General features: G+C 32.0%; 1 protein-coding gene and 2 long non-coding RNA genes across 4 annotated transcripts; 2 read left to right on the plus strand and 1 right to left on the minus strand.

The window, feature by feature from the left end:
- Positions 1-3,381: 3,381 nt before the first annotated feature.
- On the minus strand, positions 3,382-4,987 carry LOC148277396 (uncharacterized). Its single transcript, XR_015823490.1, has 2 exons — positions 4,487-4,987; positions 3,382-4,279 (listed from the first exon to the last, which is right to left on the minus strand). It is a non-coding gene; the product is annotated as an uncharacterized LOC148277396 (long non-coding RNA).
- Positions 4,988-16,482: 11,495 nt separating this feature from the next.
- On the plus strand, positions 16,483-21,289 carry LOC148277397 (uncharacterized). The gene is made up of 2 exons (XM_088232939.1): positions 16,483-18,518; positions 20,383-21,289. The coding sequence occupies exons 1-2, from the start codon at positions 18,500-18,502 to the stop codon at positions 20,628-20,630; spliced, it is 267 nt and encodes an 88-aa protein (XP_088089065.1). The 5' UTR covers positions 16,483-18,499; the 3' UTR covers positions 20,631-21,289.
- Positions 21,290-37,830: 16,541 nt separating this feature from the next.
- LOC148277398 (uncharacterized) lies at positions 37,831-43,661 on the plus strand. 2 transcript variants are annotated; one of them, XR_015823497.1, is made up of 2 exons: positions 37,831-38,040; positions 42,740-43,661. It is a non-coding gene; the product is annotated as an uncharacterized LOC148277398 (long non-coding RNA). The 2 variants fall into 2 exon arrangements; XR_015823496.1 differs by having other exon boundaries at positions 37,831-38,028.
- Positions 43,662-72,089: the final 28,428 nt, after the last annotated feature.

Genomic DNA, 72,089 nt, shown 5'->3' on the forward strand with positions numbered 1-72,089 from the left:
ATTTTTTTCTTATTTTAATTTCACATTAACATACATTTTAAACATTTCAATTAATTTATTTTTTCTTCCTAGAAGTTGCCAGAATCCCACCACGCCACTTTCTGTGGCTTGTTAGTGGAGATTTAAATTAAGTAACTAACTTACACAATGTTACCTAAAATTGTGAAAACAATGAATTTACGGATATAATTAACAGCTGGAAAGATCAGTAATATACGTTCAAATAAACTGTTTTCTCTTCAAAAACAAAATAAGAATAAATAAAAAATATTAATATTTTTTACAAAGGATAGTTAGATAGATAGATATAAACTTTTGATCAAGTAGCCACTCTCTTATTTTACTATTGTTACATTGTGTGATAAATTTGTGTTCTTTTGGAAATAAATTAAACATTCTACGTACTAAATAGTTTATACTTATTACAATTTTTTAGTACTACTAAACCATCAATATAGATGAAGCATGTATTATGGTTATGTTTGAGAGGAATTTTGAAATTATTGCCATAAAATTGTTCCAAAATGATGCAAAGCCACAGTTATTTTCAAACTGGAAGAGTTTCAAGTGTCTTGTTCAGTAAATCAAGTACAAGTACAGTGTAAATCTCTGCTGTATCATTTTAACATTAATTTTAGTTAAAGGTCTTCATGACTTATTATTGATTCTATTATATATCTTTTATTGAATTTTTTGATTGCTTTTGGGCTAACTAAAATCAAGAATCCGAAATCGATCTATCGAACTACTTGAACTATTATTTTAAAAACCTTCATTATTTTAGATAAATTTCATTTTTATTACCATATTAAATGTTTTTTTTTAATTTATAGGTTTAATTTAATACGATTGAAATAGTTGAGGTGCCCTCAACTCTTATCATAAGCAATGACTAATACACAAGTCCTTTGAGCATATTGCAACAATACCGATTAAAACGTTTCCTCAATCCAACGGTGTTGTGTAGTAATAGTTCTCATTCTTATTTTAATTGGCTTCTGGGATAAAAAGTGCCGACTTCAAAGCGCTTTTAAACTCCAATAAATCCCAATTCAAACAAAAAGTTCTCGCTTGAACATGATTTTTGTATGACTTTTGAGAATTACCAAGACGGTATGCTTAACGATCGTCTGTATTTATCTACCGTGCAATTACAAAGCCGGCTCCTTTGACGTCTCGATACGTACACTCAGGAAGATAGTAAAACAGATGGAAAAAATATAATATCTTAATTATTTTTTTACAGTGGCAACATTTTACACCTAGATGCTCTTATATGTTAATAGAGCAGAATCTAGCCACGTATTTAGGCTTTTTTATTCTAATTCTACTTCAAAATTTGCTTATTTATCTCTCATATTTTTAATGGGCTTTTAAGAAAAAAATCTCAACCTCAAAACGATTAAAAATTAAAATTAATCGTAATTAAAGAAAAAATGGTTCAGTGGAACAAATTTGCTGTCCTTTTTGATGCGCAGATATGTGTACCATATACAACCTTTTAAAACGAGAAAGGACAATCGAGACTAATAAACCAGGGACTGACATTATACAATAAACTACCAGACAAAACTAAACAAAAGACTCAGACATCCTTTACAAAAGATGTTAAAAATATTATTATTAACAGTAGAATGTGAATTTTAAAAGTAAAAATATTTTGTTAAATGTATGTAAACCGTAATGGTTTTATCAATGAAAAATTTTAATAAAAAAAATTTTAAAAAAGTTTTTGTTCCAAAAATAAACAAATTAATTCAATTATTTTGGAAGCCATTTTGCTGATTTATTAAATGGTTTTGGTTACTTTACAGTTCAATTTATAAAGACCATCGGAGGAGTGACATTGCTAATGATTAACGGTTTCACCCATTGGAAAGAATCTAAAGGCACTTCCCAGAATGTCTTCAAGTGGAGGTGTTCGTCTTACTCCAGGAAGAAATGCAATGGCTATGCCGTTGTCAAAGAAAACACAGTTTTGGAGATAAATCCGACACATAACCATTTAGCTCCCAAATATGTAGACTTTGGAAGAGGCTACTTAAAAATTCACCCCTAATCCATGTCACTAAAAATCCAGCAATTGGTACTACAATTTCAGCTTTTTAGATATTTTATTTGTGTTCACATTCTTAATGATCTCAGCATAGGAAAAAGCGAAGTCCTGTTGATACATCGTATCAAAACCATTAATTTGTAGGCATTTATTATACAACTCTCATACCGCCAGCCCTGTCACAATGTAGAAAATTAGATCTACGGTGACAGACGAATTTGGATACACCTTCATATATAAATGGCATTGAAAGCAGGAAATTTGCATTCTAAAATACTCAAATCTTTTCAAAACAAAATAAATTACTCTCTAGGGAGGAAATTCAGCCTGTCTACATAGATTTAGACATACTCAAAACGTTGTTGATATAATTATGTGTTCATTAAAGCTTAAAAGTTATTTTTGCAATGTGCGTTTCTAATCTGTAATATAATGTGATATATTTATTTAGATAGTTGTACATAAAAAAAAGAAGCTACTACATAATTCCTTAACATGTAATATTCAATAATGATTATGATTTATTTATAATACAATCTGATCTTTTATAACATAAAAATAAAATTTAATGTTATTTATTGGGTTGGCGTTTATTTTGTAGAACTTCTTAAGGATCTTAATATAAATTCAAACACCCATTTGAGTCCATTTTTTTTTTAAATTCGGCAGAGTTCTTCCTTATAAAGGCATTTAATGAATTTCGTTTGAAAATGCCTTAATGAAGGCGAAAAAATTGTCCGCTTTAAAAAAAAGTAAATTAGTTGACTGAAATCAGTATTTGATTTAATATTAAGATAAATTCATAAATTTATATTTTGTACATACCTATGTTCTTTATTATGTATTATACATTCAAACAATTATTAGAATGGTTTAATTACTCATATTCCCACAATCATATAAAATCATGATTGACGATATCTGATTTTACTTGTAGATAACAAAATAATTTGCTTAGTCACCCACCAGTCTGGCGTTGTCGGTCACTAGTGAAAATTTTACAAATTAAAGTACTGAATAAAGTTTTTTTTCTCCTTATAATTAAAATGCAGTTTCATAAAAAAATCAAGTACATTTTTTACCAAATATTTTGTTTTCATTATAATAATAATAAATACTGACTAAATATTGCGCGGTACATCCAAGTTCTATTGGAGGAAATATATAAACGCACTTATTGACAAACAATAAATCCCATTGTTTATACCCTTAAAACTAATATTCCATAAAAGTATAACTTTATATTAAATAATAAATGTGCTAATGTAAAAATAAATCAATATATTTATAACATTTTCTTAACCCACTGTTTTTTTTCATGTTGTGTACAACCCTCTGATCCAACAAAGATTTTTTTAAAGGTAGCACATTTGATTAAAATTTAATAAAACCCTTTAAAAATCACCATCTTGTAGAGATTAAATGCGTTTGTGTGAGTTTTGTGAACGCGCCAGCTCTCGTTAATCGATCTGTATGTAGCCTAAATGTCTTCCACAATATACAATATACTGTAAATAACTTGTACATTATCAAACTATCTAACCAAATTATATTTTCCAGTCATGTTTATTACTACTAACAACGGGGTGGAACTTTTGATGATGAATAGCTATACTCATTACAAGACGTATATAACTGAATTATAGTTTCCAATCATGTTTATTACTACTAGCAACGGGGTAAAACTTTTGATGATGAATGGCTACACTCATTACAAGACATATCTAACTGAATTAAATTTTCCAGTCATGTTTATTACTACTAACAACGGGGTGAAACTTTTGATGATGAATAGCTATACTCATTACAAGACATATCTAACTGAATTAAATTTTCCAGTCATGTTTATTACTACTAACAACGGAGTGAAACTTTTGATGATGAATAGCTATACTCATTACAAGACGTATCTAACTGAATTATAGTTTCCAGTCATGTTTATTACTACTAACAACGGGGTGAAACTTTTGATGATGAATAGCTATACTCATTACAAGACATATCTAACTGAATTAAATTTTCCAGTCATGTTTATTACTACTAACAACGGAGTGAAACTTTTGATGATGAATAGCTATACTCATTACAAGACGTATCTAACTGAATTATAGTTTCCAGTCATGTTTATTACTACTAGCAACGGGGTAAAACTTTTGATGATGAATAGCTATACTCATTACAAGACATATCTAACTGAATTATATTTTCCAGTCATGTTTATTACTACTAACAACGGGGTGAAACTTTTGATGATAAATGGCTTCATCCATTACAAGAATAGTTAAATATGTACAAGAATAATATAATATGTTACTGTATCCAGTCATGTTTATTCTCTCTTAACAACGGGGTGAAACTTTTGATGATGAATGATTTCACTCATTACAAGACATATCTAACCGAATTATATTTTCCAGTCATGTTTATTACTACTAACAACGGGGTGAAACTTTTGATGATGAATGGCTACACTCATTACAAGACATATCAGGGTTCTAAACAAGTGGTGAAATGGAAGTGTTCTTCATACAAACGGAAGAAGTGTCAAGCTTATCTGATGGTAAAAAAGGACGTTGTGATATCCTATGGAGAAGTTCATAATCACGTACCTCCCAGTTACATGGACACGGGGAGAGGATATTATTTGAAAATCAAGTAGAAGAGAATGATTCTAAACATTTGAATGACACCGTGATTTTTTTTGTACAAATACGTTTTAACTTGTAAGGGTTATTCCATAGAATTATAATATACTAGAAGGTGCGTAGAACCAAGTTTGTATACATCGTACTGTATCCAAAAGTTCCCTCACTCTCCTACATACCTCCTGCGCGCATGCGTGAAGTAGCCGCGTAATGTTGCCAGTTGCCAGACTGTGAACAATATAATATCATAACACAAATATAAGATAAAACCGAAAAAAAATACTCTTTCATATCGATAACCATGGAACTAACTATGGTTGTCATTCCCCTATGCCCTGAATTCTTATGTCTCCCATAAAAACACACCAGTCTTGATTTCTTTGATAACAAGTCGTCTTCTTTCATACAATCACTGAATCAAATTAAATTATAATGCCTCTCCCGCTTCCACTCCCACCAAGTCTACTATATACTAGTACCATTGCGTCTTTCTTTTTTCCTTTATAATAATTTTCTATGTATAAATATGTCCTTAAAAATGCCCATTGGGCGTATATATATTAAATAAATAAAATTAGATAATTTTGTGTTTTGTTATTTTTTAACACAAAAAATATTTTACATTGGACTATTAAAAAAAACAGGTACTTTTATTAGGCAAACGTAAAAAAAACACTAAATAATCATTTAGTAAATTAGTACCGTTCGATATTATATTAAGGCTTATTAAAAGAAAGCCGGGTAAAAAATTCGACTACACTGGCAATTATAACAAAATGTCCACCTAATGTTATTTAACAATCTGATAATAGTCATCATCATCATCATCATCATCAGCCGTCTCTTGTCCAATGTTAAACATAGGCCTCCCACTTTAGTCTCCATATTTCCCTATCCTGAGCCAACCGCATCCAACCACTTCCTGCAACTCGTCTTATGTCATCAGACCACCTTGTCTGAGGCCTGCCGACACTTCTTCTACCCGTTCTGGGTCGCCATTCCAGGACTTTTTTGGTCCATCTAGAGTCTGTGATTCTGAGTCAGTACAGGGAGAACACAAGCATCAAAAAGTTTCTTCTTTAAGTAATGTGAATACTTCGGAGATTTTAGGATAAATGAGAGCTTACCAAAGGCGGCCCATGCTAAACCTCGCCTTCTTTCTATTTCTACCTCTTGATTATCTTTGCCGAGCTTTATTTCATGTCCCAAGTATATATAACTATCAATCTTTTCAATTATTTCTCCATTTACTGAGATGTTACATGATTGGTTTGCATCACTCATCACTTTAGTTTTTGAAGCATTCATTTTCAAGCCTATTTTCAGGGATGCTGTATTAACTTCGTTTATCATGTTTTCGAGTTCTTTCTCATCTTTAGCAAATAGGACTATATCATCTGCGAATCTGAGATTGCTAATGAGTTCGCCGTTGATGTTAATACCCTTGTCGTTCCAGTCAAGAGTTTTGAAGACATCTTCCAGAGCTAGTGTAAATAATTTTGGGGATACTGTATCACCCTGTCTTACTCCCCTTCTTATGCGGAATATATTATATATATATTCTTATTCTGATAATAGTAAAATATATTTATTATAATAATTGAATTTAAATCGGCAGTTGCGTACTCAGCGACTTCTACTGAGTACCTAATCGCCAAAGCGTAAAGCTACTCATTTTTGCGTAGTTTAGTCGGCTTCAGTTTAATGCGTGTACGTGGTTTCTGGACTTCTAATTATAATTCTATGGGTTATTCATTCAAAGGTAAAAAGTTCCAAACTCATTCATCTATAATTTAGAATTTCAAATCTAATGAAAATCACAAATGATAACTTCAAGTATTTGAATACAATTATTTAAGATATGTTAAAACATTCGAAATTCCTCAACTTTTCCATTTGTTGACTTTTGTGAAGTAAAAAGTAAAGTTTTGTGATGGTGTAAAGTAATTTGTTTTATGTTTCTTAAATAATGTTTTCTTACTATTTCAGATGTATTAACTGTGTATAATATTATGTATTGTCACAAAAATGTTTTTTTTATTTATATACGGTCCCAAATGAGTTTTTTTAATAACCCTGGGAGTATAATATGTACTTTTTGTATTATACGTTTTATAAATAATAAGAAAAGAAAAAAAACCTTTATCATGTGGGTGAGATTCATTTGGCTTAACCAAGTCACCTACGAGGCAACGCCTGAAAGCATTTTTTATATTTTTATTCTTCTTTTACCAGTTATCTTAAACCAGCCAATGACAGATCGTAAGCCCTGTAAATGCCTAGACTTTCACATTCCCTTCTTAAAAATGTTTTCCCTTTCCGTTTCGACAAAATTTTATCTACACAACTTCCTTGGTAGAAAATCCAGTCTGTCTATAAACATTTGGACAAACTTGAAACAGCATTGATTAAACAAATATTATATCTTCAATTACAACAGAATTACACAGAATAGACAGAATAACATTTTATCTTATTTTGTTATATTTTTAATTTCTCGTACAAAATAATTTCAACATTTGTACTTAAAGTCTATTGTTAATTAATATTTATTCCTAAGAAAATATTCGCAAAAGTTGGAAAAGGATCTTGAAACATGTTGATTTTTCTATTGCGGTGATATATTTATTATATTACCGACACATACCGGCCAAATGTACATGGTATTTCTTACCCTTATCCGCCTAAAAGTGCAAAATGCAATTTTCTCTTTTATTGCTGATCTTACTTTTTGTGAGGTATTGTATATTTTGGGTCACATTTATTTTTGTGCACGCGTTATGTTGATTTTATAAATCACTTACAAATAAATTTACTATAATATTTATCAAATAAAAAATGCATTAAATGACAACATTTGTTTTTATTTACCCCCTTTGATTTAACAATTATTATTAACAAATTACAACAGGGATGGAGAATACCTCCAGGTTTCTCCATCCCTGTTGTAATTTGTTAATCTCAATGACTCCCGAGGGAGTGAAATCCAGTATTTTGTCTACGAACATTTGGACAAACTCAAATATTGTAACAATTATTAGATCAGAAATCCTGCAAATGCCTAGATTCCTTCATCTTTCATCATAAAATATAGCATTGAAATTGTTAACACCCAAATGGAACTTCTTGTTCGTAATATATATTTGGACATTGGCGGGCTATTCAAGAAAAAAAAACAAGATAAGTAGATGCAAAAATAAAAATATTTGTAAAAAATATAAATTAAATTCGAAACTAGTCTTTAATGTGAACTGAGAAAAGAGAGAGGGGAAAGGAGGAGAGATTAAGGAAGAGCAAGGAGATGTTTCTTAAGACGTGATTTAAACAGAGATACTGAACAAACATTTTTGATAAAAGATGGGAGATGATTCTACAGTTGAGCTGCTTAGACACTATGTAAGTTGGAGCAGAAAGGAAATGAAGCAGTTTTACTTATCTTCCAAAACATTTTATTTACATGATGTGTAAAAATTTACAATATTACGGACATAACGTTTTTGTATTTTGTAAATAAACAATATTTTAAATAATCGACCTTTTGTTTTATTAACCACAACCACACTGTAATATAATTTCCTGACATTTTTTATGGATAATTTTTACAGCGCCACCTTTGTGGGAAATCACCTCAAGGGCATTGTAATAAACACCCTAACACGTCCTGCAGCTACAGAGCGCATAGGCGGTTGAGATTTTAATTTCCTTTTTTCAAAAATATTGTTTTAAATATTAAGAATATAATGTAAGAGTTAGATTTCGCACTCATTTATTTATTCTTGCAGAATATTTTTATTGTTTATTTTATTAAAAGTATCGTTCCCTTATATTTATTGTATTTTTGGATTGACCCAAATATTTGAATATGGGGTGCATTTATAATGAGTTGTGTACGCACTATTAGATAATAGGAATTAAGTTGTGGTGGACCGGGGTTCAAACCGAAGTTTGCGACTCTAGCCACGGGACCACAATCCGGTTCTTTAACAAAGACGAAAAACCTTTCGTGTAAGAAATATGTAATATATGCATTTACAGAACTTATGAACTGTCATTGGCGGCCTCTTTGTGCAGTGGTTAAGATGCTTGACTCACGCGCCGAAGGCACGTCGAAAAAAATTCATACACATTTTTTGTATACCCACGAAAAGGCCATGCTTTTGTGGGATTTTTTGTTTAATTTTTTTACTGTTAACATGTATTTCATTACTATGTAATTATTCTTTATCCTTTTTATACCCTTTTTTTACCTCATGTGTATATTGTAAAAAAAAATATATTATTTTTATTAAACTGGGATAAAATAAATAAATTTATTTATATTTAGTAAATAAAAATATTTCATATTTTATGAATACAAAAAATAATATTTTATTTTATTTAACATTAAGCTGTATTAGTTGAATTTTGATTTGGGGTGAGCTTTTAGCTTTAAAGGTGCAATATCTCGCTAGTAAAATGTTGGTTACGAACTTGCTCCAGAAACCACGACGATATTTTTTAACCCTCTAGAACAAAGACGGCTAAACAAGATATGTCTGACATAACATATTTAGCCATCTTTCAACAGACTTGACATACCATCTTGAAACACTAAATGAATTGCATGTCAGGGCCCCGAATACAATGGGAAGTCGACATTTATCTTAAATTTTATCTACAAAGTAAAATTATGTTTTCCGTATGAAAAGCAGAATATGCATACATTTTTTTCTTCCAAACATGTTCAATTATAGGTTACCGACAAAGATACTGAAAATGATCGTTATATTAAACTCATTTTCGTAAACAAATATCGGTTTTCTTTATAGACAATCGAAGATAATGGTGTAGAAAATATTAATGTCATATATTGCCATCTTTAGACATGGTGAGATAGTTGACAATTTACCATAAGTCTTTTACATATCACATTTTGACAATTATTATAATAATCAAATAAAATAACATTTGTGTAGTAAATATAAAAATATTAGTTATAAAAGTAAGCCAATTATGTTAAGTGATACATCTCAATTTGCCATCTTTGTAAATAGGAAAATAGACATATTATAAAGTGACACGGCTAATATTCTTCTAACCCCATTAAACGAAGACCTACCATATTTTTCCAGATGTTAGATTTAATCGAGACAAATCCGGTTAAATATAGACATAAGTCACCCCAAGCACAAGAGATTTCCTCTTTTTTAGATTGGTATTTTTATTTTTTTATTCATGTGTACTTTCGCCTTTCGCGCATGAATCCGGTGATATATAAATATAACCCACATCAAGCAAAGGAGTTTCCTCTTTTTTGATGTGGTATTTGTTTAGTTTTCTTCATGTGTACTTTCGCCTATCATTTATTACTTTTTTTTTAAATTTTGTAACTTTCTTAACATGTTACATAAATAAAAACTCAATATGCCTGAAAAGTGACATCGTACTTAGACATCTTCTCACTGATATTTTTCGCCATGTATAAGAGCGATGTAGAGTACCCCAATAACTAATAGTATTACGCATGGTTAAATTTGTGTTAATTAAAAAAAAAATATTTTTAAACCATGTCATTTTGTTGAAGGTTCAAAACAGCAAATTAGATTCATTCCAGAAGTACAACAGTCTAAGGCAAGGTGATGCTCTGGCGTGCCTGTTGTTTAATATTGCTCTTGAAAAATCCATACGATATGCAGGAGTAGAAACAACAGGGACTATTTTTAGAAAGACCACCTATGCCTATGCAGATGACCTAGACTTAATCTCCAGAACTGTCCCAGGATTAATATATGATTTCTTAAAGATTGAAATGTCTTAAATTAATACATTTAAGACTAAATATATGTTAGCAAGAAAGTCACAAATAAACTATTTACAGCAAAAATTGACGTTGGGTCACACCACATAGATAATGTCAACTCCTTTAAATATTTAGGTACTAAAATAACTAATGATAACAATTATAGTACCGAGATTAGAGCACAGCTATCGGTAGCGAACATATGTTATCATGGCTTGTTTAAATATCTGGGATCCAAATTGCTCACTAGAAAAACTAAGACCATTATTTACAAAACTTTCCTCAGACCGGTCATTTATATGGTGCCGAACGCTGGGTTATGACCAAAAGAGATGAAAATATGATATTAGTATCTGAAAGAAAAATATTAAGGAAGATATTTGGTGCTGTCAACCAAAAAGAAGCGTGAAGGAGACGGTTTAATCATGAATTAGAGGCAATGTATGGCGAACCTAACATTGAGACAGATTCTGGATGAGGCCAGGGCCCACAACAGGCTGTAGCGTCATTGTGATGATGATGATGTTATTTTAAAACCGTGTTAAACAAAGTTCCAATATACTGTGATTCAATGAAATATTTTGTGTTTGTGTAAAAAAAAATTTGTTATATTTTTAGGGAGATTAGTACCAATGAGTAATGGAAAAAATGTTTTTCTAATGGGCCAATTTACTTTCTCTAAATCACATACTCGTGGTTTAATGGCTTGGTGGAAATGTACAAGTTACAGAAGCAGCTTCAAATGTCCTAAATTTGTCAAACTGTATGACAGTACGTTTTTTAGTAGTAAAGGCGAACATAATCACGATCCACCAAAATATTTATTATCCAGCTCGGGAATATTTCACTTGTTAATGTAATAATCAGTGTAATAACTTAATATTCGTATCAATGTATGTGTTATCACATTTAAATGAATTAAAACACAATTTTGACGAATCCAAATCTATTTTTTTACGCGTCGAACGTAAAGGTTAAAAATGAGATATATTATAAATTTAAAAAGTAAATAAAATTAAAAATAATAGCAATAGAAATTAAATAAATCAACAGAAACGATTAGTAAAAAAAAAACTGTTAAAAAGAACACGTGTAAAAACAGAGTAAAAATTAATGAGAATCTCCTAAATTTAATCATTTTTTTTTTCTTTAATAATTTCTATTCAAATAAGAGATGTTGTGTTAGCCATTTAACAGCCACCATCCATCCCTCAGACCCTCCGCCACCACTTTTACTGAGAAAAGTAGTCAGTGAGTTCTTTAGCTTGTGACTCTTGAAATATTTCCATGGTTCTGGCATTATGATGTATAGCTTTTGTCTTCTATAGGAGTATTGTCTGTGTGCCAAAGAAGTTCTAACCATTTGTCGGAAAATCAGATCGCTTATGGAACTCCGAGTCTCATAATGAGAAACTATTGCGTGTGCATCTCTGTTAGTGTGAGTAACCACCACATTTTATTTTCATTTTTTAGCTGCGCATGTTGTGATACCTTTGACATCTATATGTCGCTATTGTTAAGTTGGTTTTAATTCGTACGAGCTCTTTGATAGTTCGATAGCTCTCTTGCATACTTATTGATGACTATGTTTTTTTTTTTTTAGAAATGCCCAAGTTTATCAATACAATGCACGGAAGGAAGCAAGTCAGACTGCTGATGATAAATGGATTTACGCACTGCAAAGTGTCTCCAGAAAATGGCAAGGGGATAATCAAGTGGAAATGTTCATCATACTGGAGGAAAAACTGCCCGGTTTATTTGCTATCGAAAGATGAAAATGTAATACGACTCGAGGGTATGCATAACCACGAACCACCTAAATATCACGATTCTGGTAATGGATTGTACATTAAACTTTAAACCGACCGCGGTGGAGTGAAAACATGTTTTGAAGTAGTTAAACGGTGCACAAATCAACTTGAAATTTAATTTTCATTTCGTAAAGTATCGTTTACATGATGACATTGGAATATTGTCCTGTCCCAGCATCGGAGTTATTGTCCTCGTGTGAACAGCAATTTGAAGGACATAACAATGTGCCGAGACATTGCTGCAGATATAGACAGGTAGGCTATCTCTGCGAGACAATGGATTACCCGCATTGTCCTTGTGTGAATGCGAACGGATAGGACAGTATGATATAACCATAACCACGTGCTTGGTGCGTGTGTGTCGCTCCCTTGTATTTTTTCTTCCCAAAATGATAGCAGAAAAAATGACTTTTTATTATTTAGTTCGTGTTTCAACAATTCCTATACATCTTGGTGTAAAAGAAACAATATTTTTCCTTAACTCGCTTGTAACGCACGTCGTTGCATATTTATTTTCGCAACTTTCCACGTGTTTGTATTGTACCAATGTCTTGTCCTGTTTGGTCGGGGCTGTTCACCGAGCTGGGGCAAAACAATATTGTCATGTCTACTGTATTGTCCTTGTGAGAACCTAGCTTATATATGCTTACTATTTTGACTAAAATTTATCAAATAGATGATTATTTTTTTATCTTTGGGAGTTTACCTAAATGAATATAATGTATTTATTTATTTTATACATACGGCTTAAGCCAATTACAACAGTTACATGAAGAAACATAAATGCAAGAAACTGAAAAAAAAGAACATAAAACTATTTAGCAAAGACAAACAAGGGCAAAACAATAATAGTATACAATATATTAAAAAAAACGAAAGACCAGAAACTTTGAGCTAAACCATGCCAATCCAACTTCATCCCACACTGTTTAGTCGCGAAGAGATCTACGAAAAGCCGGAAGATCTATCCCAAAAAATTCCAAGTCGTGTGATGAATTGACTAATCTATAAATTCTGGACATTGGGGCATAAAAACCAAAGTTCCTCATAGAAGATTTTATAAATAGCAGATTTTGACTTCTGGTGACACGGTTGGGAACATGAAAAGAAATTGATTGCAACAGAGATGGGACATCACTTAAAGCATTGAGTATTTTGAAAATGCATATAAGGTCCATCTCAGTTCTACGTCTCTCCAATGAAGACATATTAAGAGATTGCTCTATTTCAAAATAAGAATAATTACCCCTTTGTAATCCGAGCAGCCATGCCACTTTTCTTAGAAAACGGTGTTGGATTATGTTTAATCGAACATGGATAACCTTTGTGTTATGCATTTTTAAAGTCAGGCGAGTCCTAGTAGGTGAAATTTGAATAGGATTGTGGTACTATGGCTAATACAAAATAAAATTAATAAATAATATTTTTAAAAATGACATGTAACTTCTTAATCTAATTCCAAAGGCATCTTCATTCCAAAAACTGAAACTTAGTTTAAAGGAGAAATACAGATTTAAAAAATATTTTTATAAAATGAATGAATATTTAACAATATTTGTTGAAGGCAGCATCAACTCCAAACCTCTTCCAGCTGATTTCTTGCTATTCTAAGGAGCCACTATTTTAATTACTTACGTCTAAGAATTCAGCCCTTTTTCTATACGAAAAAATTGAAGTGTGGATGTTTATATATTACACCAATGACATTTCGTAAGCTAAACATAAATCCCTCAGTACCCATATTTCCATCTCAAATTGTTTTCAATACCCATATTATAAAGAACGTTGTGACCTGATGGGTTTTCCATCGCCAGGGGAGTTTACGATATTCTTGAAACTATGTGGTCTTATCATTAACTTAAAATCACATGTTCTCGTGCAAACGCAACATTCATATTGTATTATCAACATGCTGAAACAATTAAATTTCAGGGAGAACTATAATCAAAAACACTTGATCTTGTTCTTTGGTTTGATAAATGCTTGCAAGTAACTGAATCATTAAATAAAGTCATGATCAAAGTCAGTTTACAAAATTTCGTAATTTTAAGAATGCAGATTATGTTGCATAAATGTTTTTAGGTATTCTATAAAAAACGGTACCTTAGCCATGTACAATAAAAATAAATATTATGTTACAATGTAAGATTAAGATATAAATAAACTTATGTACTAAAATAAATTACATAGTGCGAATATAAACCTGCATTTGTATTAAAATTAATAAATTTTAGTATGTTTTATCATTGAACAAAAAATATTTTTTGTACCCTTTACCAAAAGGCTTATTTTTAACACATAAATACTATGTTATATAAATTCAATATGAATAAATAAAATCGCCAAGCAAATTGCCTACCTTGCTAAATTTCTTAATTTCACGCGAATGATTATTTGGAGTGGGAGATAAAAATTTAAATTTTTAATGTGTCAATGGTTTAAATAGGATATTTACATTTTATTTTTTTATTTTATAAAAAAAATTGTAACTACTGATTGTAATTAGGTTAGGTATGAGTTTGCATATACAAATAATGTAAAACATAATTATTATGTTCTAATCTAATTTATTATTATTATTGATCTTCGGGTTTTTTGATCAGCCTACGAGACAAAAATTTCGTCACTTCTGAATGTCAATATTCTTTTTAATAAACAACTTTTTATTAGTTTACTTAGTTTTATTTATTTTATTCTACTATTGCTTGTAATTTATTGACCCACGCTTTAACATAACGGTAACAATTTGTGTAAAGCGTTTTATTTTTATTCAATCCATTTAAAAAAGACAGTCATTTTTAGTAATTTTAGATTACTTTTACACTTTTTTGTTATACTTTTTGTGATGTGCTTTTTTATTTATCAAAATTATCGGCACTGCACTATGGGTTGAGATTTTCAGTATTCCTTCGTTATAGATTTACGTACCGGTAAGATGTTATTTTTATGAATTAATAATGCTTCTTGCTAACAACAAAGAGGAACTGCAATTCTTGGTAACAAAGGTCTACGATGTATGCGAGGGAAGCGATTTGCTGATGAAGGTCGATAAATCGAATGTGATGGTTTTTGAAAGAAATGAAAGTATGACTAAATGAGAAATCACTGTGAATGGAGATATTCTAAAACAAGTAGAGGAATTCGTGTATCTGGGAAGTATGTTTACTAGGGATGGAATGACTGTGAAAGATATTGAAAGGAGGGTGAGTGCTGAGAACAGAGTGAACAGAGCACTTAAATCAACCTTGGCAAATAAATGTTGGTCGCAAGAGGCAAAATTAGCAGTTCACAACGGAGTCCTGGTTCCGACCCTGATGTATGGGAGCGAAGTATGGACTTGGAAAAACAGGGATGAAAGTAGGCTGAATGCTGTCGAAATGCGATCTCTCAGGCGAATGTGTGGTAAAACTATGTATGATAGATGCACAAATGTTGAGATCCGTACCTTATGTAAGGCTGAGACAAGCACTATCGACAAAATCAAGAAAAGAGCTCTGCGCTGGTTTGGACATGTAGAACGAATGGACAGCGAAAGAACGGCTGAGAACATTTACAATGCGAATGTTGATGAATGCAGAAATAGAGGTAGACCGAGAAAGACATGGCATGACCAAATCCAACAAATTCTTGAAGATGAACATGTCAAAAGTCGGAATTATCGGCGCGCGTGCATGATATGTATGAATTTAGAAGAAGCGAGATCTGTATGCAAAGATAGAGTGATGTGGCGTTCTACCCTCTCTGCCTACGCGAGGATAGAACGAGGATAGTACGAGTATATTTGGGAGCGAGAGAGACAATTTTTATGCGTCACACGCGCGAACAGCAAAGTTTCTTGTACTTCTCCCAGATGCCCGTTAGCTGCGTTAGAAGTTAGTAGCTTCCCGGCTTTCGTTAGGAGCGGTTTTTTTTGCGCGCATTGAGAGCGTGAACTAATGTTTTTTCGTGTTTTTAACAATTAGATTAAAAATATCATTACTTTTGACTTCATTAAATTCAATCTCTCATTTTTTGCATATGTAGTGACTACACAGCACCGTAACACGCGGATGTTTTTAGGACAGTAAAGGAAAGGTTAATAAATTATTTTTTTTTATCTCTAGACTTGCAGTTTGAAAATATGACTATTGAACGGATACAAACTTATACTTTTTTAATATCTAAAATAAAATGTTGTTTGGTTTTAGTGCAATTCCTGACTTTGGCCAAGGGAAAGCAGTCTATACTGATCGGCGGTTTTACATATTCCAGAGTAACTTCTTCCAAGGAGAAGACTTGGTATAAGTGTTCATCGTACAGGTCACGAAGTTGCGCTGCCAGCGCAGTACTGAAAAATAATAGGCTGTTTGGAATATTGAACACACATAACCACGAACCACCAACATACTACATTTCACAAACAGGAGTGTATATGAAAATTAAACATACGTATTACGACTAAACGGTTTTACAGCTATATATTAATTGTATTTTGTTTCAAAGAAATTTCTCCTTGGAAATTCATTGTAATTTATAAAATAAAAATTTTAGTAAATGACAGGTTGACCCTTAATTCCACCTAGTTTGACGAATCAATAACCGGTTTGTTGTGGTTTTCAAGATGGTTATACTAAGATAGGCTGTGAAATTTATCAATGGGAGGGTGGCATTTTGTAAAAGTGAACGTGTTGTGATTTTTTTTTAAGGGAAATAATTATTTTCTAACGAAGAGGATTTAAGTGTTTACCTGACATAAATTTATATGTTATTTTATTAACTACAATAAATTTCCAACAAGAAATTTTATGTTTACAAATAATAATATTTAATAAAAATCATAAATCTAAGCAGGTACTTGATATTTTATATATATTTCTTAGAAATACGTTCTGAAAAACTTCATTGACTTCTTTTACATAATACCCCTTCACGCATGTATGGTATGAACATCAAAAAAATGTATTATCCATAGTATAATTTTTTTTTTCAGTCTGACGATGCCGCGAGAGCGGTAAACGGATCATTGTTCTATCAAACCTAAGTTTTTTACACTTTGATCCACTTATGGATCAAAGTTTCAACCTTTCATTTGAAAATTTTATTTAAAAAATAACATTCTTTTACTAAGTATGCGGACTAGTTTCGGAACAAGACATTTCCTTTGTTAATGCGGAGAAGTTTTCGTACAGTGAAATCTCTTCGTCCACATACCCGAAAACCGCTTTAAAGACCGAGTGTATTCCTATCGGTTTCGATCATATTCAATACTTAAAAAAAAAAAAAAATAGTTAATTTTTTTGTTTCAGTTTTATAGATCGCTGTTATAATTTAATTTAACTTTTCTAATTTTTATTGCCCTATTCACTGTGAGTTTGTCATTTTTAGTCGGATATTGTAGTCTTCTTAGTAATTTAATTGCAATTACACGAACAGTAACAAACACTGTTTAGTGTATTTAGTAAAAACGAATAAAAAATTGATTAAGTTATTAGATTCAAATCGGTTGTGATATTTGAATTATTCTATTATTAGTATAATGGAATATTTATAATTAACTTGTCCAGCGCCATTTTCGTATCACAAGACATCAAGGGCGTTGTACAAAAGTTATTTAAAGTAGCATCAAACTTAATTCTACGATAAATATACGCTAAACTTTGAAATAATATTAATTTATTTTGTCGTTGCATGACAAGCTAAGAATTTATTCGATTAAGTCGAGGTGCCTCGAAAAAAATTGTAATTCAGGACTATTGATTGGTTAACTGTATGAGATTTATCGATTGGTGAAATAAAATTTTAGCAAAACGGTATACGATATGAGTTGGATTAGATTATTATTTAATTGTGTAAGAATATGAAAATGTTTCAGAAATAACATACCTGTACTTAGGCATATGTAGGTATATAAAATAAACCAATAAAAAAATTGATAAAGATTTCACGCAAAAATAAACTTATTTTCTACATTTCTAACAAAAATTTACTTTTCTATATATTCCGATCACGATATATGTAGATACTTCGTTTTTGAGAAAATTAGGATTTTTCCAATGAATGTTTCCACCTATTTTATGTTATTGATTTCCAGTCAACGATTTAGGATGCAGAATCTCTATAATACAATATGTTTGTTTTTATTACTGAAAATTGTACTTTTTGTAGATTTTTTGCTTTTTGAAAAGTGTCCTTAATTTTGCATTGTAGGTTCTCTCAGCGGGCACCATCTATGATTCGCGCCCTTTACCGTAAGCATGCTGGAGATTTTAGTTTTTTTTAAAAATATATATTTTTAAGTATGGTTTGAATTGAGTAAAAAATATTGTTTTTTTTTACAAATCTTCTTGATAAATTTCCATTATAATTTATAAGAATTTCAAAAAAAAGTATTTTTCTGGCTGTTTTTGTCACAATTTTACTATGGATTTTAATTATTTTTTAACGAGATTGCCAATGGAATCAATTTATAAATAGCTTTATTTGATGATATTTTACGATGTTATAAAATAAACTGTTTTTACTGGTGTTAAGAATGAATAAATTGATGTGTATATTTTGTGGATTGGAATAAAATAAAATAACTCTTACACGATTTATCAGAACGAAGCTTTATTTGCATTTAAAATATTCTTTAAAATGTCACATTTCCAACGCGAGCCTATTTGTCAAAATCGTTACAGTGTTGCCAGAGTAAATTAAGTTCGACCCCATCTTGCGACGAAATACGAAACTTCTTTTTGAACAACCTTATATTACCCGTTACCATCAATCCGCCACTAGCTAGCGGCATTCATTATAATTTATGTATTTTATAATTGCGAAAAACGTACTTAAAAATATGTTGGGGGATGATCCGTTGGAAGAATATTCTGATCTGAGATGAGTTCATTACAGTTATCTCTATAGGCTTGTCAGCAGGTTAGAATGAAAGAATATAGAAGGAAGTTCTTAATTATGCACCACAACACCCAGACCAATTGAGAAAAAATATTTATTAGATTTTTTTCGTGCAATTGGCGGGAATCGAACCCGCGACGCCAGTTTCAAAGTTGGCCGTTTAATCACGACGTTACTGCGACGTTTGCAAAGGGATTTTTTGCAGTCTTTTAAGAACTAATGACGCATAAAGAGATTTTACTGTAGTTTATTTGTATGTGTAATTTTGTTAATAAAAAAAACATTTGAAAAATTTGCCCTTGTTCCACTAAATAAATAAATATTGTGTATTTGATTTTTCGTTTTTTTTTTTAATAAAATTTATTTGATCAGTTGCTGCAGACGTAATATTTTTGAATAAAGAAGTTCTGTGCTACTGGAAATTGTACTTAAAAAATGTTTTCTTACTCGCTGTAAAAATTAGAGCATTTTATTGTACAGCGAGGTTTCTTTAAAATGAACAAAAAAAAAAATTAACTTTGTCACAAGTTCTTGCTTATCAACCAATCAACTAAGGCGTTGCGTTGGATAGATTTCTGATTTCCGGGAAGCCTACTCGCCAATCAGGACAACTCACCGACGACAAATAGTGACGTCACGGGTGAAGTCATTTCAAATTACGAAACTTACAAATCATAGCGATGATAATACTATACTTAAAAATAAAAATAATTTATTTAGTTTAATTTTGGAAAATTACGTTGTGGGACAGAAGTGGAGTTTTGCTAGCTAAAATTATATGAACAATATTTTGAGTATGTCCAAATGTTTGTACAAGGCTGAATTGTATTTCCCAGGGGGAAAAAAAGAAAGAAAAAAATACGAATTTTTATACAACAGAGAGGGAAAACATTTTTAGAAGGGAATATGGAAGTCTAGGCATTTACAGTGATTGTGGCCTGTCATAGGCTGGTTTAAGTTGCCACTCTCATCAATGAAGTTTTTTTAAAACATAGGCAGAATAATAAATGTTATACAGTTTGTATAGTTTTCTTTGGTAAGTAAGTAAGTAAGTTAAGTTTGGTGATTTTATTTGGCCAACGAGTGCTCTTGTCTATGTAGGCATCTACAGGATTGGTAAATAGTTTACAACATTAAAAATTTATTTGCTCAGTTTTTGGAAGATACAAAAATCTAAGTCCTCATTGGCATTAACTGTTTCATGACTATTTTCAGTGACTTATATTCCCACAAACGGCGGAAAGCGGCTCCTCATGGTCAACACCTTCACGTACTCCTGCGTCAGCCGAGTCTCCGAGGATAAGAAGATGTACTGGAAATGTTCCTCGTACAGTAAAGACCGCTGCACGACATCAGCGACTACCCTCGGTGACCACCTGATCAGCCTGAGAGGAAGACACAACCACGAACCTCCGACATATTTCAAATCCTCCGATGGAAACTTTATCAAAATTAGAAAATAAATAATATTTTAGTTCAACAGACTCCCGTTTACATATTCGTAAATACCCGATGCGTTCTCTATGCGAGATGCACCGGTATCACGCGGAAATACGTCTCCCGTTTTAGATGTTTCGTATTCATGCGGTTTCTAGCAACTGATTAGCACTGTTCAATTTAATATCGTCTCAAAATAGCCCTGAGTAGCGCTTGCTAACGTCACTCTACATAAATATCTTCGTTTTAATTGTTGTATCTCGACAACGTCGCGAATGTCTTACGAAAGAATTTGGTTTATTTCGGTCATTACCGGGGTTGATGACGCGTTTGGTATATCCATCCGACGCGTTTGCTATTTACGAAGCCACTTCGGATGGATTCCGAATCATCCCGAACGGATAACGCATCCGGCATTTACAAATATGCCTCCCGATTTACACGGCTGATACAATGTTGTGTAAAAAAGTATGCTAAAATAAAAAATAGCCAGCTAATGATGTATACTCGTAGGTTACTTTATTGATCTTCCAAATCGTCTCTGTTGTAATATGTTGATAAATTTTATTTAGCAATTAGTTGCCTTGAAATGTATTCCTATACATCGACTGTTGATTGACAAATCGCATGCTTGAGTTATTATTTTTAACTGTGTTTTATTAATAAAGGCTTTTAATTAAAACGATGTTTGATTTTATTGATTCACTTATAGTCCTACTATTAAACGTAATGTCGCTGAATGCCCAAAATAAATTTTATCGGGTTGTGGTCCCGTGGCTAGTGTCTCGGACTCACGGAACAAAGGTCCGTGGTTCGAATCCCACTCTACCCCAACTTGATATTATTTTCTAATCACTTTGTTGGAATAGTTTAAGAAATATGGATTTTCAAACATAGGCAAAATGGTGAATGTTACGCAGTGTGTAAAGTGGCCATTTCAACCAGCCAATGATAGGTCATAAACCCTGTAAATGCCTAGAATTCCATATTTACTTATCAATAGTGTTTTATATCCCTGTTGTAGTTTGTTAAATTTTATATATTATTTGACGTTTAATAATCAGAAGGGCCATTATACAGGGTGTTCATTAAACCCTATCACATCCGAAACCACGATCATCAGTATGAGCAAGAAGACATATTGGCAGATTAAAATATTTTTTTGGAACGATTAAAACATTAAAAAATAAAATTTTAAAAAAAGCCAATGGTTGCTTACTTCTGCAAAGGAGAAGTGACGGGAGCGTACCATTTGTTTTTTCAAATATTTTATTTAAAAACAAATATTTGTTCTAATTTTTTTTAAATATGCTAATATATCTTCTTGTCTTTACTGATCATCGTGGTTTCATATGTAACAGGGTTTAAAGAACACCCTGTATAAAGCAAAGTGCCATCGCATTCAAAAAATAAAAATCCGGAAATTAACCACTCTCTTCTAGGGAGTAGAGAAGATTCAAAATACTACCCCTGATGTGAATGCGTTCTGTGTAGAATCCATATATCGTCCATTAATACAACGATCAATATATTGTCAAACTTCATATACCTACTTACTACCCCATCAATAAAAAATACCGTTCAATGTGTGTATTTTACTTTGTAACCAAATTATTTTTTTAATCATTGAAGTACTTCGTAATTCCAATTTAATCTGCGTTGTATGAGCGGTTTGTGCATATATTTGTGTTTCACAAAAAAGTAATATATAAATTAGTTAATTATATTTTTATTGTTATTGAGACTTCAACGTTATTATTTTCTGCCATCTTTAACTGATGAAATCATACAGTGCAAGGAATTGATATTATAAATACATTTTTGCGTCTGTTTCAGCGTGTTTCATCAAATCAAGATTAGGAAATCCACTGTTGAAACATAACGGATACAGCTTTAGCAAACAGAAGACTATGAGTAATGGCTATTCGAGATGGAGATGTTCCACCCACGCGCACAGGGGATGCACGTGTATTATTCATACAGAGGGCGATGTTATTAAGGTGATTAAAGGGGTTCATTTACACGAACCTCCTCATGTAATCATAAAAAAAGAAAAGTAAAAGCATTAATAGCAAATCTTGAATATCACAGCTCCGAGATAATGGCTGGTTTATTTTAATTTACCTTATTTGAATAAACTTAGTTATTGATGTGCCATTGCTTCGTGGAGTTGCATGATCAGATTAAATGTCGTTATGCACTTTCTTTTTTAAACGTATATTAACTGTACGGTAAACAAGTATTAAACTTACATTTAATAAAATAACTGATGTACATTACATTTACGATTCTACTTATGATATTTTCAAAAATGTTAATGATAGCTATCATCAATTATATGAGGATATCTTTAAAATTACAATTCTGGCTGTTTTACTCGTATGTTTTGTTTTAATCAAAGTACATATTTGTGCATTTTTATCGGATCGTTGTTGATTTTGTAAATCTGATTGATTTGTTAAAAAGTGCATCAATTAAATGGAAAACTTTAAAGAACCACTTATGTTTATAATTTACTCCGGTCGCCAAAAAAAAACCATTTTAAATTTTCAGAGTTAAATTATTAACTCAATAAATCCAGTCAATAAAGTTTTTGATTCACGCGTTTTAAAATTTAAAACTACAAAAAAACAACTTAAGGAGAATGATAAAAGATGTAAATTTTGTCAAAAGACAATTAATTTCTGCTGCTCCGCGAGCAGAATCAACAAACTACATAGTTTGTTTTAACCTCGAGGATTCTTGGATTTATATTTTAGGGTCTAGCGATTGTATTTTTTTCGTTTTTTTGTTATTGAGTTGAATAAAGAGATATTAAAAGACCTATAAATGCATTTTTATTTTATTTATGAAATAAGTAACGTCTTTTTTTTTCGATACTAATGGTGACTAGAGTTGGGCATTATTGGATATTAATGCTTTTATATATTCTCATAGTTTACTGAGAAATTAAAGATTACAATATCAATTATATATCAATTGCAAATGAATAAGCAAATGATATATATATATAAATATATATATATTACAACACTTTTGAATTTTAAAAGGCATTGTATCAATCCACTTTCTTCAAATTGAAATACCTAAATAATACTTAAAACTACTTGCACAAAAACCGCCCTTGAACCTGTAGCAATTGCACATAAATCTTTAATCCGAGTCATTTAAAAAAAAAACATTTCGTTATCGAAGTGGCTTGCTCTTCAAAGAATTCAGAGTACTGAATATTATTCAACAGTATATATTGAGAACGGTAGTGGTTACACACATAAATAGAGACATTTACCTAAGCGTCAACCACAACCATAATACAAGATACTCTAATAGGGATCTGATACTAAGTGAAGGGGTCAACACTGTTCTGGCATCGAGACAACACTATTACGTAGGCAAAAAGGTCCATAACCTTTTGCCAGAATCGTGGAAAGACGGGAGTGTTGTCAAGTTACGGAAGGTGTTGACCTCGCTCTTTCATGACATTGGTCGTAGGGAGTCAGAAAAATTGATGCATGCCACGGATTGGAGATTCTTACTGGATGTCAAAAATAAAATATAAATATAAGGAATAATTTTAAAAATATATATTTATAGATGACAACCATGAAGTTTCGCATAAATAAATTGTCTTTGTTTTTATGAAAGTATGTATGTGTATGCGCATGGGTGTATGTACGTGTGTGTGTATGTATGTGTATTTATGTGTATATATATATATATATATATATATATATATATGTGTATATATATATATATATATATGTGTATATATGTGTATGTCTGTATGTATATGAATCAAAATGTGTATCCGAATAAGTTTATATTTTGTTTGTCTGTGCTCTATATTAATTTGTTAACTATTATAATCTATTAAAATGTAATTGCCTAGCTTGGAACGGGGTATGTACCCTTGTTAGCTAGGCAAAGTGAACATGGAATTGTATTTTGATAAAAAGTGTGAATAAATAAATAAATAAATAAATAAATACTGCTCATATGTTGATTTCAATTTTGTACCGTTTATTGACATATATATGTATTCTTTTTTATTAATTAGTATTTTTCTAACTCCTGATTTCAAGATTCTTTTTATATAACTTATAGGAAAAAATGCTTTTATGTTATCTCCACCGCAATATATGTATGTATTATTATATATTAAATATACCTATATATTTTCTACTATATATGGAATGATGATTATTTTTTCATTTAGTAATTTTTCTTTTTCTTTTTATTTCATTTTTATTTCTCGCTACTTTTGTGTAAATGCATGTCTGTCCTTATATTTTAAAATGCAATTCTGTTCTTTCCACTGCAATATATGTATGTACTATATGTTAAGTATACCCATATATTTTATACTAAAATGTAAAGATGTTTTTTTCATATTTTTATTTTTCTTCTAAAAATCATTTGAATTTTCCGCTACTTCTGTGTTAAATACATGTCCGTCTTTATTTGTATATATGTATGTAAAACATGTAAAAGCCTACTAGGCGTTTAAATAAATAAATATTATCATAGATACTACACACTGCTTGACAATATTTTTGGCCGTTCATTTTTATTTATATAATTAATAGGGTTATCATTCGTACAAATCGCCTAACTAAAAACTGCCAATTCTTTAGTCGGTATTATTTTTAAAAACACCATTTACGTTTTTTATAATTTCCCTCTATCAAATTTAAAAATGCTGTAATTTGGTATGCAATGATGTTGACTCATTCAATATTTTTTTATCTTAATTGAGTTTTATAAATATATTTAAAAAAGTTATTAATGTTTCTTTGGATCTGTATCGTTACATTTCTTTGGTAAATATTTACTTTTTGACTCTCCTTTTCCTTTTCCCTTAGGTGTCCGTATATCAAACATTAAAAAATGTCATTAAAAAAATGTTTTTGACTTTCAATGCCACGCAGAGTAAGGAGGTTTATCTTCAAAAGAGCACATCAAAACAAAAGAAAGTAACCAAGAAAGAATAAATGTACGAAGAAAACTAAATAAAAAGGATTTTCTGCAATCTGGAATTTTTTTTAGAATACTCACTCGGGATCGATAAATCACCCCTTTAAAAAACATGAAATAAAGTGGATCATGGAAAGAGATGTGATTAGATTCTTCAGCCAAATTGCTAGTAAAATAAGTTTCTCTTTTGTTTTTCCGAAATTATTTAGTATTTTGTATGTGTATATATGTTGCTCTCCAAGAAGTACTCTGTCTGTCGTAAGTCTAAATTTGGCTGTTTTGACTTATAAATATAGTTAAACCACATTTTTTATCTCTTTCTTAAGAAACGTCTGACGTATATCTACGATTTTTTTTGTGAGATAAACCCAAGTATTATTGATTGATTTAGTGTTCATTTGGTAGAACTTAATATTTAAAACTATAATAAAAGAAATCAAACACCGATTTGAGTCTACTGAACACTTTATTTTATTTTTACAATTATAAAAACGAAAATTTCGTGACAATTGTTTGGCCTCGTTAGGGCATTTTCAAACGAATGTAAGGATTACATGGATTGAATGTCCTTATATAGTTATATTGTTCAAGGTACTTCAGTTAAAAATAAAATTAATCTTATTAAGTATAGCATGTATATTAATCATAATTTGAAAACGCCCTAACAAGGCGAAACAATTGTTATTAAATTTTTGTAGACGTTTTGTAGTGTTCAGTAGACTCAAATCAGTGTTTGATTTAATATATTATACGTTTTAACCCCAGTATTCTTTGAAATCAATTAAGTAAAATGTTGAGATGAACACCGTAGTAACTATGATGGTACAGTATTATTTTCATATTTTTATTGTAAAATGAGCAAATACTTTAAAAAACTAAGGCATTTGAACGTCTATATACATTTAGTTATGAGGATTCACAAATTTAACGGAGTTTGTTATTGTTTTCCTGCAAAATTTAAAATTTTGACGTACCAAAATGTAGTTCTAAGGTTCGATGTCTATGTATGTATATATATATATATATATATATATATATGTGTGTATATACATATGTGTATATGTACACATGTGTAAATTTGTATACACAATCGTGCCAACTGAATAAATCGGTATACTCGGCACGCACAGGCAATGCCTGTGTGTGTTTTTTTTTTAAAAATATTTAATCTAGTTTTTTTTGTACTATTACATTCTGATCCTAATACGTACGTTATCCAAATTCTTTCTTTATATAAATGTAAAGGTTAGTCTCAAATTAGTTTTAATTTATTGATTTATTCTATCGATGCTGTTTCAGTTACATTCATTAAGTCCTCGGCTGGGAGACCTATGCTTAAGCTGAACAATTACACCTACAGTAAACACATGCTCATGAAAAATGGACTCTTCAGATGGAGGTGTTCGACTCACGCCTGTAAAGGCTGCAAGCGTTCAATTCACACAGATGGCGTCATAATTGTGAAAATAATTGGAAACCATTTTCACGATCCACCTCAAATTATCACGTGATATCAATGGACACAACTTGTGAACACAACTGATTCCCTACCGAAAGTTTGTCGGGATAGTTGGACAACGACCAATATGCGAAAAATGCGACATTTCTTTTATTTATATTTGGTCTTGAAAAAGTTATACAAAGGCTTTTTTTCCAGGTTTGAAAATAAATAAATATATATAACTAATCGAAGTATCAAATGATACACTTTTGTACTTATCAAGTTGTCACATAAAGTGTCAATTTTTTTTTTAACCGCTTTCACGTTAAGTTGAAGAAAATCACATGCCTCATTGTTCTACGATCAAAACGAGTTGAAAGCGCATTTACCGGAATATTTTTCTTCATTGAGAAATTGTAGTCATAATGATGTCCTAAAAACATTGTAATTTTTTTATTAGATATTGAATTAAAGGCCTTTTCCTAAAAACAGCAAATGTCCATTTTGATTTTATGACTCTCTGTCTATTTTATTTTATTTTATTTTTCTCATAAAAACAAAACACTGAAATTTATACAATAGTTTCAATATGTCGGTAGAAATACAAACATTAATGTGTCTCAATTACATTATGAGGATAACTTTTACTATAACATAATAATATTTATGCTAAGTACTTGTTTTAATTACTTCAAACAATAGTTTTTTTCCAAAAAACTCTGCAAAAAAATATGCCCATATCCCTTAAAATGTCTTTATTATATAAGTTTCTTGGAAGATAAAACACGGGAGTCCACTTATTGCCATTTTTAAGTTAAAAATTCAGAAATTATTGCAATAAGCTAATGTTATACGTGAATCAAACACCGTCTACTTAAATCGTAAAAATGCTTATTACAGTTGAAATAAAAATTTATTGTCCACTAGTAGTCTCAAATACGCTATTTTCTTTTGGTATTTTTACTAAATATATAATAATTTTATATTAAAAGTTTTTTGTTTTTTTAATGAAATATTTGCGTTCTTATGATTTACCCAAATACTTAATTTTGATGGCCATTTCAACGAGTTGTAAATAACTCACTATCAGAAAATGGAATCAAGTTGGGGTAGAGTGGGATTCGAACCACGGACCTTTGGTCCGTGAGTCCGAGACACTAGCCACGGGACCACAACCCGATATGAGTTCTTTATAAATTAAAATGATCTCATTTGGTTCAAAAGTTTTGTTTTGGAAAATACTCAATTACGAAATCTCGTTTCCTGAACATTTCGTTCAATGTGACTCCCGTCGTTTATCCTTTAAGGTACAGATATTATATTGTTCTAGAATTACCTACAGTTCTGTATGTGAAATAGAACCAGAATCCAGGACGAGTTTTTTCGGCTCGATGGGTACTTTTAGGTAAAATTCCCAAAAAATAATTCAAGAGGAGAAAAGTCCGTCTTGTAGTGTAATGGTTAGCGCGTTTGCCCAACATACTTTAAAGCCTGAGCTCGATTCCTGGGTGGGTGGACAATAGGGTGGGCCGATATTTTTTTTCCGAATTTTGAAATGAAAGGGGTCTAAAAAGTTGCCTGTTGGATTACTCGGAATGCGAAAAATATATTTTTTTAAATCGATTCTTCTTTTGGCCCTCATCCAGAGTTTGAAGTTTTCAAAAAAACGATTTTTTCGTCATTTCGTATTTAAGTAAAAAAATCAGTCAAATTAAATTTTGTAATGGGCATTAAACCTTATTAAATAAGCATCTAAGTTGCACTTTGTTTTTTGTAATAAATGGGTAGCATTGTTTTATTGAGCCATTGTTTTCGTCAAAATTCGCCAGGCGCTCAACGGAATCAGTTCCGCGGAGTGTAAACTTTTTGCATTTCGGTAGTTTTAAAACTTGTTCCAATTTGTAATGTGATTAAGTTACATCCATATTTCTTCAATTATTCCATCTGCCGAAGAAATATGCATGTTCAAACATAGGCAAAATGGTGAATGTTACACAGTGTGTAAAGTGGCCACTTAAAGCAGCCAATGACAGGTCATAAGCCCTGTAAATGCCTCGACTTCCATATTCCCTTTTTTAAGGTATTCTCCATCCCTGTTGTAAATCCCTGGTGAAATCCAGTCTTTTGTCTATGAACATTTGGACAAACACAAATATTGTAACCACAATAATGTTTTATTGTAACTTTATTAACAGAAAAACAAATAAATAATTACCATTTATTATAAATCACTGTTCTAGTAATTACTAGAACAATGCGGCCAGTTGACATTTCAATTGAATACCTAATATCGACTGACTTCTTAGTAGTATTTTTTATGAATTATATATTAAAGTGATGGATAATATATCTATATAATATAATATATCACGAAGTTACATTTTTTGAGTTGATTTCGTGGATGAGAGTTGATGTATCACACAGAACCACAGAAAAATATCAATTTATAGTATATATTACTTATATTATATTATGTACCTTTTATGTTGGTACAAATAGATATTTTTTATAGCTTACCTGTAATAAAATCACCATTTGCCACTGGCATTTACTGTTTAGGTGAATAGTTGTAGCGTCCTCTGTGCCATCGGTGCGGATCGGGGTTCGTTGATGATTTCCCACAGCAATGACAACATTATTTCGCAAATTGCATTGTGAGGCATTGATGATTAATTGATCGTGGATTTAGCCATGTTTTGTTATTTAATTCAACTGATAAATTTTATCAATGCTTTTTTAGTGACATTTATCAAGTCCTTGACTGGAAGACCTCTCCTCAAGCTTAACAATTATACATTTAGCAAACAGATACTCATGAAAAATGGGCTCTTCAGGTGGAGGTGTTCAACACACGCCTATAAGGGGTGTAAGTGTTCAATCCACACGGATGGTGTGACAATTGTGACAATTAAAGGAAATCATTTTCACGAACCTCCTTAAAGTATCATGTAACGTCAGAAAAAACACTGCTTTCGAGGAAATTTATAAATATTTTGTTAGTGTGTTGTTTTTATTAATTAAGAAAAGGTGCAGACATAATAAAGTTTACAAAACATTATAAAATTTATTTACTTTTTAAACGTTGTCAAAACAATAACACTTATTAAGAAAAAAAAAATGTGTACGGTTAACCGTAATAAACAACAAACAGAATTTACAACTACGATATAATAATATAAATTGTAATTTAAAAATTTTTTTTTTTCAAAATAAAGTGTTTTTCAAAATAAATCAAAAGATGTTTGACTTTGAACCGGGTTGTAGATTCACGGATCGATGATCTGAGTTTTAAATCCTTCTCTACCTCAACTCGAATATCAGTTTTTCGGCGCAAGTTATTTACGACTTTTAGGAAATGGTCTTAAAATTTTTATTTTTGGAGAAATAATTACATCTCAAGTATTTCTATCAAACAAAGAAAAAAGGAATTGAAGGAAAAGTGGGAAACAAATAAAAATTCAGGCTCGCACAGAGACATGTATTTTTTATAGGCCTAAAAATTTCATTGACTCCAAACTTTCAAAATTTTCCTTCTTTTAAAAAACATGCACTATCCTGGATTCAAACTAAAGATATGAACTTTTTTTTTCTATGATATATTTGGTTGCCCTTTAATAATAAGGAATATTTTTGTGTTTTTTAAAATATTTTTTATTTCCTTTTTTAATTACAAAAAAAAAAAACCATATTATCTTTTACGGAATATTTTATTTTTTCTTTCTTATGTTACACAAAAATATTGTCCATTATTTATTATAGGAGCAAAAATTCATTAACATTTTCTTGTATACCCACGAACAGGCCATGCCTTAAAGGTATATTTTTGTTTACTATTTTTACTATAACATGTAATTAATTGCTATCTTATTATGCTTTATTTTTTTATAACTCTGTTTTGTCACTTATGTTTATTGTAAAAAACAAAAATAAATAAATAAAAAAAGGAATGGGTTAGAGAAGAGTAAAGAGATAAAGATAGGAAAATGCTTACTAAATGTATATATATATTTTTTATAAATATTGTGTTTTCGTACCATTTAATTATATTTGTATTATGAAATAAAAGATAACTATCAAAAACACTTTAAAATATAATCATTTTTGCGTTAATTTCATCTTCTTCACAATTGACCTTTCCACACTTGATTGTGCAGACTGAAAGCGATAAAAATTGTATCAGATCTTTAGGAAGATGAAAAAAACGGACAAATGCGGAGAAAGCAGTAAATAATAAAAAAAAATCTATTAAGTATTTTTTAAAAATGAGGATGTTTTTGAAACTAACTTTGTTGATTCGAAAGCAATTCACATAATTTGATAATTCAGTTGTGTAAAAATAATTATTGTTGTTAATTTTTTTATTTGTTCCGTTCGCTCCATCATCTAAGCGAGTTCATTGCTTTATATCTACATATATAAAATTCATTCTTTTTCATGGCCCACGGGTCAAGATTTTCAGTCCAGAATAATATCAAATAGCCTCCAACACATTATCATACTTATTTAAATTTATTTCAACAGAGAGGGAAAACATTTTTGTGAAGGGAATATGGAAGTATAGGCATTTACAGGGCTTATGACCTGTCGTTGGCTGGTTTAAGTGGCCACTTTACACACTGTGTAACATTCACTATTCTGCCCATGTTTGAACATCCACATTTCCTCAACTCTTCCATCTGTTGACTTTTGTGAAGTAAAAGAGCTGAAACCTTCATCAGTCAACAGATAGAAGAGTTGAGGAAATGTGGGTGTTTAAACATGGGCAGAATGGTGAATATTACACAGTGTGTAAAGTGGCCACTTAAACCAGCCAACGACAGGTCATAAGCCCTCTAAACGCCTAGACTTCCATATTTCCTTTTTAAAAATGTTTTCCCTCTCTGTTGAAATAAATGTAAATATGAATAACTCCCTAGGGAGGAAATCTAGCCAGTCTGCAAGCATTCAGACATAATCAAACATTGTTATAAAACTTATTTTTGATGTTTGAAGCACTTACTTTGTGGAACATTATTATTTAATATATTTAAATCAAATCACTTTGTTTTTGTGTACCATTTATATTTTTATAATTTGACAACCAACTAGTTTCGGCAATACTATGCCTTCTTCAGACACTCCACTCTACCCTCACTGTGAAAATTTTATATACGTTATGTTAGTTCGTAATCAACCCTGAAGAAGGCATAGTATTGCCGAAACTAGTTGGTTGTGAAATTATAAAAATATAAGTGGTACATAAAAAAAAGTGATTTTATTTTAATATATTACATAATCATACAGTTTTTAGCTTTAAATATTTCTTATTATTGGGAAGGAAAGTATGGAAAAGGGGAGCAAAAATATGGTGATTTGGCGAGCAGTTAGGTTTAGGTTTCTTTTAATATTTTTTTATTTGACTGGAGAAAAAGAGACTAAAATATTAAATATTTTGTATCCTGAATTTTTTTCGGGGAAGAATTTAGGACAGGGAAAAGAAATCACAAGATGCAATTAAGTATATTTGCTAAGCTTGTAATAAGACAGCGCGACGGTCTAAGCGGTAAGTATTATATTATATTACAGAATTCACACATTTTACCACGCTTGCCTACTTTACAAGGCATCAGGTTCTCGACGTCCAGGACGTTCACTGTTGACTCTTGGTCGGCAGTTATGTCTGAACTACGGGTCGTGAACCTGGCAGCTGACAGAGACGTCTAGAGGATTTTTGTGGACACCATATGTTCCAAATAGTGAGCGGACATTGAATGATGATGATGATGAATTGACATTTATAAATTACATCGTTACAAACATCAAACTGCGTAGTACCGTATCTCCGAAACAGAGTAATATGGTGGAATTTCATGACCATCTAAATAATTGTTTTGTTGTACTATTTTGGAAGGTTTTAAAATTATGCTGGTTTTAAAAAATATTTTTTGCGACACGTTACTATTTAAATTTTAAAAATTCCTAAATTTTACTATTATTTGTTATTTTAGCATATACCTTTCTGATTTTATGTAAAGGCGTCTGATACAATAAAGTGCTTAAAAGGTACTTATATAATCATCATACCACTATTTGTACCCAAAGGTGTATAGAGTGTATATCAAACATCAATTAAGGTAAGCTGATCAGTCCGACATTTCTGATGTCAATGAAATATTGCAGTTCAACCAACCTTCTAAATAAATATTTCATGTCCACCCTGCCAAAAAACGAATCTCGGACCTAAAAATTGTAGGTGAACGTGCCAACCACTAAACAAGGAGGACTTATCTCCTATCATTTTTTTCTCCGGGTTTTTAGTTGAGAGCAGCTATTTTGTCGAATCACTCGTCCGGGGTTCTGGTTCTATTTCGCACAAAAAACTGCATTCTTCATCCACTTGGATACGGAGATGTAGCTTTACCGAAAATAAAATACAAAATCGTTTGTCAAAAGCGTGCCACGCAAAACAAGTGTGGCATTCCACACGGAAGTACCCTTGGACCTGTTCTATTTTAACACGCATACTAGTAAATGACCTTACAAAGGACCGGTGGATATTTTATTTTATTTTCTAGCAATAAAACCTGACGATAGCAACAATAATAATAACTATAGTAACATACTTGACCACATATTGCAAGTATATAATTTTACGGTAAAACGGCAGGTGTTAGGGTAAGTGGAGCATCCACACCGTGGTTTGCCATTCATAAAGGAGTCTAAACAGGGATGTGTGATATCCCCATGGCTGTTCAACGTGTATAGTATATCGATAACTGTATGAAAGAACCAAAATGCTTAGGAATGGAAGCAAAAATGGGTGATTTAACTGTCAATTCTCTTTTTTATGCTGATGATGCCGTGCTTCTTGCTAACAACAAAGAGGAAGTGCAATTTTTGGAAACAACGGTCTACGATGTATGCAAGGGAAGCGATTTGCCAATGAATGTCGATAAATCGAATGTGATAGTTTTTGAAAGAAATGAAAGCATGACTAAATGTGAAATCACAGGAAATACAGAGGAATTTGTGTATCCGGGAAGTATGTTTGCTAGAAATGGAATGACTGAGAAAGACATTGCTGGGAACAGAGTGAACGGTGCACTTTTATCAACCTTGGCAAATAAATGTTTGTCGCAAGTGGCAAATTTAGCAGTTCACAGTCTAGTCCTGGTCCCGACCCTGATGTATGGGAGCAAAATATGGATGAAAAAAGGGTGAATGCTGTCGAAATGCGATATCTCAGGCGAATGTGTGGTAAAACTAAGTACGATAGATGCACAAATGTTGAGATGCAAACATTATGTAAGGCTGAGATAAGTATTATCGACAAAATCAAGAAAGAAACTCTGCGCTAATTTGGACATTTAGAGCAAATAGACAGCGAAATAACGGCTTAAAATATTTACAATGCGAATATTGATGGATGCAGAAATAGAGGAGAAGAGAAAGATACGGCATGACCAAATCGGCGCGCGTGCATGAGAAGATGTATGAATGTAAAGGAAGCTTGATATCTATGCAAAGATATGGTGATGTGGCGTTCTATCCTCTCTGCCTACCCTGACGGGGAAACGGCGTGATGGTTTGTTGTTGTTGCTATTGTAATTTTACGAAATAAAAATAACATATCTACTTTTATTACATGTTTGTTTACAAGACAAAAAATAATCATGAAATAAGCTAATTAAGAACTTAATGTTTTTTTTTTCAGTTCGATATATCACATCCAGACAGGGAAATCCTCTTATGCTTCTTGATAAAAATACGTATTACCAGCAACGTTATTCAAGTAATTCAATGAAAGAGTTCTGGGTCTGTTCCAGTTGTTACAAAGGATGTACCGCCAGATTGCAAGTTTTTGACAAATGCATCATAAAGGCTAACACAGTACACAACCACCCACCGAAATACTCGAATTAATTGAGTTGTCGAGAAAAAAATCCATTTACACATCAACAGATGGCGTTTCAAACACGTCAGTGAAACGACGTAAGAATTTAAGGATATGTTTAATCCAAATCTGTCTAAAGCGCACAAGCCTTCAAAACTAGATACTGGATACGTTCCACGCAGTACCGCATAAAAAATATATTTAAAAAATACAAATTCTGCATAGGTTTTCTTGTATACAATTTATTTTTTGAATGAAAAATGGTTTACTATTTATTGTACCTTAATTTTTTTCTTAAAAATGTATCATGACACCAAAATGCTTACATACATTCTAATAAATATAATTCAATGTTAGCTATCAAATTTTAGTGTGTTAACATGTTTCCCTTTTTTTAATTTAAAAATGAACACAAAAAATAAAACAAAATTGTAAAATTTTCTGCTCTTCAAGATATGAATGATTTTGATAAAATAATAAATAAGTATATCAATAAAACTTCTTGGTTTAGATTTACTTTTTTATTATTTTGACCGACGAGCGCTTTCGCCTAAGTCGGCATCTTCTAGACTGGTAAATGGTTTACAACATTTCCAACTTTTATGCTATTTCTAACATGTTTTGGAGATAAGGAGACCAAATAAGTGTTTTAACAGGGGACAGAAAACATAAATATTTACAACTAGTTTGCTGAACAGTTAATTTTTGGGAGTTATTGGACCGAAATTGAGATTAAGCATTTATTATTTTAAAAGTGGGAAAAACACATAGAAAAATACAACAGAGTGGAAAATGCACATTTTAACAGGTTAAGTTAGCACATTACTTTGGTTTAATGACAGGAATGTTTACATACATATAGATAAATGACGAAATATTTTAAAATACATACCTAAATAATACATATGTATATGGAATGAAGTAATTAGTTTTAATATGTAATTTTATGTTAGTTATATTATTTTATTAGTAAATAAATACATAAAACGGAGCGAACGTAGATATTTATTTAATTTATGGTTTAAGTAAAGGAGAGTTCGATAATTCATTAAAAAAGTAAAACTCAACCAAGAAGTTTTATTGATAACTTTATAATTTTATCAAAATCATTAACTATGCAGTTTTATCAAAAAACATCATAAAAAAACATCAATTTTACTACTAGATATTGTTGCGTTTACGTTAAATATATTATTTATTTGATTACAAGCTTTTGAACGAACAGTGAGTGTTTTTGACACCTCGTTCTGTTTGCGTTCAATCGAGGGGATAAAGTTGCCAAAGACGCTCGCGACATTTGCGCAGTGTATGATGAAAATGTTTTGAATTATTTAATTATTTGTTGTTATTTTTTTTGTGTATCTACTTGTTCTTTTCATTTGGAAAAAAAATGTCATTTTTTAATATTTCTTTATTCTTAATTTTTATATTTTTTTGTTGTTCAACTATAAAAGATAAGAGACTAAACAGAGTATTCAATTAAATAATAATAACATAGCAATAAAACATATATTAAAAATAGGAATAGTAATAAAAATCCCACATAACTCGTAACACCTCATATTGTTATGCGCTAAGTAAAAAAGCTTTGTAAAGCATTCCAAAATCGAATAGTATAATTATTTTACTAGTACGCCTTAAATTAACGGCAAAAAACATATGTTTTAGACCGTGCTGTTTCGAAACCGTGTAAAACAAAGCTCCTGTGTACAATCCGTCTTAAAATAGGTCAACCTAGTAAGAAGGTATCTTTATATTCTTATCACCATATCCAAAAGTGTAAGTTTTAAAGAAAGACAGAATGATAAATGTTACTTTAGCTAATTGAATTTGAAGAAAACAATTAGCAAATCACCATTCACAAGCATTTGCGTGAGAAAGGGATGTGAACTTAGTTAATACGCCCGCGTAAATCATTACCATAGCTGTGACACTGGCTGTCAGTGTTATTATTTACGCAATTTACAATTTTGTAAAAGGTTTTTCAAATTACAACGAATAAAATATGGTCATTCAGTAAATGGGTTTATATTTACAAATGAAAAGATATATCTAATTTGTTTTTACAGTGTAATTAAATAATTTTCTCATCTCACACAAATTTGTTTTTTTCTGTGTGAATTTTTTAAATTTATTTTATTAACATAAACGGCAAATCTGCCTTTTACAAACATTTATAATACTAACATATTTCGCTACATTTTTTTTATTTTTATAAAACATAAATTTCCTTATACCCAAGATTTATAAAAAAAATAAATTACTTCTAATAACCTTGAAATTCCACAAGAAACTGAAGGCACAAAAGGCAATTGAACGTGAACGGAAATGCCATCGACTACGTGCCTGTCGGTCTCGTGGTATAGTGGTCAGCGCGTTTGCCTACCATGCAAGAGGTCTATGGTTCGATTGCCGATATGGTTGACATGAAAATATTTATTTTAAAGGGTGTTTTTACACTAGAATATTTCGTAGTTGCTGGACTGCTATCTGAAGCGTATGACTGATCATCTTACCGTCATGTTACAAAAATGATTAATATACACTGAGATTGTTGTACCAATGCAGTTCCCTATGCACCATTAGGTGCGGAAAGGGGATGATGATGTTGATGTGGTCCCGTGGCTAGTGTAGCGGACTCACTGACCAGAGATTTGAGGTTCGAACCCCACTCTACCACTGATTGATTTCTATTTTCTAATTGTGAGTTTTTTACAACTCGTTGAAAATGGCCCCCAAAATTAAAATGTTTGATCAATTATAACAACGCAAATATTTATTGAAAATATAAAATATTTTACAATAATAATCAAATCATTCTTCTTTTCAACGTTATTTATATTCATCTATGTATCGATTTACCTGTCTATTTATTACTGCTTTTAAATCTGTTATGACCTTTTTATGATGTTTCAAATGTTTTTTTTACTTCTTTTTCAGTTAGCTATATTGTATCCAAAAAAGGCAATCCACTTGTACTTCTTAATAACTATACATATTACCAGCAGAAAAATCTGACCAATTCACAAAAAGAGTTTTGGACATGCTCATCTTGTTATAAAGGATGCCCTGCAAGATTACACTTTTTGAATAACCGCATCATCAAAGCCGTAACCACTCATAATCATCCGCCCAGGTATCAATACACGTAAGAATTATATTTCAATATAGTTCATTTTGTATTTTTCATCTTGTTACAAATGGTTCACTGCAAAAATAAACTTTTTTACAAATAATTTCATTAATACCATTGACCCATCAACGCACATAGACATGCCCCGAGCCGCCAACAATCATGACACTCAACTCATGTCTAAACGTTCAGTCATGCCAACGCGTATTTAATCGTTCTTTGACCTCCTGCCAGACGTGACGTTTAGAATTGAAACCAAACCTCCTACTTGTGTCATAAAAGTGTGTAAAAACCCTTCGGAAATACATTGTAAAAATTATGTTTTGTGTTTTTTTTTTCATGTATTTTTGTTTAATTTAATTTAGTACGTACTATTATTTGGCATATGATTTATTGGTCTTATTTCTTATATTTCTTACTAGAGTATTGAGTGAGTTTCTAGAAAACATATCTCAATTATCATTTCAATTATGCTTTTATATATATATTCTTTTTCTGTTGATTTAAGTAAAACTCTTATTTTGTTTTTTTTTAATACTACTATATTTTACTATTATTTTGTTGATTTTAATGAAACCACTATTTTGTATATTTGATTATGTGTAAATTTTAATTTGTACAATTTATATTTTAAAAATTATTTCTGATTACCTTTTTTGCATTGTATTCTTTGGAATTTGATTATTTATTACATTTACATTTTTTTCTAGATTGTTATTCTATGTCATTATAATTTTATCTAATTAATTTTACTATGTATTTTTATTGTTATTTATTGTGGCTTGACACGGGCATAGCCTAAAAAGCCTTAATAAGTTCATAAATATTTAATTTTGTAATTTTGAATGTATAAAAAAAAAAAAAAAGGATTGTCTAACTTTTCATTGGTAAATATTTGTTTACGTGTGATTAAGAAAGCTTTAAACAATGTAAATTTTAATATAAATATTATTTTTTGTAAACGTCAAACTACCCTAGCGGCGCAATTGCGAAGCTCTTATAAAAAACAGGGGTATACTGATAGAAATACATTTTAAAATATAATAAACGTAAGTTGACACTATTTTTGCATTCCCCAAAATCCAGTGAAAATAAAAACACAAACGGGTTGAAATTATAAGGAATTTAAGGGATGAATCTGATTGTGATCCACCAAAAACGAATGTTGAATGTTAAAGTTAAAATAAAAAACTTTTTATGTATTAAAAATGAGTATCCTCCAATTTTTCGTAGCATGATCGTTAAATGCAGCCCTGGAGTTAATAAACAAACTTAGTGTCTATGTGTTCTTTTTGTGTCACCACTTATTTTAATGTTGTACTCTATGGGGCATGTCTATGTATTAATTTGTCAATGATTAATACCATGACATTTCATAATCATCTTTCCCAGTATTAAATACATGTATACATTTTATTAAGAAAACTGAAAACGCCTCTTTATCTAGTTTCAAAGTATGGACTACTGGTATCATAAAATCCATGAAAACACATACTAGTAGTAATTCACCATCAAGTCAGTAAAAATCATTTTACACATTAAATTACTGTCTGGCCATTATTACAAGCATTTTCAAATAAACAAACCAGCCGCGTGATATGCTCATTTCAAACGTGTTGCCCAAATCCACACGGCACCATAAAATTAGCGTGGATTGACAATTACGTAAGTGTCATATGGAGCAGAAACACTTACACTCATCAAATGGACTATAAGGAAGCTCCAGGTAGCACAGAGAAAACACGAAAAAGCCATGCTACTGTAAAACTCTCTGACCGGGTAAGAAACACCGAGGTACGGGAAAAGTCGGGAGTAACGGATGTAGTCGAAAGATTGGCTGAACCGAAATGGTCATTTGCGGGATGTTGCCAGATTAAAAGACCAAAGATGGACTAAAAAGGCAGCTGTGTGGAGACCTTGTGAAGAGAAAAGAAGTACAGGGAGAACCTCCACACGACGCGCGATGGTCAGATGATATAAATAGAATAGCTGGTGAATTCAGAAAGCTCTTAACAGGGATATATGGGGGAGGCTTAGCAGAGGACAGGATTGGCTATGTGATGATGAATATTATTCATCAATAATTCTGCAAAGAGAAATCGATGGATAGACCTAATTGGTGTTTTCTGGAGTTTGCCTGGCGTGAAATAAAAAAATGATTACAATACGATAAATGTCAATCCACCTACCTATGTTATTTGAACATGCTGTGTGGATTTTTGCCATTATGTGAAGTGAGCTGCTTACTCGATAACACGCAGGGGCCTCGTGGTTCGCACGTGTACAGCATTCCAGTATCCATGAATGTACGTTGGTTACGAACAATAATTGTTTACCTATATTGTTACAAAATATGCGGTGTTAAGATTATACCTTTAAAAAGTGCATCATCAAAGCCTTTAAATTTCGTAATCGTTGCCTCAGGAAATAAATATGCACATGAACTAAAGTAAGCCATTGTGTAAATCATCCTTGTTTTAAAAATACGCCAGACATTAAATATATGTAAAATCATGTATTTGGTCACAGATAGTGAACTGTTAAATTAGATTTTTTATAATATCCGTCTAATGTAAATATAACAACACGTAATCATGAATCAAAATATTAATATGTTACATTAAATTATAAAAATTAGAATATGTCATATTGTAAAATATACTTTAACATGATATTTACATGTTACGAGGGTTGTGTAAAAAATAAGGTTCTCAATTTTTTCCAGGTTTAAGGCATTTTTTATTCTAACTGAAAAATACATCATTGGAAAGCTTAATTTCTTAACTATTTTTCAACTTAATCACCAGATTTTTCAACGCATTTTTGTTGACGACTAATCCACTTTTGGAATCCAGCTTCAAAGAAGTCCACCGCCTGTCCATGGAGGAATTTGGCGACCGCTTCCTGCACTCTTTCATCAGTCTCGAAACGTTGTCCACCCAAGTGTTGCTTTAATTTTAAAAACAAGTGGAAGTCACTCGGTGCAAGATCAGGGCTGTAGAGAGCCTGTTCAACGAGATCCCAGCCAAAAACTTCGATTAAATCCTCGGTTAGGCAAGAGACGTGCGGGCGCGCATTGTCGTGGTGCAGTCTATCGCCTTTCGTCAGTCTTCCTCTCCGGCGATTTTGGATGGCTCTTCTGAGTTTTCTCAAGGTCTTGCAATAATTTTCCTAATTTATTGTGGTCCCTCGAGTCATAAACTCAACAAGCAGGACGACTTCGCACCAGGCGGTGACGGCGATCAGGGGTTCCATCGCGGATGGCTGTCGGGCCGGCACTGAACGTCGCAGCGAGTTTTACTAAGGCGGGATCTAGAGTGGGGGAACCAGCGCACACAGCGGTGTTGCCGGATTTTGTCTAGCATTTCGCGCGGCGAGTTTACAGCGTTGGGAACCTTATTTTTTACACAACTCTCGTATAAATAACGCCTAGCGAGATTACACTTCTATATCAACTGTATCATTATAGCCATGACATTTCGCCATTATCATCTACATATAAATGGAAAACTGTACCTATGTTACTGTAATTTAAATAAGACAAAATAATAAATATGTTACAATTTGTTCAAAGACAATTTTTTTTTCCTGTGATGAGTTTTCCTTTTAGCGGGCCCCAGTAATATATCATGGTTTTTTTATTTCAAAAATGGAACAAACGTATCGGAGATGTCTTCTGTAGCCCTTAACCACTGCCGTGTCATTTTGTAATACTACTACTGACGTACGAATGACACGCGCCCTGGGTCCTGGGACATTCATAAAATATAACAGGGAAATATTCTCATTTTTTAACAATATTAAATGGGTCTATGAAATACTGTTGAGTAAAAAAAATTGTTTTACCACTTATTAGTAGCATAAAACGTATTTTTGTATTTACAGATTCTAATTCCCGTGAAAACGGTTCATTGCATCGGCCACGCCCCTAATGTTTCACGATTCGGTTAAATTTTGAACTTTGTTTGTGACCGTTTAAATTTAAATAGAATATCGTTAGGAATCTTTTTTATTTAGAATTTCGTAGTTCGTTTCGAAGTTCGAGTAGTATGTGATATTTCCCTATTGTTGTGCTTATTGTTTTCAAGATACTTACATATTTAAAATATTTGGTAAAAAGTTAAACAAAACAATGACCATATTCACAGAAAAATATTTATTTATCGATTATCTTAGATGTTGTGAAATAAACATGAACAAAAAACTATCTCGGGTACGTAACACATTCGTACGTCAATGGTTAAGGGTTAATAATTTATTTATTTTATTTAATATATATAATGTTAACATACTAAATATTTATGTATATAGAAGCTAAGAGATACAAGAAGAAACAGTTAACAATTTACATACGTATATGTAGATTTTGTTGTTGTTTACATTTCAGATTCACAATCAGTCGCCCCTAAACTATATACATTTGTCTGTTCTAAGGCTAAAAAAATTGTGAATTTACTGGTTTGCAATGGAACATAGTAGACTTATGTCTCAATGTTATAAACAACCTATAAGTAAATAAATAAATAAATAAAATATGGGCGAATACTGTTTCCTGAAGTTTTACATTTTTGCTTGCAGTAGGGACTCTCCCGTGCCCTCTTAAACAAATTCTGCCGTTAGTGGTGCTGTCAACACCAAGGCCTTGGATGAAGGGGTATTGATTTGATTCACTCGATGGCAATAATTTATAGATGCAATTTTCTTACCTTTTCAGTTTCCTTTGTCATGTCGAAGGCCGGGAAGACCCTCATTAAACTGCACCAATATACCTTCAGCAAACAGAAGACGATGAGTAACGGACTGCTTCGCTGGATTTGTTCCACTAACGCATCGAGGGGTTGTAGATGTGTGATACACACAGACGGGGGTAACCTTATATTGATTAAAGGAACTCATATACACGCCCCTCCCAAAAAAACATGGCTGCACGAAAGAATACCTGTAACATAAAGTAAATATATAACTGACGCATAAAAAAGGCTATTAACCTATAAACCCGCATCAACACACGATATACATAAGTGCAAATTATCATGCACACATTTATACATACATTACACAAATCGGTAGTGTGATGGCGAAAGGTAAATTTGTCACTTTTAACATAAACATACTAAAAGCTGATGCTCTTTCATATGTCAAAAGAATATATTTCTTTAAAGCTTCCTTAAAAATGGCAGTATTGAATTATGGGGTTCATCTGTGCTTTTCACACCTTAAGCTTTTTGACAGAAGGAAATGTTTGTTTTTCCTGTACAGTTTAAAAAATGACAAATAGGTAGTGTGATGGCAAAAGGATATATCTGTATTTTTTGAAACAGACGTTTTTACATAAAATATGCCAAAATCTGATGCTATTTCAAATTAAAAACGGACATAGCTGTCTAGAGCCATATAAAAATATGAGGTTCACCTTTAATATTATTATGTTCCATTAATACAAACCAGTAAATTTACAATCTGTTAGCCATAGAACAGGCTATTGTCTAGTTAGGCGACAAATTGACAACTTTACTGTTTTTCTTTCATTTAACCACTTTATTTGCAGTGTAAATTTAGATAGCGAAATCGATTTACTGACCTTGTTTGCGTTGTACGCTGTTTGATGTTGCAATAAAATAAAATAAAATGAAAAATGTGTTTTTCTGTATTTTATCGGTACCTTATTCGATTTTGTCTTTTCGTTTCTGAGGACTAGATAATTTATTTATAATTTACAAGTGCATTATACCACGACACCTGCCAATAACAATGTACGTGTGAGTATTAAAAAAAAACATCTTAAAAATGTGCATAATGGAACATTTTAAGGTAGTTTATGTAGTCTATAAAAACCTTAAAAAACAAGAACAACCAATTAAGGCATTATAAACCTTAAATTTGTCCTGCATTCAAGAAAAACAAATAAAAGTCGTTATGCAGAAAGCAGATAGCCATAGAAAAGTAAAACTAAGATAATAATACTTTTGTGAAAAGACTAGATACCGTACGTCTGGAGACGGCATTGAGGGAATCCTAAAGCCCACCATCCACACGCAGCTCAGAGAGGAAAGTTAGCAAAAATATTCTCAAGGAATACAAACTCTATGCAGATCAATGAGGGGGAAGGAGTGTGTATGGACAGAGGCCAACACGTCGTCCCCACCCCTCAGGATCCTCTCAACGCCTGTGTTTTTTTTATTCAAAATTAAAGTGTGTACAAAATTTACCCACAATTGACACAAATAAACAGTCACAAAAATAGTGACTAAAGATTAAAGTAACACAGACCACAGTAAGATATTTTTCTAACAATGAAACAAATGCTTAATAAAGCATTGAGCTTAATAAACTGAACAGTTAGAAAAAAAATACAAAAACATAAGTATTTAAACAAAAATTAAACATATTTAATTTAGAAAAAAATAAAATGAAGGTACGAGTATATAGGTATATATAAATTATAACAAACATAATTAAAAACAAGGTTATTTACAATGAATGAATGACCATGAATAAAGGAGGCCCTGGGTGACTAAAGAATCCGAAGACCGAATGTTTATATGAAAAAAGGGCGGACCGCGTATCCTCTTAATGTAACGTTTGATACCACATAATGCAATTTAAAAAAATTTTTGGGAAACCTTTGCTTATTTTTATTTCATATTTCAGTGACTTTTACCACATCAAAGGCTGGAAGACCTCTGCTCAGATTGAACCAATACACGTTTTGCAAACAGAAGACTATGAGTAATGGACTCTTTAGGTGGACTTGTTCAACTCACTCCCATAAAGGGTGCAGGTGTGTTGTTCATACGGATGGAGAAACGATTATCACAATTAAAGGACATCATCTGCACGATCCTCCTAAATATGTAATCCCAAACCAATTCATACGCATATTATAAATAAAACAATTAAAGAGATATGTCATGTAGACGGTTATAGTGTAATATGTCGCAATTAAGTATACTCAAGTATGCAGAAGGTCTTAAAAATGACGCGTTTTAAAAAGAAGGACGCTATTTTTCTTTTTTTTGTGCAATGTGCTATAAATGTTTCATAAGTACTTTTCCCAGACTTCATGGATAACGTTTAAGTTAAGATTTGTTACCAAAACATATTCTCTGTCTATATTTTATCGTGATTAATCGATAAATTAGTGATTTATTTGAAATAAAACGATGGTTTTGGTTTTTCTTTTGTAACGTAAAATAGACTGCCATCGTCGTGGAACAAAATACAGAGATACTGCCATTTATGCTCTGAAACCTTTGCTGTTGTCAATAGTATTTTTGTTCCTCTATCCATCGTTATTCCACTTAAACTCATTTTAAACTAATGGTGAAGGTTGCCGTCTTTGTTTTGACACGCCTCAAATGTATTATTCGTGTACTGAGAAAATATTGCAGCTCTCAAATACTTGATCTCAGAGCAATTTGTTAAGATATCAGTGCCCCGAAAATTAGGACTCAGTTTTTGTCCAATTCCTATCTCTCTTCGATGGCGCTTCAGCCTATATCCAGCTTTGGCCTCCTGCAACTTTCACTTCTTACTCTGTCTGTCATTTTACTTCATCCTCCAATCTCAGCCTGGGTCTTTCCACTTATCTCCTTCCACCTAGGTGTCCGCTCATTGATCGTTTAGGGACGCGTGAATCAGGCATTCGCTGTACACGTCCGACCCACCTTTATCTAAGCAACTTCATGTGTCGAGATGCTCGAGGCCTGGTAAATGCTGTACAGTTCATCGTTGTATAAAATTTACCACTGATTATCCTCTCTTACTGATCCGCAGATTTTTCGAAATACTTTTACACTTAATTATTATTTTCAAATACGTTTATATTCTGCAAAAAAATATTTTTATATTGTTGCCATCAATCTTCTTCTGCGGCACTCCCAATTTTGCGATAGTGTCTTCCAATATAACATTTGATTTGTTATTTATGTTTTTGATGAAGCTTATACCATCAATCATCTTCAGAAATTAAACTCTTCTCCATAATCATTTATATTGTTCTGACACACCCTCATGTAATGTGTAACCTTTTTGCCGAACCTGCAGAGCAGCTGCTCGAGCACGTACGGACCAGCGCAAATATCTTTTAATGAGACTGCACCAGTTTCAGGGCATCCATCCGCTCCACAGTTCATCGTTGTGCCGAATGCACCAATGATTATCCTCTCTCACTGGTCCGCATATTGTTCAGAGTGCTTTTCTTTCATAAGTGTCCATCATCTCATCTATCATCACTGTCAGTTTAAACGCCTCATACCCATATGCCAATAGAGTTCGTATAATTGTTTTGTAAATGGCCATTTTAGTTTTTCTGGGAACGTAACGTGATTTAAACTCTAGCAGCGAAGAAAAGTATGTTTTGTTGGCTGCTGTGAGTCTTTTTCTGATTTTTGCCGAGGCCTAATTGAACGTAGTTATGCAGAAAGCAGCCAGTCCACAATTTCGGAAAAATGATATATTGATGTTATCGGGTGCAGTAAAGTCGATTCTATGTTCTGCTTAAAACAGCCATACCGCTTTCATATAAAAAAAAAACTGTATCAATCACCCCCGGAAAAAGGTGTCGATCACAAAAACGGCATTTCTCAATTTGCAGAAAACACCCACAAAACTAGAAAAATCTTATGGTACTTTAAAAATGTTTTAAACTAGTCAAATACACAATAAGATTCTTGTTTGTATTATTTAAAAAAACTTGTGTATTCATTGTTTATCGTTTGTTAAAGTCAAAAACATTCAAACTTTTGGGTAAATTTTATAATTCACTCTTTTCACAAAATGGCTATAATCTCAGTTTCACTTTTCTATGGCTGGCTGCTTTTTGTATAACTACGTTCAATTGTTTTCTGTTATACTGGAGCCCAGGTAGGTGAATTCCTCGACCACTTCGAAGATTCAATCTTTATAATGGACAATAGCTATATCCCACTTATAAACAATAGCAATGTGTCTGGTAAATGCATTTTTAAAATAATTTATTAAAGCAATGCTAACCAATGATAACAAGAATTAAATCAAGCTCATTTATTAATTGAGATACGAGAGACAACGTTTTTATAGTCTTTTGTCAAATAAGGTGAATGTGGAGATTGCGACACATTGCACTATAACTGTTGATATGTGATAATATGCAGGCTCTAAATAGGCGGTGTTAGGTTTTTATTCGAGTTTAGTTGTTATTTGTCGAAAAAATTTTTTTTTATAATTATTACCCTATCTGCACTCGATGGCGCATACGGCACTACACTGGAATACAAAATTTAGCGTACCCCGATCATCTTTTACGTTAAGGTAAGGTGATAAGTCTTACGCTTCAGTTACCAGTCCAGCGACAGTGCGAAATTGCGGTGTTAAACCATCTTTAAAATAAATATTTTTCGTCGACCCCGCCAGGAATCGAATCCGGGACCTCATGGATTGTAGACATATTCCCACTCGGTTTCCTTTATCATTATTTTAACCTGAGAGTAGCCATCGAGGCAAAAAAAAATATTTCACCAAAATCAATAGATGGAATAATTTGTAAAAATTAAAAAAAATGTATCACGCAAGTCATAAAATTACAATGGTTTGTGAGTGTGAATGTTTACAAAATTACAATCGAAAAAATATATCTAAAATTTAATTGTAATTAAAATTACTGATTGCAATAATTTAGACACATATTTTTTTTAAAATTGTCTTCAGAAAATATAGTCATGCATAATTAATTTTAAAAACAAATGTTACAAACATAAAAAGACCAATTAAGTTTTCATTGATTTAGTAAAAGATGTAAACATGAAATGAGACAGAAAAAAAAACTTAAATGAGAAAAGAACAACAATTAAACTTTTTCGTTTTCCATGGAGGTAATTATTTACAATAAATAAAAATACCGAATGCACACACTAAGTCATTCAAATACCCATATTACAGACACACACATACATACGCACATCTACATGTATATTTAAAACATAAACCATTGTACTTTAAACCATGCAAGATGCACATTCAACAAATATCCAAATAATCAACTCCATGAAGAAATTTACTGTATAAATGCAATGCAAAAAAACTTATTGTAGAAATATAATGTGATTTACTATAGAAATAAATATAGGAATAACCATTGGACCGTTATTATAAAATTCAACGTATTTACACAAAACCAACAAGGATAAATAATTCAAAATTATATAATTGTAATTGAATTTGATAATTTTTGTCTAAAGTATCTTTTTAAATACAAGAGTTTATATGCTGTTATTTTATTGAGTTTAAATACATATTATACATATTGTTATGGCTCAAGTTCTTGACTATCCCATCCCATTGAACTTAATGACTGTTCATTAGGACGTCTGAAAAGTAAAGTATTAAAATAATAATTAGTGAATTTATTACGATGAATACAGTAATGGAGAACAAATATGTGTTACCTATTCGTTAAGTAATTCTACATCAGGTTTATTTTTTAAACTAGTGATTTCAAGGATTTGCAATCGATCTTATTTATAACCTTAACGAGTTACATTAATTGCATTTTATGTAAATTGTGAAAGATATAATAAAATAAAGAATGAGTTTAATTTCTGATATTTCTTGGTGAAACCGTATTTTTATAAATTTTGATTTTTCCACATTTATTAAAACTCAAATAAAGTATTTTTCATATTATGTGTTTTGTTATTCATTGATTGTTATGTTTGTATAATTTATGCCTTTCCACTAGCATAATTAACCAATTGTCACTATCACGATCCCCTCATCCGTTTTTAATGGTGTAAAGGACATTGGTACTTCAATTGCAATATATCAGCGATCATTTGTCATATAAATCATATTACAAATAATGCAAAGTATATTTGCTATAATCTTTTCAAAAAATTATCTCTCTAAAGGTAATTAAACTGTTAACAGTTATTATAAAATATGTACATTTTTTGATGGTTGTGTTCTTTTCGAACTCATGTGAGTATATGTATGACATCGAAACTTTTGTGTTCGCCAAAAATAAATACACAAAATATCCGTGATGCAAGGTGCAATGTAAAGAAAGGTACTATAGTCCTTAAAATTTAGCTTGATTAGAATGACATTTGTCAGAAAAAGTGACAATATTATTTAAATTGACACACGAAAAATCATTCGTATCTGGCGTGTTAATTTTTTTTTTTATACAATGCTTGACACATGAATCAACATTAATATATAAAATCAGATTAACAAATTACAACAGGAATGGAGAATACCTTAAATAAGGGAATATGGAAGTCTAGGCATTTACAGGGCTTATGACTTATGATGGCTTAGGCTATCATTGGCTGGTTTAAGTGGCCACTTTACACACTGTGTAACATTCACCATTTTACCAGTTTGAACATCCATATTTCTTCAGTTCTTCCATTTATTGATTAAAGTGAAGTTAAAGATCTGAAACCTTTATTGTTGTGAAGAGATTCATCAGACTGAATTATTTCACACACTAGGCAACGCCTGAAAACAATTTTTCAATTATTAAACTTTTTTTGGACCAGTTGGTTTCATTACAATATTTGAGTTTGTCCAAATGTTCGTAGACAAAAAACTGGATTTCAACCCCTCAGGAGTCATTAAGATTAACAAATTACAACAGGGATGGAGAATACCTTAAATAAGGGAATATGGAAGTCAGTTCACAACAGTAAAGGTTTCAGCTCTTAAACTTAACTTAAATCAATAAATGGAAGAACTAAAGAAATATATATGTTCAAACATAGGCAAAATGGTGAATGTTACACAGTGTGTAAAGTGGCCACTTAAACCATCCAATGACAGGTCATAAGCCCTGTAAATGCCTAGACTTCCATATTCCCTTATTTAAGATATTCTCTATCCCTGTTGTAATTTGTTAATCTTAATGACTCCCGAGGGGGTGAAATCCAGTCTTTTGTCTACGAACATTCGGACAAACTCAAATATTATATAAAATCAGCTTTAAAACTAAAAAAAATAAATAAACCTAAGTATTAACGATGTTCTTACAAGGTTACATCATTTTGAAAAAACGTTAGACAAATTGATCAATGTTAATTGATCTAATAAAAAAAATATTCATTTGATGTTGTTCTTGAAAAAAGTATGAATGTCTTATTTTTTGGTGAATAATTGTGTTAACACACTATAAAACACTCGTTTTTGCGTTTTTTATATCAATTTTCGGAAACAGAATTTCATGATTGCATGAAATAACTGATAAAATCGATTTGATCAGTGATCAGTAATTTCCCATCACTAATGAAATTAGTTTGACAGCTTTCATTCTAATCAAGCTATATTAATCAGACTACAAGTATTCTTTTTTTTCTTTGTAAATCATTTAATACAACGTATTTTACAAAGAAACATACACATGAATTACATTCACAAGAGATACTGCAACTCAACTTGGGACTTAAATAATATTAACATTAAAAAAAAAACTCCCGTTAAGAACAACAAAGAAACGAAGCACGTTTAGCACCTTTATAACTAAATATTAAAAAAACAATATGCAAGCTTAAAAACCTTTTCTTCTACAAACAAAATAAATAGATAAGAACGCAACAATATTTTGAGGATGTCTAAATGTTTACAGACAGGCTGGATTTCCTCCCTAGGGAAGTATTTGGATGTAAATTTGTTGAAACAGGGAGGGAAAACATTTTTGACAAGGAAACATTGATGTCTAAGCATTTACGGGGCTTATATTCTGTCATTGGCTGGTTTTAGTTGGTAATTTACACATTGTGTAACACTGAATGTTTGAATATCTACATTTCCTCACAAAAGTCAACAGATGGGAGAGTTGAGGAAATGTGGATGTGTTCAAATAATCACTCAATGATTTATTGTTTTTAACGGGCATTTTCATGTGAATATTTGCATATGTTTAATTTATTTTTTTCTTTTAAGCGCAAATCATCACATCTAGAAATGGGAATCCACTGATTTTATTGGGAAATTATACGTATTATATGCAGCGCAAAGTGAAGCGTTCGGGAAAAGAGATGTGGGCTTGTTCCTCCTGTTACAAGGGATGTTCTGCAAGATTGCACCTTTATGACAAACGCATCTTAAAGGCAGTATCAGTACACAATCATCTGCCAAAATTCCGTTGAATTGATCGACGTATTTGAAAACGAATATATATATATTTGAAACATTACTACATATGTGTGTTTATAAAATAGTTAAATATATTTTTTTCAATTAACATTGATCCTGTGCAAAACGTTAGCAAGAAAAAAATGGAATCCGACATTGGCCCTTTTAGATCCAAGCCACAGATATTTTGGTAGTAAATTAATGCATTTAAATAATAAGTCAAACACGTATCGGATATATTTAGTGTGGGGTATTGTTCCTATAAAACAAACCTTTTGAACTTTTTCAAAGATGGTGAATGGTAATTATATTAATTTATTTATGCATTTCATATTTTGTACAATTTTTTGTTCACTTTGCCCAGCTGTATGAAACAGTACTTACGGTTTTCTTGGTATATTACTTTAAAATATTTAATTATTTAATTTGTTTTTTCATTTTTTCTTAAATTGTTAACACTTTCTACTGAATATGTTGTATAATTTTTAGGTTGTTTTATTTGTACATATCTTGTATAATTTTTAGGTAATTTTTTTTTTAAAAACCTTGGGTAAAAGGAAATTTATGCTTTTTTAAAAATAAAAAATTAAGCCAAATAGGTCAATACAATAAGTTTTTGTCGTTTATGTTAATAAAATAAAAATTAATAAATAAATAAAGTTGATTATGTAAATAAAAGGCGAGTGATACTTTAATCCACAAATTGGAATATCCAGTGACCGGTTTCATCGCTCAAGAACTCCTTAATAAAGATACCAGTCTCGAAGATGTCGTGAAAGCGATGAAACCGGTCACTGTATGTATAAAATTTTTGGATTAAAGTATCACTCGTCTTTTATTTATATAATAAATTACAATGAACTTTCTTCAAGAATTTTTACTTACAAACTTAAATGTTTTATATGTAGTTAACGTAGTTTTACCACGCAATTACCAAATTTAACACAATCAAAATAATCAATGAATTATTTGATGTAGACTTAATTCACTATTATTTCTAAAATGTTCCTAATAAGGATTTCAAATTTTGAGCTCCAATTAACGTATTGCAGTTTACGAGGAAAATTGAAAGGCAGCCATTCTGTATTAACACACAACATTGAAATCGTTTTATTTACCCATAGCAGCATTAAAATCAAATTTGTTACAACTTAGACTTGATCCTCTTTTTCAAACATTCTTGTCCTCTCTCAGTTGATTTTTTGTAAATACTAGAAACCTCAAAAGAATAAGATTCTGTATTAGTTTTGATTTAATTAAATATTCCAATTTTGAGAACATTTTTAAATAGTCATAAATAACTTACTGGATTGGAAAATGTGATTAATGTTTTGGTGAACCTGGATTTGAACGTCTGATATACTTAAAATATTAGCTTAATGTATTCCCCGTTCTTTGATATATTTTCAGTGAGTGATTTCATTATTTGTGACTTATTAGATTAGATTTATTTATGATTATTATTCATTTACATTATATAAAGCTTGAATAAAAAATATACAAACTTTTCTACGGTCGGTCCATTCAAATCTTGAATAACCTCTGTTTTATGTGTCCACAACAATACTGCCGTTCCAAGCAAAAAGCCAGTATTTAGCAAAAAATATAAATAATTGTAATCCTTCTTAACGATTCACTTTAACAAATACCTACGCATAAAATTTAATACATATATATGACAGACTCCTCGGACATCGGTTGTCGCTTTCATCGTGTAAACTATGTGAAAACAGTGCTTTTTAATTAAAAATAGTATGTGAAAACCAGAGGCGGTTCCTTAGTATTTCATAAGTGTAGTGCACTGCCAATGAAAAAATTTGTGTAAATAAATTAGTAATTTTATTGATAGTAAAACTCGACTCTAGCGGACGATTTTCTCATCTTGTCTACGCACGCGCAACGTCCCAGTGCATGTTCTGTTTTGCACAATCCTTTACCCTGAATTTATATGAAATATACCATATCTCCCAAAAACGTCATTTGAGCGAGACAGACAACGCTTCATACCGATGAATTGTGCGTTAAAGGGAGAAGATAATATACATATTCCGGGCATTGCCAACGCACGCGCAGTTTTGAATTTTGAAGTTCGTTTATAATGTCACTTTGAACATGCGTTATGACATGATATTAGTACGAATTTAGTTACCTATAACGTGCGTATTATGTTGGGCGCATTTAGCGTTTCTGGTTCCGATGCGCGGTCTATCATACTATTGCTCGTTTATCGCGTCAGACCTTTCATATTATTATAATATTATAAAACTGAATATATATATATATATGTTGAAAAAATGTAAAGAAATGCACTGCCAATTTTTTTTTGGTAAGGGGCCGCTAGTGGTGAAAACAGTGCTTTTTTATTTACAAGTTTACTGTTCACTTTTTATCATGAACATTTGACAAACCTTCTACTCTGCTCAATATTTATTTTTTCTTCAAATTATTGTTAGGTTTCCAGAATGCCATCCGTCAATGCGCTTTGTAGGTGCAAGACGCTCGTTAAATTAAATCTCATAAACTGTCAAATTATTTAAAACTTAAAATTCATAAATTGGGTTTAGAATTCCAACCGTCTATGCGCTCTCTGTAGCTGCAGGATGTGATGTCATTTGTAATACAGCTCTTGTTTGTGAACGATTTTGAAAGAAATAATTAGAAAAACCAAAATTCAGTTTTTAAGTTATGTAAATTGGGGCTAGGTTTCATACCGTCCATGCACTCTGTAGCTGCAATACATGCTGTAATCTAGCTCATATCTGTTATTTGTTAAATAATAAAATATAATAATTGGAAACGAGGAACTAGAATCTCAACCGTCCATGCGCTGTGTAGCTGCAAGAGGTGCTGATATGTATATTGTATAGCGCCCTTGAGGTGATCGTCACAAAATTGGCGCTATATAAATTATCCACAGTTATTATTATAATACTATGAAAAAATACTAATTACATAAAACCTCAATTTACTTGCTTGGACCGGCAGAAAAAGTGTTCGTATAAATCGTTCTAGTTAACTTAACACTAACGAAATTAGTATGTTTTGTTCACTGACAGGCACTAACATATTAACAAAGGGTTATTTAACATTGGAACGCATTGGTACCTAATGCAAATTAACTGAATAATGTTATTACATGTCCTTTGAATATTTGTGTTGTATAAAAAGACAAATAATAAATCGTTTGAATTGATGAATCGAGTGTTTTATTTTTATTCGCTTATAAACAATTTACTATTTATATATTTTGGACAAAAAGATGAAAGAAAGTAGTCGCTAGCGATGTAGAATATTTTCAATGACATGTTTATTGCTATCTTTTAAAAATAAAGCATTAGTTTTCACTGAGGACACAGATAAAAATAACATATTATGTTCTAATAACTACATTGTTTAGCACTTATATTATATCAATATTATTCAACTAAAATTGGAATGTATACATGTAATATGTCTTAGAACGAGGTAAATAACCCTAGTTATACCGTCAAAGCAGCGATTTTATGTTTTTAATATGATAATACGTAATAATAATAATAAAATTTATATTTATATATATAAACACTGTACAACACAAATAGGTTTTTATTAATAAAAGTTGTTTAAAAAAAAAGTATTTATATTTAAAAACATTGTTCAACAAAATTTGGTATTCATATACAAACATAATTCAACAAAAAATGGTAGGTATTAATTTATGTATCTATACATCGAAATTTAGTATTCATTTGGTAAACATTTTTCAGAAAAAAAATGTATTTATGTTTTAAAACATCGTTAAGCAAAAAGTGGAAGGTATTTATTTATAAACTAATTATATTCGTTTTATTAAAAATATTTCAGGATATTTCTTCACTTCTCGGAATGGTAAACCTCAATTAAGACTACATAATTATTCGTACTGTATGCAAAGAAAGATGCAAAATGGCCTATACAGGTGGATATGTTCTACACGTAGTGGCTGTACGTGTGTTGTGCATACGGAGGAGGAAATTATTGTAGCAGTCAAAGGAAAACACATGCACGCTCCTCCCAAGAAAAATCTAGAAATAATCCCGAATTGAATGACTTGGGTTTGGAACGATGGAAAATAACTTTTTTTGTTTTTCATACCGAGAAAACTATTATTATGGCAAGAAGAATCGAATGCTGGACCCTTCTGAGAAAAATCTAATGCAGGATTAAGAAACGGCATGTGTAATTGAGAAATATCACCTTAAAAGTATTTTAATTTTCTAAGGGTCTATGAAATACTTTTGAATAAAAAAAAATTGTTTCATCTTATGGTAGCATATTTTTTTTTTCTTTTCATTGCATTGGCCACGTCATGATTCGGTTAAATTGAATTTGAACTTTGTTTGTGACCGTTTAAATTTAAATAGAACGTTACGAATCTTGACATCATAATCAGGACATCTAGGCCAAACATGTCACGTTTTTGTGGAGACAATTTTTTAACAATTTTTCTAAACAATTACTACTACTACTACTACTACTACCATCACGCCATTTCCCCGTAGGGGTAGGCAGAGAGAATGGACCGCCACACACGTCTATCCTGGCATACACTCCTAGCCTCTTCCACATTCATACATCTTGTCATACATGCCCTTCGGTTCTGTCTGCTTTTGACATGACCAGACTTAAGATTTTTATCTATTATCTATTTCCTAATACGTTTCACCTATTTTTATCGGTATTCGTAGTATGCGATATTTTCATATTGTGTATGTTCCACGCAAAATGGCTGTTGATATATTTTGTATACGAATAAAAATATTTTTGTGGCAAAGAAAAGCGAATGCCTACCCCTCCCTTAAAAATTCTTGAAACGAACATACACACAATTTTATAAAAAAATACGAACGTGGCTGTAAATTGACTAGAAAAAAGACCGCCATGATTATGATAGATTTTGAGATTTTTTTTTTTTTTTTGGTCTTTTGTTTCGCTTTTGTTTATTTATTGCTTTGATTAAAAAGGATAACAGTGTATGTAAACTAATTATAAAAAAAGTTTTGTATAAAAATGTTTTTATGTAAATAAAACCTAATGTCAAAATATTATTGTATAATGGTGAAATAATAAAAAATATGCATTGTAAATTCGTTTTTTTACTATTATTACTAAGGAATATTTATAAATGTTCCGTCCGGCTACAGAACCCGAACAATATCAGGACGGATCTTTACAGACGAAGAAATTATTAGAGATGTCTAGATATTTATATAGCTTAACAGCATTTGTTTTATTATTATTTGTAGATAATTTTTTAATCAAACCCGAGAAAATATGTACATTCGTACATACATTTGTGTTTTTTTTTCTATTTATTATATTTTATTTGTTTGGAGAAAAAACATACAAAACACATTCGTGAACATATACAAAACAAAGCATTATTCGGTCAGTGATGTAACTGTACAGAATACGCAAATTACCAAAATTTTACCAAAAAGAAGCACCTTAATGGAAATCATATATATTTTTAAAAAATATGCGAAATCAAATGGTTTTAGCAAAAAATATCTTAAATGTAAATTATGAGGATTCCCTTTTGGTGTACTGATGTATAGTTTTATTAAACCGTAAGGATTTTTTCAAAAATTTCCGTCGTATGATTTTACTCACTTATATTTATTTATACAAATACATACATATTTAAAAAAAATACAATAATAACGTATCCCAAACTCTATGAAGCCAAAAGCTCTGTGTTGAGTTGGGATACAACATAATGAAGCACGAAAATAATTCAATAAAAGCAAAAAAATAAAAATAAAATATTATTAGATAAACATATATTTCAAAGGGCATCTGGACAACTCGCTCAATAGTATATAAATATATGCAATATCTCGCAGCAGTCTCCTGCAATGGTCTCTTTCATTGGACAAAATCCAGATTTGTACATTCCTCTTGAAAATGGCTTTCGTTTTGGAGAACTTAATATGTTCATCCAGTACATTGATTTCTCTTGGGGCCACAAAGGAGAAATTCCTCTAAGCAAACGTCGTACGTGTTTTTGGAATTAAATAATTCAAATTACAGGTAAACCTCGTACAAGCATTCTGCTGGGATCTACTCTTGTAGCAGCACGACCAAAAATGTGTCGATGACTCTTTCAAAAAAAAAATCTCATGTCCAGTACCTTCATGAATTGGAACAATATCTCAGATGAGAAAGTGGAGGGACAACGCAGCATCATTCTTAGTATTATTTTTTGTACGATCATTAGGGGGTTCATGTTAGACGCAGTGCAACCTCCCCAGCCCACTATACCATATTGACTGGAAAATAGCAAAATACACAGTTCCGAGAGTGCCAATGTCCAAGATGTTCCCAAGTGAGCAAAATACATGAGACAGTTTTCCTACATGTGCCTATGCATAATAAAAGTTCTTTTACATGCATGTATCGCTTCTAAATAATATTTTTTTAAAAGAACTTTTTTTTATCAAAATCAAAGGTCTTGAAATTATTTTTAGAAAGGTGGTTTCGAACTAATTTAATTTTTTTTCAGCTTTGTTCGTCGTCTCGAAGAATGGAGTAGAGCATCTCATATACCACAATGAAATCTACCACTTTAAATCGAAATCCAAAGCCGGAAAAACGGTTTGGGTTTGTAAGTATGCGCGTAAAGGCTGTCGCGTCCGTGTGCATACAGTATTAAATTCAGTTATTTACATTTCAAAAAAACACAATCATTAAAAATATTTAATACCGTGTCCCTTCCCCCTTTCTCCTTCTGTTTTTAATCCCCCAGTAGCTTAATCACAAATAACTTTCGACGTGATAACAATTTCTCGCCATGGTTGTTTATCATATTCGCGATCACAATGGACCATCCGTGAACACTTAATATTAAATGTCAGAATATTTACGTTTCGCGACGTATAATCCTGCTGCGCAATCACATATTTGAATTTCACCGGTGTAAATATGGAAAATATTCCAAAACTTCTATTTTCATTGATTTATTAATTATTTATCATCCTATTTATTGCATTTAGCCGGCGGTTGGCAAGCCAAATGACAAGAAAAGCAGTCGCCATAGTAATTGTAATTTAATTTTAACTTTTTTGTATTTGATACTCCTTACTATTTTGCAAATGCAATATATTGTATTATTTTTTGTAGTAAACGCCGATTTTTCGTTAATGAACTGTATTTATTTACAAGAAAAACAAACCAACACGAGCGTTGACTTAGAGATTACACACGCGTTGACTTATGACTGCGATAACTTAAGGATGTTCATTATTTAAATTTGTTGCAACAATGAGGGAAAACATTTTTGAGACGGGAATATGGGAGTCTAGGCATTTACTGGGCTAATGACCTGTCATTGGCTGGTTTAAGTGGTCACATAGTTTATTATGAATTTTATCAGTACGTGTCATCAACCAATGTAACATTCGGATGTAATAATATGTATGATATTATGTATTGTCAAAAAAATATTTTTTCTTATGTACGGTCTCAAACGAGTTTCTTTAATAACTCCTGGGAGTATAATATGTACTTTTTGTGTTATATGTTTTATTATTAATAATAATAATAATAATAATAATATATTATACTTTCAGGAATCAGCTTATAGAAATGTTGTTTTAACAAGAAAATATTGACGACGAGATTCGGTGTTGTAATTCAGTATCCTTGCTAGAAATAATGATTGATACAATAATGGATAATTATTATTTTCTTCAATATATAGGTATCGCAGAAGTCGCTTTTAAACCTTCTTTTTTTCAAGGATGTGGTTTGATTCAGAAGGGTCCTAAATTATGGAACAGTATTCTAGTATGCTGCGGACTAGTGCATCATCCAATGTGTGAATTGCGGTAGTATTATTGAAATATCGAGAGTTTCGAAGTACAAATCCAAGTATTTTACTAGATTTATCTACAACACCAGTAATATGGGCCTTAAACGTGAAATTCGCTTCAGAAATAATACGAAGATCTTAAATTTGGTAATTGCGTGATAAAACTACATATGGTTTTAGCTAATCAAGTTTGCATGCGACGCGTAAGCCACATAAAAAGCCCACATAAGCGAGCGAGTAGTATAACTAGAGATACCATCTTAGTATCTGTGCACGTGGATTTCATACGGTTCGGCCCCCGGTTATAAAAAAACAGGTATGTGCAAATAAACGAGCACACGAAAATTTGAACTTTAAAATAATTTTTTTTTAACCGTTCGGTCAAGATTTGGTAATTTTGATTTGAAATTGTTAGGCAAGCCCCGTTTATGGGCTTCTGTAGAAGTACTGCCAATGGTTTTCCTAACGGGTTTTTGAGACTCGCCGTTTTTTCTCGATATGTATCAAAAATAAGATGGAGTTTTTTATTTGCATATCGCAGAGATGCATATAACATAGTTCTAATACGATCCACCAAAAATCGTCATGAACTAGGGATAGAGAATCTATCTTGAAGAATGGTAAGTGTGGAAATGTGAACTGAAATCACCTCTGCACAGTGACAATTGTAATTAGGAATTCAAATTAATTATACAACGCTGAACAACGTTTTAATGAAATAGGTGTTTAACTTGTAGAACTTTATGTCGCCGGCAGAAATTTGAAATGCTGTATGGGACCAAGTGTATATTTGTGTTCCAGATAGGGAAAAGAAAGTGTTTAGTCAATTTTTTTAAAACTTTTTGATAATAAGTTCTCAGTAAAAATATTAGAACAGACTTTGCATCCTAAGAATGAGGACCTTCAGCCCTACGGGAAATTGGATACAAAAAATGTTTTCTTACGCGGGGTAAAAATTAGAGCATTAAATAGTGCGGCAAAGTTTCTTGAAAATGTACAGAAAAAATAATAAAAAACATTTTGATAAAAACGCACTACTTTAAATGACGTCACTGGTTCATGTGAATCGACCTATGATCTGAGAGCTATGGAAGATTTCCGGTCTGCTTGTCGCTTCTGGACCAATGGGAAGAACTGAATGAGAATAAGCGGAAATGAACCTCTGACGTTACACGCGGAGTTATTTCAGAAATACTAAACTTTGAAAAATCGTAGCGCCGATAATACGATATATAAAAAATTAAAAAAAAAATTTTTGACTTAGTTTAACAGTCTATTAACAAATAAAAAATTTAAAAAAAACCACTGAACTTCCTCATTGGTATTTATATATTGACCTAAACAAGAAATACGTATTATAAAATAAATAAAACAACTTTGTTTTTATCCACTAATTAAATGTGTAAACAAAATTAGTGGTCAAAAACAAAGTTGTTTTCAACAATGTTTGAGTATGTCCAAATGCTTGCAGACTGGCTGGATTTCCTCCCTAGGGAGTTATTTATATCTAAATTTATTTCAGCAGAGAGGGAAAACTTTTTTGAGAAGGAAATATAGAAGAGTTGAGGAAATGTGGATGTTGAAACATGGGCAGAATGGTGAATGTTACACAGTGTGTAAAGTGGCCACTTAAACCTGCCAATGACAGGTCATAAGCCCTGTAAATGCCTAGACTTCCATATTCTCTTCTCAAAAAAGTTTTCCCTCTCTGTTGAAATAAATTTAAAGTTGTTTTATTTATTTTATTATAATGAATAACCAGAAAGTCAGTGCTTCAAATATAAACTTTATAAAGAAATACGTATTAAAATAAAAAACTCTTTGTCTTTTACAACATCACAAATTTACTGGTCTATTCCTGGATAATATTATAAGATATTATGGTTTATAAATAAAAGCAAAATAATGTATTTTTATCTTTTTTATCTTGTATTATACACTACCTACATATGTAAGCAAAAAATAAATGTGTTTTTACAAGCAATATTTCGAGTTTGTCTGAATTTAACCCGCGTTCTTTAAATTTATTTTTTAAAAAACATAGAAAGACATGGTTTACATTTAAATATTTTCAGAATGAAAAATGTTACACACTGCTTAGTGATAACTTTAACCACTCGTTGATAGATCGTTAGCCATGTAAATGTGGATGTTTAAACAATGACAAAAATGTGAATATTTCACTATGTGTAAAATGATCACTTAAAAAAGCCAGTGCCAGGTTCAGTTTTAAGTATGATTTTTTTATATGGGAATTACAGTATAATGAATTTTGCTAAACTCTTAAGAGGATTTTATTTCCTTGCTATCTATATCCAAGAAGTGTTATGAAAGGAACGGTAATTTAGGTTTGGGACATTGTAGAAACATTTCCGCATTTGCTTAGTAAAAAGAAAACCATTAAAGAAGAGAAGTCGGAATATTGGTATACATCAATAGCCTTTCATTTCAACAGAAGAGATTACACCATTTTGTATTCTTTTATAATTCAACATTCTTATTACCTGCTATATGAGACACTGCCGATTGTGATAAATTATTGTGATTTATTATGGAATAAATGTGCCTTAGATCCTCACCAACGCTTTTTTATCGCGCCTCAGGTTATGTCTTTTGACCCTGAAAACGGGACAAAGCATTAACAAGCGGGGAACATCTTGAGGGTTTTCTTTTTTTAAATAGGAGTCTCTTATTTTTTTACCTTGCTTATTATGTGTAAGGCTTATATTTACTGCAAAAGACATGCTCTTTCTAACTACTCTATCTATTGTGTAAGGATCTGGTAGGATATTCGGCCGTGGCTTTGTAAAAGATCTTCTCAAAATTTGTTTTAAGAAGAGGAATTTACAGAAAACTCATTAAAAAAAGCCGGACTATTGGCAGACATCAACAGACATTCCGTTCCACTTTGACAGTGTTCAGCATTTTGTATCCTATTTTTATTTATTTTAACAACTTTTACTATTTTTACCATGTATAAGTTCTTACGCTTTATTACTGTTACGATATCTTCCAGGTCCTCATTAAGACTTCTACATCGCACCACTAGCTGCATTCAAAGCTAAAAATGGGACGATGCATCAACAAATGAGGGACACTTTGTGGTGGCTCATCATCTGGTAGACAGCCATTGATTTCTGAGAGCCTAAAACGTTAAAGCTAGCTCGAAAAATTGAGAAGGATTTGAGTCAGTTCGTAGCCAATTTTCGGCGTTTTTCTGAAATCAAAGGCATGAAAAATTGTTGGAAAAAATATTTTAGTTACCTTGTAGAATTTAGTTGCTGAGTGTTCGTTGAAGTTTCTACCCCAGTTAGAGATTAACAGAGAAGACATGATGTTACTGTTTGAATGGGTATTTATTATATGGCGAATAAGATACGGCACTTAGTGGTGTAGCACGAGTGTAGCGGCGGTGATGGGTTGAAGAGTGAACACTTGAACTACATGCTGTAACTGAGTAACTGCGTCGATCTGGACTGACTGACTGCGCTGCGTCCTGTGGTCTCTTTATATAACACGTTCCTTTGTAGTTTATTTCTTCACGGTAGGGACGATGTGAATGTACTGCAGAACGATGCTCCCAATTTATGTGCAATACTGTAAGAGTTGCATTATAATGTTGTAGTGAATTCTATCGACATTTCTTTCTTTAGTCATCACACTATTTCAAGTAACACGTTTTAGCATCGACAATGAACTATGAACCCTACAACCTCTCCAGTAGTTTCGCCTAAATACCGGTCGTTCTATAGCTTAAGAGTTTTGCTTCTTTTTTTTTTTGCAAAATCGTGAGCTGTTTTCTTGAGAGTAGATTCTCGAACCTTTTTATCTGCTTTTTCAGTATCTTGGATTCCGCAGTGACCTCTTGATCATCCGTGATATACACATTCTGTGATCTGGATTTTAGTTTTTGTATATCAGTATGAATGTCCATAACAATAGAGTTGACTAAAATTTGATCAGCTATTGCTGGGACTGATTAACGATCTGTCAAAATATGTATTTGCTTCCACCTGTTTGGTGGTTTCTTTGAGACCATCTTGAGAGGTTTCACTTTCACATAGATAGTTGGTAATCTCAGGAAGTATAAAACGGTGCAGGTAGTTCCTAAACCCGACGTGGCTCGTCAGGATTTGTGAGAGTTCACCTGTAAATGCTTGGACTTCCATATTCCTTCGGAAAAATTTTCTCAATCTCTGTTTTTGTTTTGTGTCAATGTGATATTTTTTGTCCAAACACATAATATTATGTATGTATTAATATAAAACTTTAATTTTTCAGCAATTAAATTTGTCCGATCGCAGAAAGGAAACGTTTTGCTCAAGCAAGGTCGCTATACTTACAACAGGAAAGAAAGTTCTCAAACTGGTAAAACAAGATGGATGTGTTCGGCTTACAAGATTGCAAAATGTAAAGTTGTTCTTTATACAGTAGACAGTATACTTATATCTCGTAAAGGTCATCATACTCATTAAAACGGAAATAAAAAAAACAAGAATAAATTTTACAGTTTTTTTCTTATTTTTCTCTCAATTTTACACAGTTAAGGTACCTTGTGATGTGGTTGGTTTTCACATCGTCGTGATTGTAAAAAAACGACGGATGTGCGAAAACTGTGACGTTGATTTTCTTTTATATTTAATCTTGAAATTATATAAAAGCTTTGTATTCCTGGTTTAAAAAAAACTATGTATATAACTAACCAAGTATCAAATGAACGATGTGTTTTTTAAGTTTATTAATATTTCATTTATAAGTATCATAAGCTGCTAAATTTCGTTTCTTTTTTGTCAATTATAATAAATGTTTGTATTTGAAAAGCGACTGCTCCTCGTTTTTATGTAATTTGTTGTACATTGTAACGAATATTTTAAACTCTTGAAGTCAAGTACTTGGATTAATTGCCATCATTGACGAATATCGTCACTGATCCATCTCGAGAAAAGTCAAATTAAACAGCGCACCTAGCGCAAATTATCTATATAATTATTATAAATTATTTTTCAATAAAATATTTCATTAAAAAATCGGAGGTGGTCGAATCAGAGGATTGTGGAGGCCAGTCAATATCACCACCTTTTGACATTATTCAGACGGGAAAAGTTTTTCCAAAAATGTTAACCGTTGCATGAGCTGTTTGTCTTGTGGTACGATCTTGTTGAAACCACAAATGCTGTAGACCTAATCGATCCAATTCGGGTACAAAAAAGATTTCCAACGTCCTAATTCCTGTGCATGACATCGATGAGAGGTGCCCGACGTTCACAAACACCGTACCTTACTGCATAAATATTTTCTGCTGTATGTGGGGTACGTTGTCGTTCAGACTTTTCTTTTTCTTACAAAGCATGAAAATTTTCAAAAACAGTCATAAAACGCCGAATATTTTACTTATTTGGCACCGAAAAATTACGCAATTTGCTTCGAGTATTCAGTTGAAGGATCATTCCAATATATTTTTTGAAAATGTCAACGCATTGTTGCTCCATAATAAATTGCTATCGACTACTCTTCACAACTGTCAAATATGAGCTGAGAAATGACAACCGATCCAAAATGATGGCCAAGAGACATCGGCCTAGAACATAGAACGCACCCTGTAGAATACCATACTTATTATTATGTTGAGACAATGAGGTAGTCGTACATATGTATTTACATTATTACAAAATCTTCAGCAGATGAGTTCTGTAATTCGAAAGATACAACCTCACACGTGCAAATGTAATCTGCTAACATGACTTATAACTGATGTGATGTTTAAAATTTGACCCTGAATATCATCTCAAATCTTTTCCAGGAAAATGCTTTTGGGTGAATTTGAGGACGCATTTCTTCGACAAACTGAGTCAAATTCCTATGAATCATAAATTTTACGTCGCATTTTAATTTTATATGGGTTTAGATTTGAAATCGCAACAAAAATCGAAGAATTTGATATGCCATCGACGTTGGTATAAATATTTTGTTTTCTAAAAATTTAAACAATTTGATATTGTATTCTTTTTGTCTACTACTTTCTATAAAGAAACACTACTTCAAAATTTAATAATCTAATTTCCCATATATTAGATATATTTAGAGACCTACATTTCCTTTATGTAATATGTTTGATATCATGGAATAATTTTTGTGTCTGGTCAACTATTTATATTTTTCTGTAATCCTGTACGAAGTTAATCGCATTTAAATATTTTATAAACTTGTGTTCACAACTCGTTATTTTATTCCAAGATTACTCCTGTTTTCCATTCACATTTACAGAAAAACATTGATAAACTGGTATTCAGTAGAAAACTTTTCTTGAGATATGTTGGTGAACAGTGGTTTAGAATTTGTTCTGGTAATTTTCCTGTTTTTCTTTCTTAGGTTTTCATTCTCAGAACAAATCTTTGGTAAACGAAACTATTTCCAAATTGTTATTTATTGGTTAATTTACTTAAACGAACACATTTAAATTTAGTTGTGTGTATTTATACTGTCCAGGGAGCACAATGTCTATGGTTATGAACTGCACTAACATTTTGTGCCGTCCTTTCCCATCAAACAGAAGTAGTTTTGCTAAAGCTAGGGTTCCCAGGACAGCGGTGCCCGTATCTTAACGGCCGTAGTGAACGGTGATGCGGTGGACAGCCGTCGTAGTGGTGACTAGGGAGTGGTTTTATTTTTTAACGGTGTTATCAACACCATTTTTATAGGAAACCACTCTCTAGTCACCGTTACGACGGCTGTCAATCGCATTAATGTTCACTACGGCCGTTAAAATACGGGCACCGCTGTCCTAGGAAACCCGAGCTTTACCATCGGTGTTGAAATTGTCAAACGTAGTACCTCCCTACTAACAATCTTTTCACTGTGACTTAGTTCAATAAATGTAATTAATAATAACCTTGAAATAAGCAGTGCCACATGCATGATTGTGGGATTTATCTTAGAATGACTTATATGAAAGGCGTCGAAGTTAAGAATTTTAAAAATAATAATAATATTCCAATCTGATGTTATTGAATTTGCCTGTAACCATGTCTTCTGCTAATCGGTACGGTAAGCTTGCAGTCAACATTTTTATACCGTTGTTAGATTTTTTCTTATAGAATACATACTTGGCTTTGTGTTTTTATTTACTTTTATACTGTTTTCACGTATCATTTTCCAGGAATGATCCCAAATTTCGTCATATCAACAAGAGGTAGACAAATGATTTCCTATGGTGAATACACATTCAGAAGTCACGTCAAGAGTAGAAGTGGAAAACGGAGGTGGATGTGTTCTACTCACGGGGCGAGAGGGTGCACAGCCACCTTACATACATATTCTGGGTATATTATTTCCGTCAATAATTTCCACAATCACCCTGTCAAGCAAAGGAACCTGATTGAATACTAATTCCTTACCCCAGAATAGTTTTGGGTATTCAGAATTACCGATCACCATTTGTAAATTTAAACTACATCTGCATTTCGATTCCGAATGCTCTTTCGGGGGTAGAGAAAGTGGTGCTAGCACGTGATTAGTATTTGAGATTGTATAGGGCTCAGACTGACATCTGAATCGTAGATCCGATCATTTTGTTTTCAATAGCAGAAATAAAATCAAGATACGCCGTGATTGGTGTACCAATGTTCGGTTGAATTGAATTGAAATGATGATTATAAAATTGCGTGCCCGCCTCGCTTTCTCTTTCCCCTAGAGAGCGTTAAGAATACGCCCTTTGTTTTTTTTTTGAGAGGAATAGCATAGTAATAAAAAAATGGGTCTTCGGTTTTCATATCGTCGCTTAAGCGGCAACATAATCTATCTCATTTTTTTATACCAAATTTATTTAAAAGTTTTGAAGCCTTATTTTGAATCGATCTGTATACTCAGTTTTGACAAACTCTCACTAGAATCACCACAAATCGACTCTTATTAACATGACATTAAAATTTCCTTGACAATCTAACATATCTCATTTAGTGTATTTTTTTCTTTCTTGTTACTACTACTACTACTACCATCACGCCATTTCTCCGTAGGGGTAGGCAGAGAGAATGGACCGCCACACACGTCTATCCTGGCATACACTCCTAGCCTCTTCCACATTCATACATCTTGTCATACATGCCCTTCGGTTCTGTCTGCTTTTGACATGACCAGACTTAAGATTTTGGTTTATCTGATCATGCCACGTCTTCCTTGGTCGTCCTCGTCTAACGTTGCCGTTTATTTTTGCCATATATACTTGTTTTACCATTCTCTCGTCGTCCATTCGTTCTACGTGACCAAACCATCTTAGAGACCCTTTTTTAATCTTATCAATTATACTTGTCTCAGATTTACACTCTCGCCTGATTTCATCATTCGTAACCCTGTCATACATTGATTTCCCACACATTCGTCTAAGAGATCGCATTTCAACCGCGTTCACTCGGCTTTCATCCTTCCTCTGCCAGTTCCATGTTTCACTTCCATACATAAGTGTTGGGACTAAAACTCCGTTGTGCACTGCCAGTTTAGCTTCGATTGACATATTTTTATTAGAAATTACTGTGCTTAGTGCTCCGTTCATTTTGTTGCCCGCATTCACTCTTCTTTCAACATCTTTTTCTACTCTTCCATCTCTTGAAAACATGCTTCCCAGGTACACAAATTCTTCTACTTGCTCGAGACATTCGTTGTTTACATTTATTATGCAGTCAGTAACCTTACTATCCCTTTCAAATACCATCACTTTTGACTTACTTTCGTTCATCGCCAATTCGCTCTCCAGGCATACATCATACATTCTAGAGACTATTTGCTGCAAATCAGCCTTGCTGCTTGCTAACAGAACTGCATCGTCAGCATACAACAAGCAGCTTACTGAAAAATTATCCATTTTTGCTCCAATACCCATACATTCTATCTCTTTCATACAGTTGTCCATGTATAGATTAAACAAACATGGTGACATTACACATCCCTGTTTCACGCCTTTTGAGATCGCAAACCAAGATGTATTCTTTCTTGTTGACTGCAAAAATATGAGATAGGTTATATTTCCATATAAATGAGTAAAAAAACAGTAATAAATGTACCTTCATTATTGATACAACATAAATTTTACGTACCCGAAGTTTAAAATTAGTAAAAAAGCGTATGCGGTTTCTCCAATTACCAAGTTATATAGAAAGATGACTACAATATTTTTTTATCTGTTATTATAATAAAACCAATTTATGTGAAATAAAAACTGTTCATGAAAATAGTCAGAAAGTTTGTTATTATTTTTTAAACTGCATTTTTCCATGAAAGTGATATAGTAAGAAGAATCTTATGACAGATAGAATGGTTAAGCTTCTTTGCTTTACAACTCATTGGTGCGAAGCAGACTTGAGTGTGAATCTCTGATCTCGACGCCCCACGAATTGAAAAACTCTGTTATGCTGGAGATGGCTCAGAAGAAATTTCTGAGGTATCTTTACTTAAGGGAGTGCGGATACTATCCGTGGTTGTACCCGTCTGACTTCATACTGGGAATACTTGGCTACAATAGTTTGGAGAAAAGAAGAAATAATAAAGAGTATTTTTCTTTATGTTCCTAATTACTACCTTAGACATAGGCAGCACAAGCTGTTTTATCTTCCTGCTTGCAGAACCAACCTGCCGATGGTAATACCAGTAGTAAGAGCAATGTCTTTACTCAACCGTATCAATTCGGATATCGACATCTTTCATATTAGTAAAAAAAAGTTCAGAGAGGAGATCATCCTTTTTCTACAGTTGCTGGGTATTTTTATTTTACCATCTTTATATATTTAAATTTTAGTATTAATTTTTTCGTGTCATGTATGCATCGAAATATTTTTGCAATGTACATAAACGTAAATAAAATAAATAAATTCAAATGAAATAAATTGAAAAATATCTACAAACTGTCATACAAACTCCCATATCAGTTTAGCGATTATGAAGTATTGCGGCTTGCCAACCACATATCAAACACCGTATCTGAGGACTTGAGGTTCCTTGGCGGTGTCCAATATAAGAAAAAGTTGCTCTTTGCTAAACGAGAAAAGCTGTCCGAGGGAGTTCTCTGTAATACGGTAACCTTTGTAGTAAAAAGAAGTAATCCAGAAGCATAATACAAATGTCGTTTTGCAGAGAGCAGCCAGTCCACAATTTAAAATATTAAAAAAACTAAGATAGTGGTGTTATCTGGTGCCGTAGGGTCAATTTTATGCTATTTTACAAACAACCCGGCCGCTTCTATTTGAAAAACTGTAATAATCACTGTCTGAAAATAGTGTGGAGCACAAAAATTACATTTCTTAATTTGAAGAAAACACTCACAGCACTAGGAAAATCTTAAGTCCTGCTTAAAAATGGATCGGTATGCAAATTAAAACTCTTTATTTATGTGTTATAATATTATAATCATAATACTAATCAACTTTTTCTTTTAGGTCTGGCTCCCACTTTTGCTGTGTCCAAACAAGGAAGAGAAATGATTGTCTATGAAAAATACACGTTTAGAAAACAGAGGCAACAAGCAAGTGGTAAAATAAGATGGCTGTGTTCCACTCATTCCGGAAGAGGATGCAACGCCTTGCTACACACCTTTTGCAATAGAATTATTCATATGAATAATTGTCATAACCATCCTCCCAAAATTCGCGATCTCACAACGTATTCAAAGTTTGTTTCATAAAAGTATTCAAACTAATTTCCTTAAAACTTACGCTATTTCTCCGTTGACAAAAACTAGTCGAACTTATAAAAACCCTTCCATTAAAATAGGAAATGCCGAATTAGAATCAACGATGTTGTCACATATTGGTTTGAGGTCACCACCGGAGTTTGGCAAGGTTGCGTCCTTGCACTGTTCTTTTTTATAATCTTCATGGACTTCACGTTATGTAAGTCAGTTCCACTAGAACGAGAAATATCCATCTCCTCATCTCAAAAACTCTGCGACCTAAAGTACGCCAATTTTGCGGTTATAATTGACGAGTCAGGGGTCTTCCGGCCACTAAAGCCTTAATAGGTACTCCGCATGCATAAATTAAAAATCAATATTGCAAAATCATAATATGTACTGTGTAACACTTCGGACGCAGCAAACTCCAGTGACAATTGTCATCAAGCGTAGGGGATACGGTTAGCTTGGCCATGTACAGCGGATGCCTCCTAAGAGCCTTAACCACGCTTGCCTATTTTACAGCGCATCAGGTACTCGATGTCCACTGCTAACTGTTCGTGGCAGTACGTGTCGGAACTACAGGACGCGAACCTGACTTGGGAGGATGCACAGGGGCTGGCAACCGACAGAGATGCTTGGAGGTTCTTCGTGGCCACCATTTGCTTCAAATAGGGAGCGGAAATGGAATGATGGTGATGATAATTTCTCCGTAAGATTATTAGCGAGCTTCAATGTTCTTAAATATATTATGTTTGGATCTAAATTTGTTTCAACAAAGTGGGAAAACATTTTTGAGAAGGGAATATGGAAGTCTAGGCATTTACAGGGTTTATGACCTGTCATTAGCTGGTTTATGTGGCCACTTTACACAATTTGTCACATTCACTATTCTGCCCATGTTTAATCATCCACATTTCCTCAACTCTTCCATCTGTTGACTAAAAAATGCAGTTATATTTCATTTTCGGCCTCGTGATCAGCGCGTGTGCCTACCATGCGAGAAGTCTCGGGTTCGATTTCCGTTATGATCGATATGAAGTATTTATTAAAAAGGTTTTTTACATTAGAATATTTCATAGTCTCTGGACAGGTACCTGAAGCGTAAGACTGATCATCTTACCTTTTTGTAACAAAAATGATCAAGATACGCTGCGATCGGGGTACCAATGCATTGCCCTATGCATCATTAGGTGCGGAAAGGAAATGATGGGATGTGATGTTTGACATTCTTCTTTCCATCGCTTTTTGCACCACTTCAAGTTTTTGTACAGTTGGTGATGGTTTATGTATTAAACCCATAAATTTTAACCCATCCTTCTTCTTCTTATGGTTGCTCTACCCGATGGAGGTTGGAAATCATCATTGCGATTCTTACTTTATTGGCAGCTGCCCTGAACAAGGACTGAGTGCTGCAATGGAACCAGTCGCGTAAGTTCTTAAGCCAAGAGATGCGCCTTCTACCTGCACTGCGTCTTCCTTCAATCCTTCCCTGTAGAATGACTTGTAAAATTTTATATTTGTCGCCTCTCATCACATGCCCAAAGTACTCAAGTTTTCTTTTTTTTATTGTTTTCAGTACCTCTTTATCTTTTTCCATCCGTCGGAGAACATCATCGTTTCGGACTCTATCCACTCAGGAGATTTTTAATATCCTCCTGTAGCACCACATTTCGAAGGCTTCGATCTTTTATGAAGTGTTTTGGGTGAGTGTCCACGTTTCGACGCCGTAAAAAAGTACTGAGAAGACGCAACATCGAGTAATGCGCATTCGGAGGTCTAAATTAAAGTCTCTACTGCAAAGAAGGTCACGCATCCTGAAAAAGCAGTCTCGCGCCACCTCTATTCTGACTTTGATCTCTTGCGAGTGATCCCATTTATCATTCAGCCAGCATCCTAAATATTTATATTGATGAACTTGCTCAATAAACTGCGCTCCAAGTTTAAAAGTCATTGGGAAAGTTTGTGGCTTTTTCCAAATAACCATACATTTAGTCTCGGAAATATTCATCTCTAGCCCTTTATTCAAACTTGCCGTGTAAACTTTGTCCAATAATAGTTGCAGGCTTTCCATACCTTTAATAACTTTAACCCATAAATGTTTTAAAATATTGTAGTGAGCACGATCTATACCTTACAAACATTTTATTTTTATTTTTTAATACCACTATGACATCAATTAAGTATATTTATACTACCGATAACTAGTATGTATATTTGTAATGACTATCGATTAACTTATTATCTCTTATTTTTACTAGTCACCATAACTGGTTACTACGTCAAATAGTTTGACTTACCTGATCATACTCGTGTTATTTTTAGTGATTTTTTGTAAAATATGGAATTAAGTTGGATAGTTATTTGTTGTTGTAACGCCCCAGTAAAAATCCACCCGGCACGATAAAAAAACACAGGATCTATAGATTTTTATCTTATTATTATTGATTTATAAAACTTATAACG

This window comes from Micrasema longulum, unplaced genomic scaffold, assembly GCF_059751315.1.
Source record: "Micrasema longulum isolate JH-2025_06_02 unplaced genomic scaffold, ASM5975131v1 h1tg001039l, whole genome shotgun sequence".
Lineage (NCBI taxonomy): Eukaryota > Metazoa > Arthropoda > Insecta > Trichoptera > Brachycentridae > Micrasema > Micrasema longulum.